This window comes from Ascaphus truei, unplaced genomic scaffold (genome assembly GCF_040206685.1).
Source record: "Ascaphus truei isolate aAscTru1 unplaced genomic scaffold, aAscTru1.hap1 HAP1_SCAFFOLD_1703, whole genome shotgun sequence".
NCBI classification, from domain to species: Eukaryota; Metazoa; Chordata; class Amphibia; order Anura; family Ascaphidae; genus Ascaphus; species Ascaphus truei.
The window spans coordinates 1-69,888 of NW_027454599.1; the positions used below are offsets into that span (position 1 = coordinate 1).

Genomic DNA, 69,888 nt, shown 5'->3' on the forward strand with positions numbered 1-69,888 from the left:
CACTTACAGACGTAAGACGTTAATGAGCACACTTAAGTGTAAATCGATGAGCTATGTTGTCCAAGATGTTACTCCTGCCGCGTCCAAGAACTCCTGCCGGGTGCTCCTCACCAGTCACTGTTGCCTTCCCTCAGCAACCAAAGCAGTCCAGCTTCTGCGTCACGTGTCAGATTTTCACGGTAGTGCTGCCCGCAGACCAGACCCGTACCTTTCACTGAGGTGGAACGTAAGATTACACGCACCCGCAGCAGAAGGAGCGTGTCCGGAGTGTGGTGATTGCGTGGCCAGGCCAGGAGACTATAGCTATAGTACTTGCCGGATCCGAAGAGTAGAAGTGCCGTAGTGGTTGCCGTAGCAGGGAGCAGAGAGGTCCGGGAGGTCGAGGTACAAGCCGAGTTCGAGGGATGAGAGAAGCCCGTAATCAAGGAAAAGCCGGGGTCGAGAGCCAGAGAGAGTCGTCAGCCAAGCCGAATCAGAACCTGAGGAGCACTGTAACGAAGACACGATTAACGCACACACCCACCAGAGCTAAGACTATGCAGAGCAAGGTTTGCAGGGCAGGACAAGGGTAATAAAGGTAGGAGACCCAATAGGAGCAGAGGGCAGGACCAGAGTGTGCTGAGGAGCCGTAGCTGATTGGTGCAGGTATTTAGAATACCTTTGGCACAGCTGATAATGAGGAGGGACCCGGCGCGAGCTGTGTGGAAGCCGGGGGGCGTGGTCAGAGCCAGAGTGGGGTGAATAAATTATAGCTGGGGACGCGCGCTGTGTAAGAGTGTCCCGTGCGTGTCCCAGCAAGATGGCGGCCGCATGTCCCGGCGCTGGCTGTGAAGGGAGTGAGTTGCGGAGGGGGTACCGGTGAGTGGGGGCTGTAGGGGGGACGGAGCGATTGCGCCGCGGCCCGCGGCTCCTTACACAGATGACGTCAGCATGCTGCATACTCTTTCGTCACTCGTGGGTTGGGTTTAGGCCGGTGATCTTCCTGCACTGGGTGATCTGTGTAAACCGCAAGTACTTCAACCGGTATCACAGTTTGCAAGCCATAGGAAACACAGCCCTTGCTCATTCTCTCATAGGACTTTAACCCATCAGGGGTACTCACTCTATCAGTTATAGCCACTGTTGGTGTATGTGATAATATTCTCCTGATTCATCTATTAAGAAGTGCTGAATTATCAATTGCACAGATTTTGCCTCTACATTGGCTCTGCAGCACTGCCCTTTCAGGATACTCCTGTTTCACCTGTCTAGTATTTGCAAGAGGAAACACTGTGAAAGTATGAATGTATCACTCCGTGAGGACGTCTCAGATGAAGGGAGTATCCCCAAACACTGATCAGCTTTAAACTAATTTTTCTTCTACCCCTTTGCTGTGCTAGTATTTTGATCACTTTTGTAATCGTATACAGGGCTCAGCCCCCTCCTCCTTTTCTCGCCCCCCTCCTCTTCTCACCCCCTCCTTCTCCTCTTCTTCTTACTCCCCTCCTCTTCTTCTCACCCCCTCCTCTTCTTCTCACCTCCCTCCTTCTCCTTTCACCCCTCCTCCTCTTCTTTCACCCCTCCTCCTCTTCCTCTCAGGCCCCTCCTATTCTTCTCACCCTTCTCCTCTTCCTCTCAGCCCACTCCTTCTCTTCTCACCCCCTCCTCCTCTTCTTCTCACCCCTCCTTCTCCTCTTCCTCACCCCCCTCCTCTTCTTTCAACCTACTCTTCCTCTCAGCCCCATCCTCTTCTTCTCACCCCCTCCTCCTCTCACCTCCTTCCTTCTCCTCTCACCTCCCTCCTCCTCCTCTTCTTCTAGCCCCCCTCCTTCTCTTCTTCTCACCCCCTCTTCTTCTCACCCCCTCCTCTTCTCACCCCCCTCATTCTCCTCTTACTCTCACCCCTCCTTCTCCTCTTCCTCACCCCCCTCCTCTTCTTTCAACCTACTCTTCCTCTCAGCCCCATCCTCTTCTTCTCACCCCCTCCTCCTCTCACTTCCTTCCTTCTCCTCTCACCTCCCTCCTCCTCTTCTTCTAGCCCCCCTCCTTCTCTTCTTCTCACCTCCCTCCTCCTCCTCTCACCCCCTCCTTCTCCTCTTCCTCACCCCTCCTCTTCTTTTCACCCCCTCCTCCTATTCCTCTCAGGCCCCTCCTCTTCTCGCCCCCCTTCTCCTCTTTCTCTCAGCCCCCTCCTCCTCCTCTTCTCACCCCCGTCCTTCTCCTCTCACCTCCTTCCTTCTCCTTCTCTTACCCTCCTCCTTATCTTCCTCTCACTTACCTGGCTTCGGTGGAGCAGGGCAGCAGAGGAGGAAGATGGTGGGGGGAGGAAAAAGAGGAGGACTGAAGACCACAGGAGCTGAGCAGGGCAGCACAGGAGGAAGACAGCTGACGGCGGCGGAAGAGGACCGAGGACCATGTCAGCGGAGCAGGGTAGCAGAGGATGAAGACAGTGGGCGGCGGAAGCAGGAGAAGAGCAATGAGTCGATGTAGGCAGGGCGGGGAAGGGGCTGTGCTGTAGCCACCCTGCTCTGCCCACATCGACTCATTGCTCTTCGCCTGCTTCCGCCGCCCACTGTCTTCCTCCTCTGCTACCCTCCTCTGCTACCCTGCTCCACTGACATGGTGCTCGGTCCTCTTCTGCCACCGCCAGCTGTCCTCCTGTGCTCCGCTCCTGTGGTCTTCAGTCCTCCTCTTCTGCCGCCTGTCCTACTCGCCCGCTGCTAATATCAACTCGCTATATATCATATTAGTTTTTCCATTCTCCCTCTCCCCCCCTTCTGTTTTTGTGCCCAAATTCCTTGGTTTGGCGATTTCTGTGGGGGTCTTTTGGACTTTTAGTGGCTTGCTGGGATAGTAAATGATTTATGTTTAAACTAGTTAGTTTATTATACACATTAAGTTGCACTGATGGTGTCACTTATTTTGGTACACTTCTGGTGAATTGGTGGTTCACAGTGTTTATAATCCTTTATATATATTTTTCCTCTCTTTCCGCCCTTTTCGTTTCCTGTTGATTTGAAATGTATGTATGAATGTATGAATGTGCAGTGGCGTAACTACAATTTTTGTGCCCCCCTGCAAATTTTTTGTAAAGGCCTCCTCCTCTCTAACCCCCACTCATTCTCTCTAAAGGTGCACATACTTTTTAACACATGGATATTGAATAATGAATCATTTGTGCATAAATAAATGTTGAAACAGTATCATGTTTTTGTGTAATTTGTTTGATCAGGTTATCTTGATCTATTATTAGGACTTAGATTAAGATCTAATAACATTTTAGGTTTGAAATATGTGAAAATCCTAAGGGGTTCACAAACCTTTTTGTCGCGTATGTATGTATGTATATGTTAGATAGCGTGTGCTATCACGTTGCATATCCTACATCAGTATAGTGCAGCTATCGCTGGAATATCAGCTGTTCTCATCTGTGCAGTTGACCTGTAATCCTTGTGTCTCATTCCTCTGTCACATGTTGCTCTGTCCTTCAGGGGTCGTCTGAATGTTATGGCCAACGTGATCAGGAAGGAGCTGGAGCAGATTTTCTGTCAATTTGACTCCAAGTTGGAAGCTGCGGATGAAGTAAGTGTCACCTGCTCCCTACTGACACAGTAGTGAGCTACGACCGTGCAGAGGGCAAAGCGTCCCTGACCTGCAGAGATTGCAATCTAATGAGCATCAACATCATGTGAGTCACTGCAGATCGTTGTGCCTGTCCCGTCTATCACAATGTTACGTATGGAACAATGGAGTCTGTCCCTCCCACCACAGGGTGACAATAACTCAGGCAGAAGGGATGTATAGGACATGGAGTCTGCTCTTTCCACTGCAGGGTGGCACAAGACAAAAGGGATTTGTGGGACTTTTTCTGTTTTTCAGGACACCGTGTGTGTTGGTGTAACAGAGAATCCTTTTTTTGTCCCCTGCAGGGCTCTGGGGATGTAAAGTATCACCTGGGAATGTACCACAGACGGATAAACCGAGTGACTGACCGGAACATCACCCTGTCATTGGTGGCCAATCCATCCCATCTAGAAGCTGCTGACCCCGTAGTGCAGGGCAAGACCAAGGCTGAGCAGTTCTACTGTGGGGACACAGAGGGCAAAAAGGTAAGGTGGGGGCACTGCCAGGTCAAGCAGGGGGGAAGGCACCACACTGCCAGTAAACGCCGGGGGGGGTGGGGGGGGCAGCAGCATTTGCATGTGTGAGGGACTGAGCCATCTCTCTATTCTAAAGGTGCGCGCTCTAACTGATACTCTATATCCTTTTACGATGCTCCCCCTCCCCGTGTGCGCAGATACACTGTATCATACGGTGGTCCCCCTCCCAGTGTGCGCAGATACTCCGTGTCATTATACGGTTTCCCCCTCCCGTGTGTTTTCAGATGATACTCTCTTTCATTATACAGTGCGTCCCTATCCTATTCGCAGGTCATGTCCATCCTTTTGCACGGAGACGCTGCCTTCGCTGGCCAGGGCATCGTGTATGAGACCTTCCACCTGAGCGACCTCCCGTCTCACACTACGCACGGCACTGTACACGTCGTGGTAAACAACCAGGTACTGAACTTAATATTATTGTTAATTTTCATTATATATTAATGATTATTCATCTTACCCTTCATATACTTTCAGATCATTAATATCCTATATTTTTATAGTTGCTTTGATATCAATAATATATATACATACATATATACACACACACACACACACACACACACACACACACACACTGATTTCAGTATACTCTCTCACTTCAGATCGGCTTCACCACTGACCCCCGCATGGCTCGCTCCTCCCCCTACCCCACGGACGTGGCGAGGGTCGTTAACGCCCCTATCTTCCACGTCAACGCAGACGACCCCGAGGCCGTGATGTACGTGTGCAACGTGGCAGCGGAGTGGAGGAGCACGTTCCACAAGGATGTGGTGGTGGATTTGGTATGTTGTCATGAATTAACCCCGCCTCTGCTGTCACTTTGTCATCAAAGAGACTGTCGCGTCTCAGAATGGATAGTGGCCTGTTTTAATAAGCTGATTTTGACACCTTTTGGGGTTTTTACAATCTTTAGCGAATGTGTAATGTGAAAAGTAATTATGAAGCCATTATTAGTCAAACTGATGAGCATAAGTAACTGATATGCTGGCATTTAGGGCCCCCCGGAGAAAAGCAAAACACATTCCTTTAGGGGAGATTAAATCTTCGGAGCCGACTACACCTTCTCCAGGTAGGGGTTGGGCAGCAGGAAGAAAATCTCCCCCCCCCCCCCCCCCCCATATAAAGAAATATAATGTGATATTTGTTGGGATAATGGTCTATTCAATGATAAAAGGCATTTATGGTTTTATTACTTAAATAAAATCACGACAAACGTTACAAAATAATTAGTTGGGAAATTATTTAGACACGGGTACAATGAAGAGATTGCACCTGAGCTGCCATTTGTATTGAATACCTGGGGGGAGACGGGAGGAATAAATTGCACAGAACATGTGTCCCAGGCGGGGATTGAAACCACAGACTGGTGCACCACGACTCCATACCGCTTTTAATGAATTACAAGGTGTCTCTCTCTGTCTGTGCCTCTCTCTGTCTGTGCCTCTCTCTGTCTGTGCCTCTCTCTGTCTGTGCCTCTCTCTGTCTGTGCCTCTCTCTGTCTGTGCCTCTCTCTGTCTGTGCCTCTCTCTGTCTGTGCCTCTCTCTGTCTGTGCCTCTCTCTGTCTGTGCCTCTCTCTGTCTGTGCCTCTCTCTGTCTGTGCCTCTCTCTGTCTGTGCCTCTCCGTCTGTGTTCTCTCCGTCTGTGCCACTCTCCGTCTGTGCCTCTCTCCGTCTGTGCCAATCTCTGTCCGTCTGTCTGTGTCTCTCTCTCTCTCTGTCTGTCTGTGTCTCTCTCTCTCTCTGTCTGTCTGTGTCTCTCTCTCTCTGTCTGTCTGTCTGGGTCTCTCTCTCTCTCTCTCTCTCTGTCTGTCTGTGTCTCTCTCTCTCTGTCTGTCTGTGTCTCTCTCTGTCTGGGTCTCTCTCTGTCTGTGTCTCTCTCTGTCTGTCTGTCTGTCTGTGTCTCTCTCTCTCTCTGTCTGTCTGTGTCTCTGTCTGTCTGTCTGTCTCTCTCTGTCTGTCTGTGTCTCTCTGTCTGTCTGTGTCTCTCTCTCTCTCTGTCTGTCTGTGTCTCTCTCTCTCTCTCTGTCTGTCTGTGTCTCTCTCTCTCTCTCTGTCTGTCTGTGTCTCTCTCTCTCTCTCTGTCTGTCTGTGTCTCTCTCTCTCTCTGTCTGTCTGTGTCTCTCTCTCTCTGTCTGTCTGTGTCTCTCTCTCTCTCTGTCTGTCTGTGTCTCTCTCTCTCTCTGTCTGTCTGTGTCTCTCTCTCTCTCTCTCTGTCTGTCTGTGTCTCTCTCTCTCTGTCTGTGTCTGTCTGTGTGTTCATATCCCGGCTGCCTCTCTCATACCCGTCCTCTCCTCTCTCCGTCCGCAGGTGTGTTACCGCAGGAACGGTCACAACGAGATGGACGAACCCATGTTCACGCAGCCGCTGATGTACAAGCAGATACGCAAGCAGAAGCCTGTGCTACAGAAATATGCAGAGATCCTCATATCCCAGGGAGTGGTCAACCAGCTGGAATATGAGGTAAGCAGGGCCACCATACCCCTGTTACCTGGGATGGGAGATGGGGTGACATTTATATCATTCCCATGAATATGGAAACACCCCTCGGACAAGTGAGGTTGTCTCTGCGCTCCCAGATATGTAGCTGGTGCCCATTTCTTCTATCCCTGGTTGCTGGTTATTTCGGGGACCTGTACACGACCCAAAAAAGTAAAGCTTTGTACAGATACAATATGGTGATGATGGGTGACTGGGGGGAAGGGGATGCTGTTCCGCGACAAGAGACTGAATAGTGGGTTAGAGCAGGGGCTCGCAAACTTTTTTTGCAGCTACCGCCCCCCCCCTCCCCCCCGCCTTACCTTCTCCATTGGCCGCCCCCCTCCTTACCTCAGGGTCGTGTGACGTCACGTGACCCGTGGCGTCATTTTACACCACTTTACCTTAGCATGCCATGGTCATGCGGCAGAATCCCGGTAAGTAGAGGTTGCAGAGGCCTCGCGCTGTCCCCCGGCATTTCATTTAAATGCTTGGGGGGAGAGCGCGGGACCTCTGCAATCGCCGCGCCCCCCTGTTTGCGCAACGATGGTTTAGAGGGGGGTGATGTAGGGATTATAGGATAAAAAGTATGATGTGGAGGTTATAGGGTAAGTGGGATTTGATGGGGTTATAGAGTTAGCGGGGGATTATGTGGGGGTTTGTAACGTGTAGCTCACCAAAAACGAGGCAGGGAGTTAAGTAACGCTGACCCACAGCCACGCGGGCGCGCCTAGAATGTAGCGTAGTCGTTCAGGCCAGGTCAGGATTACGGATAGTAGAATAGTAATGGTACTTGCCAGGTTCAGTAGTGGAGAGTTGCGGATCGTCGGTGTGCGTAGTCAGGTTCAGGATTGGAGATAGTCGGATCGTAGGAGTACTTAGCCAAGGTCAGGACTGGAGCCAGGAGAGTAGTCAGACAAGCCGGATCAGGAGTAGAGCGAAGCGGAGTCCAAGGTACTAGCAGGGTCAGGTAACGAGAGGTTAAACAGCAAGCAAGGTAAGGCAAGGTTCAGGAACTAGATGTGGCAAGGCACGGCTTCCCAACAACTATGCTCAGCGATGACTGACTGCAGACTGAAGGTATAAATAGGAGGAGCCTCCAATAGCCAGCCAGGGAGGAACCAGGAAGTGGAAGAGAATTGGCTGCTGGTGCACACAGGTGTGCCCTAGGAAACAGCCTAATCAGGGTTGAGTGTAGAAGTGCTTGCACGCCGTCCCGCGCGTGTCACGGAGGCCCTGGGGCGGAGTCTGGGTAGGGAATGACTCCTGGGAGCAGAGGATGCGGGACCCGTCGCACGCCGACCCGCGCACGTAACGGAGGTCGAGGGGTGCGGCTTGACTCGCGCGTCAGCAGGGAGGCTGGAGGAGCGTCCACGACGGGTGACGGGGCGGGATCAGGGTCTGTGGCAGCAGGAACAGGCAGCGCAGGATCCGTACGCGCGTCACAGGACTAGGAGATTGCGTAACTTGAGTGTCTGCTGCAGAAGGGCCTGAGAGGTGAGGAGACGGTCTTTGCACGCCAGGATGGCGAATCCTCACAGGGTTATAGTGTAAGCAGGGGATGATGAGGGTTATAGGATAAAGGGGAAGATGTGGGGGTTATAGGGTAAATGGAATTATGTGGGGGCTATAGGGTAAAAAGTGGCGGATGATGTGGTTATAGGGTGAAAGGGAGATGTGGGGGTTATAGGGTAATTGGGATGATGTGGGGGTTACAGGGTAAGAGGGGGATGAGGTAGGGGGAATATAAGGCAGAGTTTATAAGGGATTGGCACACTGACGCAGCCTCTCTGTCCACAGGAGGAGATTGCTAAATACGACAAGATCTGCGAGGAGGCTCTGACCCGCTCCAAAGACGAGAAAATCCTACACATCAAGCACTGGCTGGACTCCCCCTGGCCTGGTAGGTGTCTGACATTTCCCCCCCCCCCTGCCGTCCTCAGCTCCTCTAACCACTTGTCCGTCCCCCCATCTCATCTAACCACCCGTCCATCCCCCCATCTCTTCTAACCACCCGTTTCTCCCCCCCCCCCGTCTCCTCTAACCACCCGTCCACCCGTCCCCTCCTCCTCCTAGCCACCCGTCCCCTCCTCTTCCTAGCCACCCGTCCCCTCCTCTTCCTAGCCACCCGTCCCCTCCTCTTCCTAGCCACCCGTCCCCTCCTCTTCCTAGCCACCCGTCCCCTCCTCTTCCTAGCCACCTGTCCCCTCCTCCTCCTAGCCACCCGTCCCCTCCTCCTCCTAGCCACCCGTCCCCTCCTCCTCCTAGCCACCCGTCCCCTCCTCCTCCTAGCCACCCGTCCCCATCTCTTCCTAGCCACCCGTCCCCTCCTCTTCCTAGCCACCCGTCCCCTCCTCTTCCTAGCCACCCGTCCCCTCCTCCTCTTCCTAGCCACCCGCCCCCCACCTCCTAACCACCCGTCTCCCCCCTCCCTCCTCCTCCTCCTCCTAACCACCCGTAACTCCTCCTTAAAGGGGAATGCTCTGGATTTTATACACAGGGGAGCAATCTACTCTTCTACAAAAAAAATAATATATATATATATATATTTATTAATTAACTCCCCACCCCCTCCTAACATGCGCTGCTTTCCCTGTAACATTACACAACAGACTTTGAGCATAGAACATGTAAATGAACACAGAAAAATAAAAACGACAGCGCACAACTCCTAGTGTATTAAATAATATAATGTTCTGTTATGAAGCAGGCAAGTATTGCACGTACATCAAATTAAAAATTATTCAGGCATTACATGTCAGATACATGTAGGCACATAAGGTGCACGACTGGACCTCCGTATCAGATGGCATCCGCTGTGATCTGCTCCCGGATTGATGGAGAAGGATATCCCCCAATCTTGTGATGTCAGTGGCTGCCGCCTGAGACTTATGCAGTACTTTCGGCATGTACCGCCGTCAATGTTGGGGGGTCTCCCGATATAGCTATATGCTAGTTCCACAGAGCGCCAAACTATCACGACACACAAAGTGACGGAGACCAGCGGATACTAACTGCATGGATCCAGGACTCGGGTGAACACGACGGGGATTTCCTTTTCCATCAATCCGGGAGCAGACCACAGCGGGTCGTACGCCTTATGTGGTAGCATGTACCTGACATGTAATGTCTGAATAATTAAGTTTGATGTACGTGCAATACTTACCTGCTTCATAACAGCACATTATATTATTGAATACACTATGACAGTGGTTCCCAAACTTTTTCGGTTCAAGGCTCCCCAAAGCAATAAAAAAATTTTCAAGGCTCCCCAAGGCGATCAGGATTTTTCCGAAGCGCCCAAAGTAAAAACAAAGGTGTATATACATACCTAACAGTTGCAGTGCGCAGTTGGTGTCTCTCTCAGACACTAACACACTCTCAATCTCTCTCTCTCTGACCTCTCTCTCTCAGACCTCACTCTCTCTCTCTCAGACCTCACTCTCTCTCTCTCAGACCTCACTCTCTCTCTCTCAGACCTCACTCTCTCTCTCTCAGACCTCACTCTCTCTCTCTCAGACCTCTCTCTCTCTCAGACCTCACTCTCTCTCTCAGACCTCACTCTCTCAGACCTCACTCTCTCAGACCTCACTCTCTCTCAGACCTCACTCTCTCTCTCTTAGACCTCTCTCTCTCTGTCTCTCTCTCTCAGACCTCTCTCTCTCTCTAACCTCTCTCTCTCTCAGACCTCTCTCTCAGACCTCTCTCTCTCTCTCAGACCTCTCTCTCAGACCTCTCTCTCTCTCAGACCTCACTCTCTCTCTCTTAGACCTCTCTCTCTCTCTCTCTCTCTCTCTCTCTCTCTCTCTCAGACCTCTCTCTCTCAGACCTCTCTCTCTCTCTCTCTCTCTCTCAGACCTCTCTCTCTCTCTCTCTCAGACCTCTCTCTGTCTCTCTCTCTCAGACCTCTCTCTGTCTCTCTCTCTAACCTCTCTCTCTCTCTCTCTCAGACCTCTCTCTCTCTCAGACCTCACTCTCTCTCAGACCTCTCTCTCTCTCTCTCTTTCTCTCTCTCTCACAGACCTCACTCTCAGACCTCTCTCTCTCAGACCTCACTCTCTCTCTCAGACCTCACTCTCTCTCTCTCAGACCTCACTCTCTCTCTCTCAGACCTCACTCTCTCTCAGACCTCACTCTCTCTCTCAGACCTCACTCTCTCTCTCAGACCTCACTCTCTCTCTCTCTCTCTCTCTCTCTCTCTCTCTCTCTCTCAGACCTCACTCCCTCTCTCTCAGACCTCTCTCTCTCTGACCTCTCTCTCTCTCTACCTCTCTCTCAGACCTCTCTCTCTCTCTCAGACCTCTCTCTCTCTCAGACCTCTCTCTCTCTCAGACCTCTCTCTCTCTCAGACCTCTCTCTCTCTCAGACCTCTCTCTGACCTCTCTCTCTCTCTCTCAGACCTCTCTCTCAGACCTCACTCTCTCTCTCAGACCTCTCTCTCTCTCTCTCTCTCTCTCTCAGACCTCACTCTCTCTCTCTCTCTCTCTCTCAGACCTCACTCTCAGACCTCACTCTCTCTCTCTCAGACCTCACTCTCTCTCTCAGACCTCACTCTCTCTCTCAGACCTCACTCTCTCTCTCAGACCTCACTCTCTCTCTCAGACCTCACTCTCTCTCTCAGACCTCACTCTCTCTCTCTCTCTCTCTCTCTCTCTCTCTCTCAGACCTCTCTCTCTCTCTCAGACCTCTCTTTCAGACCTCTCTCTCTCAGACCTGTCTCTCTCTCTCAGACCTCTCTCTCTCTCTTTCTGACCTCACTCTCTCTCTCTCTCTCTCTCTCTCTCTGACCTCACACTCTCTCTCTCTCTCTCTCTCTCTCTCTCTCTCTCTCTCTCTCTCTCTCTCTCTGACCTCACTCTCTCTGACCTCACTCTCTGTCAGACACAGACAGACGGACACTCTCTCTCACAGACAGACGGACACTCTCTCTCACAGACACCCACTGCAGCCCGTTTTTCACAAGCAGCCCGTTTTTCACACACACCCACCCACCTGCAGCCCGTTTTTCACAAAGCAGCCCGTTTTTCACAAGCAGCCCGTTTTTCACAGGCCCGTTTTTCACAACCAGCAGCCCGTTTTTCACAACCAGCAGCCCGTTTTTCACAACCAGCAGCCCGTTTTTCACAACCAGCAGCCCGTTTTTCACAACCAGCAGCCCGTTTTTCACAACCAGCAGCCCGTTTTTCACAACCAGCAGCCCGTTTTTCACAACCAGCAGCCCGTTTTTCACAACCAGCAGCCCGTTTTTCACAACCAGCAGCCCGTTTTTCACAAAAGCAGCCTGTTTTTCACAGCAGCCCGTTTTTCACACCCACCCACCCGCAGCCCGTTTTTCACACCCACCCACCCGCAGCCCGTTTTTCACGCACACCCACCCACCCGCAGCCCGTTTTTCACACCCACCCACCCGCAGCCCGTTTTTCACAAAGCAGCCCGTTTTTCACAACCACCCACCCGCAGCCCGTTTTTCACAACCAGCAGCCCGTTTTTCACAACCAGCAGCCCGTTTTTCACAACCAGCAGCCCGTTTTTCACAACCAGCAGCCCGTTTTTCACAACCAGCAGCCCGTTTTTCACAACCAGCAGCCCGTTTTTCACAACCAGCAGCCCGTTTTTCACAACCAGCAGCCTGTTTTTCACAAAAGCCCGTTTTTCACAGCAGCCCGTTTTTCACAAAGCAGCCCGTTTTTCACAAAGCAGCCCGTTTTTCACAAAGCAGCCCGTTTTTCACAACCACCCACCCACCCGCAGCCCGTTTTTCACAACCAGCATCCCGTTTTTCACAACCAGCATCCCGTTTTTCACAACCAGCATCCCGTTTTTCACAACCAGCATCCCGTTTTTCACAACCAGCAGCCCCTTTTTCACAACCAGCAGCCCGTTTTTCACAACCAGCAGCCCGTTTTTCACAACCAGCAGCCCGTTTTTCACAACCAGCAGCCCGTTTTTCACAAAAGCCCGTTTTTCACAAAAGCAGCCTGTTTTTCACAGCAGCCCGTTTTTCACGCCCACCCACCCACCCGCAGCCCGTTTTTCACGCCCACCCACCCACCCGCAGCCCGTTTTTCACGCCCACCCACCCACCCGCAGCCCGTTTTTCACGCCCACCCACCCACCCGCAGCCCGTTTTTCACAACCAGCAGCCCGTTTTTCACAACCAGCAGCCCGTTTTTCACAACCAGCAGCCCGTTTTTCACAACCAGCAGCCCGTTTTTCACAACCAGCAGCCCGTTTTTCACAACCAGCAGCCCGTTTTTCACAACCAGCAGCCCGTTTTTCACAACCAGCAGCCCGTTTTTCACAACCAGCAGCCCGTTTTTCACAACCAGCAGCCCGTTTTTCACAAAAGCAGCCTGTTTTTCACAGCAGCCCGTTTTTCACACCCACCCACCCGCAGCCCGTTTTTCACACCCACCCACCCGCAGCCCGTTTTTCACGCACACCCACCCACCCGCAGCCCGTTTTTCACACCCACCCACCCGCAGCCCGTTTTTCACAAAGCAGCCCGTTTTTCACAACCACCCACCCGCAGCCCGTTTTTCACAACCAGCAGCCCGTTTTTCACAACCAGCAGCCCGTTTTTCACAACCAGCAGCCCGTTTTTCACAACCAGCAGCCCGTTTTTCACAACCAGCAGCCCGTTTTTCACAACCAGCAGCCCGTTTTTCACAACCAGCAGCCTGTTTTTCACAAAAGCCCGTTTTTCACAGCAGCCCGTTTTTCACAAAGCAGCCCGTTTTTCACAAAGCAGCCCGTTTTTCACAAAGCAGCCCGTTTTTCACAACCACCCACCCACCCGCAGCCCGTTTTTCACAACCAGCATCCCGTTTTTCACAACCAGCATCCCGTTTTTCACAACCAGCATCCCGTTTTTCACAACCAGCATCCCGTTTTTCACAACCAGCAGCCCCTTTTTCACAACCAGCAGCCCGTTTTTCACAACCAGCAGCCCGTTTTTCACAACCAGCAGCCCGTTTTTCACAACCAGCAGCCCGTTTTTCACAAAAGCCCGTTTTTCACAAAAGCAGCCTGTTTTTCACAGCAGCCCGTTTTTCACGCCCACCCACCCACCCGCAGCCCGTTTTTCACGCCCACCCACCCACCCGCAGCCCGTTTTTCACGCCCACCCACCCACCCGCAGCCCGTTTTTCACGCCCACCCACCCACCCGCAGCCCGTTTTTCACAAGCAGCCCGTTTTTCACGCCCACCCACACACAGCCTGTTTTTCACAAAGCAGCCCGTTTTTCACACCCACCCGCAGCCCGTTTTTCACAACAGCAGCCCGTTTTTCACAGCAGCCCGTTTTTCACAACCAGCAGCCCGTTTTTCACAACCAGCAGCCCGTTTTTCACACACACCCACCCACCCGCAGGCCGTTTTTCACAACCAGCAGCACGTTTTTCACACCCACCCACCCGCAGCCCGTTTTTCACAGCCAATACCCACCCACCCACTCACCCACCCACCCGCAGCCCGTTTTTCACAAAGCAGCCCGGTGCTCCTGGTTCAGGAATCTCTGGGTGGTATTCCAAGTCAAATAGGAAGGAAGAGCCTGGGCACTACGGATTTCTGCTTGTGAAATTTTTTTATTTAGCCAGTGTGATGATGTTTTGGCCCTTTGGGCCTTTCTCAAATGCTAATGGCATGATAAAAACCAACATTAAACAGTGTCTTATATACACCCCCCCCCCCCCCCCCACATGTGTCCCCGATTTGTCTGATTGTCCTCCATTAAAATATAGGCAACAGGCTTTTCTTCCTCTGGATCTTGCGACATCTGTGACGTCATCACGGTGCGTCTTCCAGCCTTCAGGTGCTGTGATGCGTGTGACGTCATCGCGTTCGATATCCAACGATCTTGTTCCCACGATCATCTTTAATCATCACCACAGGAGGCATATAAAGATGATCGTGGGAACAAGAAAGCAATACACACATTGCCGCACATTATACATGGATGAAAGCACTAAAGGAGTGATTTTGGAGAAAGGGGAGGTCCCTGCCGTCAAGAACACATCACGGAGCATAACAGAGATCATTGGCTCCGCCCCACGTCTTGAGGGACTGAAGAAACCATGGACGTCAGAGGAAGGGCAAGATGGAACGTCCAGGAGGCGTACCTACGTTGGATATCGAACGCGATGACGTCACACGCATCAGCACCTGAAGGCTGGAAGACGCACCGTGATGACGTCACAGATGTCGCAAGATCCAGAGGAAGAAAAGCCTGTTGCCTATATTTTAATGGAGGACAATCGGGGACACATGCGGGGGGGGGGGTGTATATAAGACACTGTTTAATGTTGGCTATATAAATAAAGACACACATTTTATTGAAGTTTACATTTGTATCCGGTTATTTAACTTCACTAGTGTTAATTTGGACACTATTATTTGATACATTGTTGTCATTCACTTTTTTTGTTAATCTTATCACATTATTGATATAGTTTAATATTTAACTATCAGTTGAAAATTATCAATTCACTTTGAATATTGAATTAGAATTTTTTTTCACAATCTTGTGTGCGTTTTGTTCTTTTAAAATGAACACATTTTAGCTTCCACAATTGCTTTCGAGCAGCAGTCGCCCGGAGCTGCGTTCACTGCATGTACAGCCAAGTCTGCACCAATGAAGAACAGAGCTGGCAACCACTCTTTAAGACATCTATGCTGTCTGCAGTCTGAATATGTACTGTTTCAAATTTCTTTAGCTGTTTTATTGGAACACATTTTGTGTCGGTATCACCGGACATCGCTACGTGTCTGCGTGTTTATAGCTTGTGTGGCAGATAATGGATTCCAGGCTTAATTTCTCAATGGAAATCATGGTATAGGGAGATTAAATCTTTTTAGCACCAAATCGATAGTTTTTGGGATAAAATAAAAATGGCTGTCACTTTCTTCAAAACTGTTAAGATTCTGAATATGCTTGGTATGGGTTACGGCATTTAGAGTCACTGCAGAGAGCATGACAAAGGTTTATGGCAAGGGGACAGTAATAATAAAAAAATAAAAACAGTGTGTTTGAGATCCCCCTCCCCTGGCGGTGCCAGTAACGCGCCCATTCCTGTTGCAGGTTTCTTCACCCTGGATGGGCAGCCACGCAGCATGTCCTGCCCCTCCACTGGCCTCAGCGAGGAAGATCTGACACATATTGGAAACACTGCAAGCTCTGTGCCCGTGGAGGACTTCACCATCCACGGGGGTATGCGGGGAGGGCATCCAGCGGTGCCACCTATATTTCTAGCTTTCCTTTTTCCCTGTTCACCCTCTTTCTCTGTCACTCCCCTCTTTCTCTCCTCTTTTTTTTCTTCCCTCTCTCCCACCTTTTTCTCTCCCACTCTTTCTCTTTCCCCTCTTTTTCTCTCTGTCTCTCTCCCTCTCTCCCTCTCTCTCTCTCTGCTCCCTCTTTCTGTCTCCCCTCTTTTTCTCTCTCTCTCCCCCCTCTCTCTCCCCCCTCTCTCTCCCCCTTCTCTCTCTCCCCCCCTCTCTCTCTCTCTCCCCCCTCCTCTCTCTCTCTCTTTCCCCTCTCTTTCTCCCCCCTCTCTCTCTCTATTTCTCTCTTCTCTTTTTCGCACCCTCCTCTTTCACTCACCCTCCTCTTTCACTCACTCCCCCCCCCCCCCCATCCCCTCAGGTTTGAGCCGCATTCTCAAAGCTCGTGGGGAGATGGTAAAGAATAGGACCGTTGACTGGGCCCTGGGAGAGTATATGGCATTCGGGTCGCTGCTGAAGGAGGGCATCCATATCCGGCTGAGCGGGCAGGACGTGGAGAGGGGAACCTTCAGGTACGACCGGGATCTCCCACCTCCTGCTGTGCCAGGGGCCACTTCTGTCTAAATCTACATTGTGTTGAATCTGGTTACATTCACTCTGTGCCAGGAGAATACCAGGCCATTGCCATATACATCATTGTCATGGGTTTAAGCCCATGTTATCTAAGCAGTGATTGCTAATAAGACAACTTCTGGCCCAGTCAAACAAATAGGCTGCAAGGTGTTTTACACTTGCTAAAAATGCATCTTTGTGCTTTGTTTTTACAAACCCTGAGTGTCCTTCGGAGCGGGACGTTCTCCACAGGAATACCAACTGGTTATGGTCATAGAGACAAATTGGAATATGGAGTTTTATGAATCTCAAACATTGGGCCAGTGCTACCTGGGCCAGAAAGAAATTCATAAGGGCAAAGAAAGCAAAATACTGCCCCACATTGGAGCACTTTGGAAAACCCCTTATAATACTGGACATATACATTACAAGTTTAAAGCAGCAATCAGTCCTATAGGTGTGCTGTACGGATTCCCCGGAGATGAAGAGCTGTTTAAAGGAAAGGAAAAAAAAGGCAGAACTGCTTCTTTAAGATATGTATCTTATTTATAGAAAAGAAATGTTAAAAAATTCAGCATACAGATATAAGTCAAGATATATTATATAATCGTGATAAAGCCTTATGTATAAACTGAAACATTGATAAATGAAACTACTACAGTATTTTGCATTTTCTTCAAGTCCTGTGAATTTTATTCTACTTTTTGACTTTCTAATTTAGTTTAATGTGCACCCACAGGGCCGCCGACATGGGGGGAGAGCCGTAAAAAGTGTCACAGGCCCGGTGGCTGTAGGGGACACAACTGACTGGAAGCTAGGCCTGGCCAGAGCCGGGCCCAACTTCTGTGTCTAGCTGCCGGGCCTCTGGTTACCGCCGGGCTCCGGCTCTCCCCAACTTCTGCCTGATTCTTCCCACGCCGTCCTCTCTCTCCCCCATCGGTGCGCGCCAGAAGCTGGGCCCGACTTCTTGGTGCACTCAGCTTCCGGCGCCCCAGGAAATCTGTCAGCGGCCCTGTGCACCCAGGCAAATTATTCTAGCTGTGCATGCCTCAGACTATGTAATCCACTACAGGCATACCCCGGTTTAAGGACACTCACTTTAAGTACACTCGCGAGTAAGGACATGTCGCCCAGTAGGCAAACGGCAGCTCACGCATGCGCCTGTCAGCATGTCCTGAACAGCAATACCGGCTCCCTACCTGTACCGAAGCTGTGCGCAAGTGGGGAGACTATAGAGCCTGTTACACAAGCGTTATTTACATCAGTTACGCCCGTATATTACTATTGCAGTACAGCACATGCATCGATAAGTGGGGAATAGGTAGTGCTTCACTTTAAGTACATTTTCGCTTTACATACATGCTCCGGTCCCATTGTGTACCTGTATATATTTTGGAAAGTTTTGTCTGTTCGCTATGCATTTGGATACCTCTAAAGAAAATGTAACCAAATGTTGCACGAGTTCCTGAGAACAAGGAGCAGGTTTTTGTCTGTTTGGAAATTACATAGTTACGTAGTAACAAACAGACAAAAAAACCTGCTCCTTGTTCTCAGGATCTCGTGTAAATTGGATACATTCTATTTTTATTTCTATGAGTTATTACAATTTCTCTAAGCAAGTCAGCCACTGGGTGTTGTATCTGATAGGCTATGTATCTGGCACCTGACATCATACTGGTGACTTCGTAATGCACATAGCCTGGGGGCAGATAATGAGAGTCAGATAGCTATAAAGTTTACACAGAAAGCAGACAAAGGAAGATAGGAAGTCAGTTGGCACATGAGGAAAAAGTAAGAATCCTGAAGTAGAGAAGGCAGGATAGTATTGGGGACATCATAATTTTATTAAAAGAAAGTGATGGGAGGGAGAGATGAGGTGGAGGAGCGGTAAGGAGGGTGAGTGGAGGAGCGGTTGGAAGGGTGAGGAGGAGGGGAAGGATGAGGTTAGTGTCTTAGAATTCCCGAGCAATAACCACACCAGGAATGATGAAGGTCCTAAAGTGAAACGTTGGTGTCCTATTTGACCCACAATTCACCTATTTTTCTTTTTCACGATACTCAGTGTGCTGTGTCTTCTATCCAGAGGTCCTGATTTGTAGTGTGTGTGTGTGTGTGTGTGTGTGTGTGTGTGTGTGTGTGTGTGTGTGTGTGTGTGTGTGTGTGTGTGTGTGTGTGTGTGTGTGTGTGTGTGTGTGTGTGTGTGTGTATATATATATGTATATAGTGCAGAATAAATGAGTTCTTCAGTATTCGGTGATATCTTTTTTATTGGACTAACAATTTATGTCATAGGACAAGCTTTCGAGAGTTATCCTCTCTTCTTCAGGTCAAGCAATACTGATACTGACCTGAAGAAGAGAGGATAACTCTCGAAAGCTTGTCCTATGACATAAATTGTTAGTCCAATAAAAAAGGTATCACCGAATACTGAAGAACTCATTTATTCTGCACTATCGCAACTGGACTAACACGGCTATTTTCTGCTTTATATATATATACAGCTAAACCCCGTTATAACGCGGGTCTCGGGGTCCACCCCGAGACCACCGCGTTACTAACGGGGTCGCGAGAAAAAAAAATGGCCGCCGCGCTTTAGCGCATATTCATCCCGCGGGACAGGAGATGGGAGCGGGCATGTCCCTCCGCTCCCCGCTTCCCCCTGTCACCGCGGGACAGCCCGCGGGGCAGGAGATGGGAGCGGGGATGTCCCTCCTGTCCCCGCTTCCCCCTGTCACCGCGTGACAGGCCGCGGGGCAGGAGATGGGAGCGGGGATGTCCCTCCTGTCCCCGCTTCCCCCTGTCACCGCGGGACAGGCCGCGGGGCAGGAGATGGGAGCGGGGATGTCCCTCCTGTCCCCGCTTCCCCCTGTCACCGCGTGACAGGCCGCGGGGCAGGAGATGGGAGCGGGCATGTCCCTCCGCTCCCCGCTTCCCCCTGTCACCGCGGGACAGGCCGCGGGGCAGGAGATGGGAGCGGGGATGTCCCTCAGGTCGCCGCTTACCTCAGATCCCGCTGCCTGCATGGAGGTGGTAGCGGGGGGTTTCTTCTCCCCACCGCTGTCCCCGGTGCTCCCGCTGCCTGCGCGGGAGGAGGGGGGAGCGGGTGGTGGTGCTGGTCGCGGCCTTTCCTCTGCTCCGACCCCACCCCCCGTCTGTGTAGAGTGAGAGAGTGTGTGTGTGTGTGTATGTATATATGGGAGAGAAAGTGTGTGTGTGTATATGAGTGTGTGTAAGTGTCTGTGAGTGTGTGTAAGTGTCTGTGAGTGTGTGTAAGTGTCTGAGTGTGTGTGTAAGTGTGTGTGAGTGTGTGTGAGTGTGTGTGAGTGTGTGTGAGTGTGTGTGAGTGTGTGTGAGTGTGTGTGAGTGTCTGTGAGTGTCTGTGAGTGTCTGTGAGTGTGTAAGTGTGTGTGAGTGTGTGTGAGTGTGTGTGAGTGTGTGTGAGTGTGTGTGAGTGTGTGTGAGTGTGTGTGAGTGTGTGTGAGTGTGTGTGAGTGTGTGTGAGTGTGTGCGTGAGTGTGCGTGAGTGTGCGTGAGTGTGCGTGAGTGAGCGTGAGTGAGCGTGAGTGAGCGTGAGTGAGCGTGAGTGAGCGTGAGTGAGCGTGTGTGAGCGTGTGTGAGCGTGTGTGAGTGTCTGTGAGTGTCTGTGAGTGTCTGTGAGTGTCTGTGAGTGTCTGTGAGTGTCTGTGTGTGTGTGTAAGTAAGTGTAAGAGCCGGAGCGGGAGGTGGGCGGTTTGACAGGGAGGGGGGGCGTGGCTTGAGCGGAGGGACCCGCTACTCTCCCCCCCCTCCCTCCACGGACTGCAGGAGGGAGCTGCTACTCTCCCCCCCCCCCTCCCTACACGGGCTGCAGGAGGGACCTGCTACTCTCCCCCCCCTCCCCGGACTGCAGGAGGGAGCTGCTACTCTCCCCCCCCTCCCCGGACTGCAGGAGGGAGCTGCTACTCTCCCCCCACTCCCTCCACTGGCTGCAGGAGGGACCCGCTACTCTCCCCCCCCCCCCCTCCCTCCACGGACTCGGGCTGGAGCACTCATACATACACACATACACACACACACACACACACACACACACACACACAGGCACTCACGCACTCATACACACACACGCGCGCACACACATGCAGGCACTCACGCACTCACACACACACACACACACACACAGACAGGCACTCTCACTCACACACACAGACCGCTAATCCCCCCCCCCCCCCGCCGCAGTACAGGGCCCGCCGTAGCCGCAGCGCAGGGCCCCGCCACCCCTCCAACCCCCACAGCACAATGACTTCCCACTTCCTTAACTTTGTGAAACAAAAGTCACAAGACGTTGTACAGGCAAAATACATCTGTTAAAGTGCAGTTGTCTGTTTATTTCTATATAATAATTGTGTGCTGTGTGCAGTGTGTGTGCAGTGTGTGTGCAGTGTGTGTGCAGTGTGTGTGCAGTGTGTGTGCAGTGTGTGTGCAGTGTGTGTGCAGTGTGTGCAATGAGCAGTGTGTGTGCAGTGTGCAGTGTGTGTGCAGTGTGTCCAATGAGCAGTGTGTGTGCAGTGTGTCCAATGAGCAGTGTGTGTGCAGTGTGTCCAATGAGCAGTGTGTCTGCAGTGTGTGCAGTGTCAGTGTGAGCAATGAGCAGTGTGTGTGCAGTGTGCAGTGTGAGCAATGAGCAGTGTGTGTGCAGTGTGTCAGTGTGTGCATTGTGAGCAATGAGCAGTGTGTGTGCAGTGTGCAGTGTGTGTGCAGTGTCAGTGTGAGCAATGAGCAGTGTGTCAGTGTGTGCAGTGTGAGCAATGAGCAGTGTGTGTGCAGTGTGTCAGTGTGTGCAGTGTGAGCAATGAGCAGTGTGTGTGCAGTGTGTCAGTGTGTGCAGTGTGAGCAATGAGCAGTGTGTGTGCAGTGTGCAGTGTGAGCAATGAGCAGTGTGTGTGCAGTGTGTAAAAAAAAAAAAAAAAATGTAAATTTTTTTTTTTTTTTTTTTTTTAAACGGGAGCCACGGGAAAACCGCGGTATAACGAGGCGCGTTATAACGGGGTTTAGCTGTATATATATATATATATATATATATATATATATATATATATATATATATACACAAGCATTTTAATCTTCTTGATTTATTTTTGCATGCTGAATTTTTTTAATTCATTTTTTTATTGATTTCATAAATATACGCACCTTTAACTAGTAATTTATGTTGTGAGTTTTACAGAGTAAAAAAGAATAAGATGATGTAGAATAGCGCGAATGAAAATAGATGACAATCAATAGACCCTATATGGGGGTGAACCCTTATGGGGAAGCTAGGCAGCCTGATGGAAATCTGATGGTACAATCAGAACATAGGAAAAAACAAAGAGAGATACCGGCGCCTAATAAGTCCAATTAGGTGGAGTCCTGGAAATCCAGTGGAAATAATTCAAGTTCCAGAATGATAATCAGCAATCTCTCAGTCTTGAGATGACCAGATGGAACTTCATTCATGGGGAGTGGAACATGAAACGAAAAAAAAGAATTTTGTGCAACACAGCTATGATAATTCATACAGACATGAACTCACAGGACCTACAAAACAACACAAACAAGACTAACAAACACAAAGGCAAAGCTGGAAATAAAAGTTAGTTTAATGTAACTATAAAATATAAAATGTTGGACAATGATATCAGGAGATGCCGATCCGGTAGAGTAAAACCAGAGTATAACTCGCAGGACGGCAGAAGGTTAAATGCAATGAGCTCCAACCAGGCTGGTGAGATCTGTCCTCCACGTGCAGCGAGTGTGGATGACCGGCGTGTTCCACCGTGTGTTGCGGTTCCCGAGACCGGAAGTGACGTCCCCGATGTACTTCTCCGTGTCCCGTGTTTGCCGAGACCGGTAGTGACGTCACAAATGGACGGGACCTTCAACGGGGCTGGCAAACGAACGGAGATCTTCACTCCTCTGCCCCTCTGTACAGAACTGCAGCACTCTGTATAGAACCTGCTTCACCTTAGAATGTCCAAACAATGTAAAAACAACCCTACGCGTTTCGTGCGCTTGCGTCATCCCCTGAGGAAGTGTGCGCAAGCGCACGAAACGCGTAGGGTTGTTTTTACATTGTTTGGACATTCTAAGGTGAAGCAGGTTCTATGCAGAGTGCTGCAGTTCTGTACAGAGGGGCAGAGGAGTAAAGATCTCCGTTCGTTTGCCAGCCCCGTTGAAGGTCCCGTCCATTTGTGACGTCACTACCGGTCTTGGCAAGCACGGGACACGGAGAAGTACATCGGGGAAGTCACTTCCGGTCTCGGGAACTGCAACACACGGAGGAACACGCCGGTGATCCACACTCTCTGCACGTGGAGGACAAATCTCACCAGCCTGGTTGGCGCTCATTGCATTTAACCTTCTGCCGTCCTGTGAGTTATACTCTGGTTTTACTCTACCGGATCGGCATCTCCTGATATCATTGTCCAACATTTTATATTTTATAGTTACATTAAACTAACTTTTATTTCCAGCTTTGCCTGTGAGTTCATGTCTGTATAAATTATCATAGCTGTGTTGCACTAAATTCTGTTTTTTCGTTTCATGTTCCACTCCCCATGAATGAAGTTCCATCTGGTCATCTCAAGACTGAGAGATTGCTGATTATCATTCTGGATCTTGAATTATTTCCACTGGATTTCCAGGACTCCACCTAATTGGACTTATTAGGCGCCGGTATCTCTCTTTGAGTTTTACAGAGTGCTGCAATTGGGGGCATGATCTTTCTTTTCCTATATTCTTAACTGCAGAGCGTTTGTTGCTTGTTATAAACACATTTTTTGGCTCTAACTCGCGGGCCCCTGTAAAATAGTTTTTCTTGCAGAAATAGAAATCTGTGACACCGCAGCTCCTCTTCTCATATTTAAAAGCTAAATATCAGCTGCGACTTGCATTTTGTTTATGGATGTTTTGCTTATTGTTTAACATTGTAAAAGTGTAATTAAAAATAAAGCTACAACATTAAGGGGTTAATTCCAGGTATGTCTGCTACTATTAAAGAATTGGGAAGGTGGTGATTCTTATCTGTTGTAAAACCTCAGACCCTATTTGACCCTTTGCTTTCTTTCATATTTAGGATCCCTCCAATTATAATGAGCATCTTGTAGGCTACTAAAAGTGTGCGCTCCGACTCGGGGTGGCTTTAGCGCTCCCACTCGGTTTGGCCTTGTGCTCATTATCACAAGTTCTCAACTTTTGTTGGTCCATGCTATTTGTTTCCGGCTGGGGGAGTGTGAGCTCATACCAAGTCCTGTTTTTTTTCTTCTTCCCCTTCCCCAGTCATCGTCATCACGTGTTACATGACCAGAACGTAGACAAGCGGACATGCATTCCCATGAACCATCTGTGGCCCAACCAGGCTCCCTACACCGTCTGCAACAGCTCCTTGTCTGAGTACGGGGTGCTAGGTGAGTGAGGGGATGGGGAGATTTTCTGCACAGCGTGGGGTGCTCAATGAGTGAGGGGGATGTCTTTGCACAGGGATAAGGTGCTGGGGTTCTCTTGAATACATGTTGCATGAATGACTGGGCTCTCTGCAAAGGGATGGGGTTTTGGGTGACTGCAGGGGGACCAGTTGCTCGGTGAGTAAGGGGGAGGTCTCTTCACAGAGTGAGTACGTGGGGTCTCTAGATGGTGTGTTGGGCGAGTGAGGGGGGTTTCATTACAGGGTGCAGGTAATTGATTTTGTCCCTGATACAAACAGGGATTTTCATTCTCTTGCTTGCGAGTTAAATCTAGCCCACAAAGGGCCTTGGACTGTCTGTTTTTTTTTCTAATTTCATTTAATCTCTCTTCCCGTTCCCCAGGATTTGAGCTGGGCTTTGCTATGGCAAGTCCAAATGCCCTGGTGCTGTGGGAAGCCCAGTTTGGGGATTTCCACAACACTGCTCAGTGCATCATCGATCAGTTCATCTGCCCGGGGCAGGCAAAGTGGGTGCGACAGAACGGCATCGTACTGCTACTACCCCACGGCATGGAAGGCATGGTAAGAAATGGACAGGGGCTGAGATGGGCATTACTGCACTGAGAGAATAAATAAATACAAAATGTATATCTTCTGTGCTCGGGGGAGGATGTTATAAAGGTTGGAGGAGATTTTAAACTAGGAACTGCGGAGGGACATGAAAGAGGTAATGAACTAGATAGAATGGATAGGAATGGAGAAACAGCTAGGGGTCATGGACGTAGAATGGAGGGGGAGTGAGAGATTGGCAAGCAGAAAGACACCCATATTAATTACCGATTTAGAAGTAAACTTCTAAAGACTAAATCCAATTGGAGTAGAAAGGCAGGAGCAGATAAGATAACAATAGCACAGACTGGAAAAAAAACCTTAAATGCATGCTTGCAAATGCAAGAAACCTGACAGACCACAGACAGATTTCCCGGGGCCCAGGACTAGAGTTACGACAAGACTCTCCGACTCCCCTCTTCCCCACCCCCCCACCCCCATGTTGGCGGCCTTCTGTGCCCCCCATTTCACACCTTGCGAGCCCCCTCTATTTCCCTTTTCCCCTCCTTCCCATGTGTTTCTCTCCCCTCTGTCTCACTCCCCCTCCCCTCACTCGCATGTATTTCTCTCCCCTGCATCTCACTCTTATTCCCTCTTTTCCTCCCTCCCCTCTCTCTCCTCTCACTCCCCCCTCCATCAATTACCCTACTCTCACTCAATCCCCCCATCTCCCACTCATTTCCTCCCCCTACACACACAATCCCCCCCACACAAAATACATACCAAAAAACACCACCCCCCCAATACAAAAAACTTTCTACCCACCAAATACATACACATAAAACCTTCCCACACACCAAATACAAACCAACCCCCCCAATACATACCAACTCCTCCACCCCAAATACATGCCACCACCCCACGCCCCTGCAAATACATACCAATACCCCCACCCCCCAAATAAATACCAAACGCCCCCACCCCACAAATCCATACCAAACCCCCCACCCCTCAAATACATACAAACCCCCCAAATACACATATAAAAAAAAATATATATATATGTATTTTTTTTTTAAACACCCAGCCTCAAATACATTTAAAAAAAAAAAAAAAACACCAAATAAATACAAACTTACCAACCTTGGGGATGGTCTCAGGCCTCTGCTGCTCCCGGTTTTCACCCAACTGATTTGCCCGGCTGCCAGTACGGACACGGCTCTCCCCAGCTGTGGGCCACCCTCACCATGTGGCGTCACATTACATGGCCATGTGACATCACGTCTCATGGCCATGGGAACGTGACGTCAAATGACGCCATGGGTCACATGACATCACACGACCCGCAGCATAATTTGACGCTGCACCAAGGTAAGGGGGGCCGCAAGAATGGAGGACAGAAGGCAAGGGGGCGCAACAACAAAAGTTTGCGCTCCCCTGGTATAGGGCACATTCTCACCCACTTCGGACACTTCGTGGTAAGTGCTCAGCGCCAGGTAAGCGTGCATGCTCTTTCACCGCTTGCTTCCGCGTTGCAATCGTGGAATCACAGTACGGCTACTGATGCTGCTGTCAGGACGGTGTCCTACGCTCCCCAGCATAGCAACACTAATTCGGCATCTATTTGACAAGCTGAGTTTCAACTTTCATCCTCAGAAACACCACAGGCTCATTTTGGAGTTTCATATACAGACTTCATTTCTACTTCAGGCTTATCGGCACCAGTCCTTACTTAGCAGGCAAAACTTTTCATTTTTTATTGCAGTATATCTATATTCATTTTTTGCAGTTTATCTATTTTCTTTTTGTATATTTGCATTGTGTGCTTTTATATCTTCCATTCTAACTATAAACAAACCACTTTTTCCCAAACAATTGCGCCTTTTTTCCTTTTTTCTTTTGATGCAATTTCCACACTAAGGATTGGTTATCCATAGTATTTCTAAGGCAGCATTTGATTTTTGGCACACCACAAGGACACCAACCTCAACAAATCTTTTTATTACTGACCCATTTTACCAATTCTTTCATATAATACCAGTCTGCTTATCACCCACTTAGTAACTCCCTTTGGTTCATGTCACACACATTTATGTGTTAAATGTTCATTCTGTCGTTGTATTTATTTTTATATATATATTTTTTACTATTTGTGTATATTCTATTTTAGCTTTCTACATTTGTTCAAATTGCCCATATTTTTACATAGGGCCATTTAATCTTCCCTTATTTCGGTTTAACTATTTTCAGGGTCCATTTTATCAGCGCACAATTTTTTTCTCTTTCTTTACAGATTATGAATCATCAATCTGTTTCTTGAATGCTTAGGCTGCGGTTGATAACCTTTTCCCTGAAAACGTTTTCATGGATTTACTGAATGTACTGATGAATGCTCCTATAATGAATGTAAAAGTTAATTATGCCACTGTATAAAGCATTAATAAGACCCCACCTTGAATATGGAGTACAGTTTCGGGCACCACCATAAAAAGACATTATGGAACTATGAAAAGTGCAGAGAAGAGCCACCATATTAATAAAGGGGATGGATAATCTGATTTATGAGGAGAGGCTAGCTAAATTACATTGGTTTACATTAAAAAAAAACGTGTCTAAGAGGGGATGTGCTAACTATATACAAATATATGCAGGGACAATACAAGGAGCTTCCAAAATAACTATTCATCACATGGGCAGTACAAACGACACAGGGTCATTCCTTAAGGTTGGAGGAAAGGAGATTTCACCAGCAACAAAGGAAAGGGCAGTAAAAATGTGGAATTTATTACCCTTGGAGACTGTAATGGCAGGTACAAAAGATATCTTCAAAAACAAAGGTCTGACATGGTTTTAGAAAGGAAAGGTATACAGTGATATACCAAATAAGTAAATATGGGATGTTGATCCAGGGAGAAATCTGAAATCTGCTATTATTTGGAGCCAGGAAGGAATTTAATTGTCCCCCCTATAAGTGTGTGTGTGTTTTCTGATTCCTTCCTGTGTTTGTATCTCAGGGTCCTGAACATTCCTCTGCCAGACCCGAGCGCTTTCTGCAGATGTGCAATGATGATCCAGACGTGCATCCTGTAAGAGCCTATTTTATCCATGTGTGGTATCTGTGTGTTGGGGGCAGGGTTGTCTCTGCGTTATCCTACTGGGGGATCCATGCTTCGGTCACGTTTAAACTGCTTTATACCTGCACATAGCTCCTATTGCTGAGACATGTTTAATATTCTCTCTCTCCCCCCACCCCTCTCTCTCTAACCCCCTCTGTCCCTCTCTAACCCCCTCTCTCTTTCTCTAACCCCCTCTGTCTCTCTCTTTCGCTCACCTCTCTTTCTCTCCCACCTCTCTCCTTCCGACCTCTCTCCCACCTCTCTCTCTTTCTCTCTCCCTCCCACCTCTCTTTCTCTCTCTCGACCCCACCTCTCTCTCTCTACCCCACCTCTCACTCTCTCCCTCTGTACGCCCCCCACCTCTCTTCCCCTGTAGAAAATCACGGAGGACTTTGCTGTTCGTCAGCTTTATGACTGCAACTGGATCGTTGTTAACTGCTCCACTCCAGCCAACTTCTTCCACGTGGTGCGCCGACAGATCCTGCTGCCTTTCCGCAAACCGGTACAGTACTGTGCTCTATCACGCTCTTTAATCTCTGTCTCCCTTTCTCACTCTCTGTAATATCTCTCTCTTTAATTTCTTTGTGTCTCTTCTCTCTGTAATATCTTTCTTTCTCTCTCTGTGTAATATCTCTTTCTCTCGCTCTCTGTAATATCTCTCCCTCTTTATCTCTGTCTCGCTCTGTAATCTCTCTCTCTCTCTCTCTCTCTCTCACAAACACCCCTCTCTCCACCTTCTCTGTAATGTCCCCCTGTCTCCACCTTCACTGTAATGTCCCCCTCTCTCCACCCTCTCTGAAATGCCCCACTCTCTCCACCCTCTCCTTGTTAATTTTATCTCCTTCTCTTAGTTGATCATGTTCACTCCAAAGTCCCTCCTGCGTCATCCTGAGGCCAGGTCAAGTTTTGATGAAATGTTGTTTGGTAAGAGGGGGGCAGAGCGTGTACGAGGTTGGAGGGAGCTCGGTGTAGGGGGTCACTTATAGTATGAGATGGAATCACAGAATCTGCCTCATTACATTCAACTTCCTAATTGACTGCAAAATTCATCTTTTATTTTCAATTATTTGAAAGTGTTTAAATATATTTGGATATAATGCAACATGAAAAATCTCCCACCCCCCAGTTTGCGCACCGCAGCTCTACGGTTCTCCAAATATGTTTGGATCTTAATAAATAATTAGAAGAAAAATACCATGGCATAATAACGTTTTATTAAAAGTGACAACATAAGGCTAAAGGAGACCCCGCCCCAAAGAACTTCAATCGAAGTGTCCTGTTGAGAGGCCTACATTGTTGGAAGTGCAGTGAGGGGAGGTCCGGTGCATCTGGCGTTTGTAGCACAGGCTTAAGATTTAATGAGATGCTTCTTTAATAAATATGGAGATGCCATCTGGACCTAGAGCGTTGAATGTTTTCAGGTCTTAAATGACCCAGTTATTTTAGCGTGCTGGTGTTTTGGCCGACATCCGTAAACTGAGAAGCACCCTCTTGTGCGTATTTCTCAATAGTTACTTTAGAAGGTTGTGACCAAAGATAATACATTTTCAAATTGTATTTAGTAAATTCCTCAGATATCACCCTGGGATCACATGATATAGTAGCAGTTAAAGTTTTAATAGCTTATGTTCTAGGCTTCACCTGTATTGATTAACGTTTCTGAGTCAAAAATCTGTCAGGTTCGTTACCCATATCATACAATTATTTTGACCTTACCGGTTTATTCCACCTGTAAAACCTAAACGTCCCTTCTAGTCCTACCTAACTGGTTTCCTAATGTTTGGGATGGATGGGGTTTGTGTTTGGAATCAAGTTTCCTAATTAAATGATCTAATTTCTTAAGGTCTTTTTTGTTTGAAACAGCAGTTCTTACTGATCACCATATGTTTCTATTTATTATTGTCCATTCCAATTTTTTTTTTATAAATGTAATGCTTTACTAAGGAGATATAAGCTTTTGAAATATTAAGTGTCATGGGAGCTTAAAATGGAGCTCTCCCTAGAGCAGTGTAAAGGTTCCCATGGTAACTTTACAAGCTAGAGATTAAATCATGTTTTTAACACTAGAAAAACGGGGGGGGGAGTTTGTTTGTTTTTGTATTTTTTAAGCAGGACATGTGGGCAGGGGGTGCATTGCTACTATTTGTTTTAGCTTTTTTTAAGTGGTGCTAAGAGGGATTTATTTGACCTGCTGACTCAATATCGGGTAACAATTGAGCTAAATGCTCGTTGCATCGTTCACCGTGTCCTCCACTCCCCCTGTTACAGTATATACTCTAGTTTTATATAGCGCTGACAGAATATTTGGTGCTGTACAGAGACTTTTTCCAGGCACTGGGCTGAAGAGGAAGCAATCTAATGTTGGTACCTGAGGCATAGTGAGATAAAGTGCCATGTTTTCGAAGTGGTGCTATTCCACGAGGCACCTTCTGACGTATTCACTTGAATAGGCTGTAAGGTATCTTCTGGCACCGTAATGTGTCTTACAGACCAGCACTGTTTAGTATATATGGGCCAAAGTGACTTGCCCAAGGTGACAAGGAGCTGACGCTGGGATTGTAACCGGTTTCACCCACTGCAAAGGCATTCCCACTAAGCTCCTTCTCCAGAGTTGTAGTGGAGTAATGGGAAGCAGACATATAGCATGTCCTGCATTCATTCATGAGCGATATGTAGCAGCTCCCCTTACCCCTGTATAATCCACTCCCACCCTGCTTCCCCTTCCACCCCAGGCACTCACTTCCAGAGAGTGATCCCGGACAGCGGTCCTGCCTCCCAGAATCCCGAGGGGGTGAAACGCCTGCTCTTCTGCACCGGGAAAGTGTACTACGACCTGACCAAGGAACGCAGCACCCGAGGCATGGAGTCGGACGTGGCCATCGCACGCGTGGAGCAGGTGAGTGGGCAGGATTTAATACAATGGTAAATACAATGAGACCCTGTCTTGAAGAACTTGCAATGTAATCTTGATGCCTGAGGCAGGGGGAGATAAAGTTAGTTAGATAGTAAGCTCTTCAGGGCAGGGACTCCTTTTCCCCCAAATGTTACTTTTATGTCTCAAGCGCTTATTCCCATTATGTGTTATATTATTATATCAAGTGTATTACTGCTGTGAAGCGCTATGTACATGGATGGCGTTATATAAATGAAAACATACATACATACTTACAAGGAGACCTAACTGGGATGGTAACAGAGTTCAAAGGCAGTGACATTACCACTACGCTTCTCCCTAAGCCTATTCCCCCGTCCCCTGTCCCCATGACCTGTGTTTCATTGAGGCTACAAAGTTTCACCTGAACCCGAGTTCTGTGCATCCCCCAAGGGAGTCTTATCTGCAGGGTCCCCCCACCCACATTATTTTCATATTATTTTATTTTGGCCAAAAGATTTGAAGTACAATTTTTTCACAAAATTATAGATCAGAAATTGACTGACATTTTCAAACACGTATTTTCCATGCAGATATTGGAGAGACTGTCTCGTCCTTTGCTCTTCTGACGAGGCTCGTTGAAGTCTTAAAATCTAACTAAGCAAGAGGGCTTTAGCAGCCATATTAATTTAGGTGTTGGGTTTATTTTTTAGGAATGAAATGTAGCTTAAAAATCAGTAAGTGGAGAATAGGGGAGAAATATTTCAAACAAAAAATAAATGTGGTGCTGACCTGTTGTTCACCACCTTTTTCATTTGCCCCCCCTCCAGCTTTCTCCATTCCCGTTTGATCTGGTGGGACAGGAAGTGAATAAATACCCCAACGCGGAAGTGGCGTGGTGCCAGGAGGAGCACAAGAACCAGGGCTACTACGACTACGTGAAGCCGAGATTACGCACCACGATAAACCGCGCAAAACCTGTATGGTGAGTGTTGCGTACATGTGATACACCCAGGGCCTGGCACTCACCCCCATAGCCAGTGTTCGACAAACCTATACATTTGCACGCCCCGGGCGAGTGGCTTTAACATCGTGGCGAGCTCCTATTGGCCCAAGCAGCACACGTGTGGTACTAGGTGGCGAGTAGATTTTTTTGTTCGGCGAGTAGATTTTTTGGTGATTTGTCGACCACTGCCCATAACCATTTCCAGACAGGGACTTGGACAACACACTAACCCACATTTGCAAGCTACGACCCATGGAGTCTTTCCCTACTCCCGCAGGGTGACAGACAGAAGGGAGCTATGGGACATGGAGTCTACTCTTCTCAAATGCTGAGCTGGAGATTGAAATCCTGTGTTTGTTTGCATTGACCCTTTTTTTTGTGTCTCCCCCTCCCTCCAAGGTACGCTGGTAGGGATCCTGCAGCTGCTCCTGCGACGGGTAACAAGAAAACCCACACAACAGAGCTGAAACGCTTCTTGGAAACGGCATTCAACCTGGATTCATACAAGGGCCTCTCCTAGACCTGCTCCTTCGCTCCCTCCTGCACTCCCCCACCTTCCAGCCGTACACTGACAGGGGATGGCCTCTCCCTCTCCTCTGTCATTGCTTTAATCTTGGCAGAGAAGGGGGTAAAATAAAACTCGTGTGGCTCGATTTTTGCTGCTACACAACTGACCCCACTGCAGCTATTAATGGTGCAAAAGATCCAAGTCATTAAAGCGTGCGTGCGTACGTGCGTGTACATATATATCCCATGGCTCTGTTTTTATTCCTTAGAAATGTAATTAACGATTGATTTGTATGGAAGTGGCAGCCATATTTCAGACTTCCTAAAAATCCGGCAATTGTATGGTTTTGCAAAGGCATATAAATAACATGCAGAGGAATGCACAGAAATGTGTTGCTGGTTGAACAAGGGATAAACTCCTTTTGATTTTAAAGTAGTTGGCCTGCAGAACTATAAATATATATAATCACTCGCGTAATAAGTAGCAAACTTGTGGATACAAAAACAGAGTTTAAATAGGCACTCTCAGGAACTCAATATGCTGAAAAAATATTTTATGCACAGATCAACGTTTTGGTCCTACTCTTGGATATATATGGATATCTATATATATCTCTCACACTGTTCAGAGAAAACTGGACCCTTTTTATTTTTTGTCATATTTGCAGAAAAATCACAACAAAAATAATCAAGAATTATGGTCCAAAACGCTTACATAAAATGTTTTGTGTTAAAAGATTGTCTCTAGGAGGACTAAAAAAAAGCGAATCGTAAAAGAACGTACAGTATCGTTCAGGAGTTGGAGCAGCTGGATCAACACGTTTTCGATTATGCATCAGGCAGTGGCTTTCTGGTCTTTCGGTGTGCGTTTCTCCAGGAGGACTTGAACCATACTTTGAACGCAAACGTTATAGTAATCTTAGTGTTTTAGATTAGATTAAAACAGTTTAAACACATTTACAAGCTACAAAGGAGAAACTTATATTTCTTGTTTAATGAACATGTACCTACAAAAGTGTATCCTTTACTTGTTAACTAAATTAATGTCACTATTATGTCAACATAAATTGATAGTCTACATTGTACTTCTTGTATACCTAATAGACCTACAATTGTGCAAATTTACATGGGGATTGAGCGATTAATACATAATGAAAAATAAAAAGGGTCCCTTTTGTGTGTCTGTATGTCTGTGACATAGTCTTGAGAGGTTTATGCATAAGCCAAAAGATTGTCTGGGACATTACATGCAAATGAGCACACAATGTGTCACCTTTTGCCTGAAATCTATTTTTACATGGAACCCTTATAAACTAATGCTCGCTGTTTAAGCACAGCATGGGAATCAGATGCAAAACCAGAGAAACCACTAACAGACATGTTTCGACCTTAATGGATCTCATCAGTGTGAGGTTGGTTGTACTGGCTTTACAATTTTCAAGTCTGTAGGATTTACCATCACATTTTAAGTTATGGTGGGTGAACAAGGCAACAAGAAACCTCCACCGTGGTGCCTTTTTCACTCACCATAACTGAAAATGTGAATAAATATATATAAAAAATATTACTTGTGAGCACATTCACATGTCTTAGACAGGTCTGCAACCCTGCTTTTTGCCATTCACCTAGCATACAGTGCTTCCACTGCAGCAAGGGATTCTGGGAAATGACATGCAAATGAGCACACAGTGCCACCTTTTGTCTCAAGTCCATTATTACATAGAGCCCTTAAGCCAATGCTCGCTGGTTTAAACACAGTTTTTAAACATAGCCTGGGATGAGATGCAAAGCCAGTGAACCCACTCACAGACACGTGAATGTGCTCACAAGTTAATATTTTTATATGGTGGAGCGTTTTTAGTCACCTTTTCACCCACCATAACCTAAATAAATTTAAAAAAAATTACACACAATTGCAATGGAGTGGCACTTACATGAATAGGTTGACTCGGACGCGGGAGGAGGGGCGGCGGATACAGTGGTCCCACGTCCCGTCCCCCCAAGGCATTTAAATTAAATGCTGGAGGATCACGCGAGGCCTCTAACAAACTTACCTTGCCTTCCAGCGATGTGTCAAATGACGCTGCGGGGTCACGCTTCCATGGTGATGTGACGTCACATGGCCCTGCGGCGTTATTTGACGCTGGGGAGAGCAGGCGGGTGCGCAGGGGGAAAAGTTTGCACACCCCTGGGTTAACTGGTCTAGCTTTATTAGTGAAGCATTTATAAACTGTACAATACAAGGCACTCACAGGCTCTTGGTTAAAGTGGCAAAAATATGTATTTTTTTTCCCTTATAACAGATTGATTTTTTTTTTTCCCTTATAACATAGATTGATTTTTTTTCTCCCCTGAATAATCTGTGTGTATATATGGCCCCATGCTGAAATGAACTGCATAATCCTGACTATTAACGAGTGGTGGAGTTACAGCCCACTAGACCAGGGCATTTAAAAAAAATAAAACATGAAACGGTTTATATATGCAGTCCCTTCACCCTTTGTATATTCTATGTAAACGCCAAGAATGTCCCCCTGCTTGTTAAAACTGTATTTTCATTCTGACTGAAATCTCGATCAGTGAAATGTTTTTTTATGACAGCAGAGCACAATATGTAAAGAGAGGGAGAGAGTGTCTTTCATTTCTATACCGTTTCAATAAACATTCTTCATCATGGTTTGCAGTCCCTACAAATACATTTGGGATATTTTAACAATTATAAACCATCGTTGTTTTTGTTTTGTTTATTTCTGATTTTCTAATTGTTCCTGCCCATGATCTCTGCCTGCAGTAAAATGAGCAAAAAACACCATTAAATTACATCTGCTCTCAAGGCTTCCATTTTTAAGGTGTCCAGATACCCATTGTTTCAAGAACAATAGTAGTCTCCAGAGCACTTGGAAATTAATCACGGTGGAAGTGTGTGTTGGGGGAATATGTGTCAATTCTTTTATTTTTACCCCTTATCTGCCAAACTGTCAGAGTGCATATCAGGAGTGGTGTTAATGTTTGGGGGACAGTAAAGGTGTTGAGACCCTTCCAGTTAGATGTCTCTGAGGAGGAGGGAACTTGTAACAATGCAGTAACCCCGTGCTAAAATTAAGCGCTGTTGTGCTTCCCTCCTCAGTCACCACAATGTTTTCCTATTAAACAAGTTTGTGAGCCACTGCAGAGGCAAAGGATTCGGGGTTACGTGTATGCAAATGAGTGTGCCTTCTAGGCTTCCAAATATTTTCACTTAACCCTTTTTGACCCAGCATGTTTTGCAATTCAGAAAGCAACACTTCACTGCTAGAGAATCAGTTTCCTCTTCAGCAAGCTTCAGCTTCAGACTTTTCCATTTAAGCTGCTTGTGCCAAACTAACCTGCACGGAAGGGACAGGAAGAGAGAAGTTTTCTTTTCTTAGAAACCAAAAGTGCAAAATGTTTTAAGGAGGAGGCCACTGACAAACAATCCTATTTATTTTGTTAAAATAAGTTTTAAAAAAAATACATAAATAAAAGTGTAATCTTTTTACTTCATCAGTAAATAAAGGATATATCCTAATTTGACGTCTCCCGCATAATTGTGATTCTTTTCAGAATATTAAAAATGTGTAATCCTTTTATTTATTTTTTAATGAACACAAAATAGAGGAAAAGAAGGAGCACACAGGAGACTTTGTTTTGAGTTTGAAAAAACTTCAATAAAGTATTCACAGCATCAGAGCTAATAAAGGTAACGTTTCAGGACTAATGCGTCCCTTCCTCAGACATCCACCCCCACTACCCACAATAAAAACACTACACAGAACAGCCCCACTACTACCTCCTATGCCCCACAATAAACATTACCATATTTAACAAACATTAATACATAACCCACCCACCCCCTGTGCCCCCCCATAAAAACATGATTTATTATTTTACATACAGGATTATTACCTCAGGCCCGACAGTGCACCAGAGGGGGGTGCCCTGGGGGTCTCCGGGTAGTCCCTGCTAGGCACCATGGGCCTCCAGGTGATCCCCGCGGGTCAATGTGGGCCACAATGGGGTCCACGGGTGAGCCCGCGAGTGTTTGGGGGTCCCCGGGTAAACTCCACAGGTGTCTGGGGGTCCTCAGGTGGTTCCCACGGGTCTGGGGACCTCGGGTGGTCCTTGCGGGTCTGCGGGGCCCCCACAGCTGTGGGGCCCCGGTTCTTCCCCGCAAGTTTCCCCCGTGGGTCCGCAGGTGGTACCCGTGGGCGTCCGGGGGTCCTCAGGTGGTCTCCATATGTCCCCGCAGACCTAAGGTACCAACCCCGTATGTAAAAAAAATAAAACATGTCCAACATTTAAATAAATAAATCCACTACCACCACCACCAACCACATGCAGTACAGTAATGTGCAAAATAAATATCCAGATATGGATAATAGATTATTTGCCCATTATTAAACACATAAACCAGCATAAATAAAGTAAATAAATACAGTTCTACTTACCACAGCAATAAGATGGATGTCCACGTCAGGAAATAGCAGGTGTCCTCCGTTGCCACAAAAATACATTGCAAATACATTCTAATGTCCCCTAAGCCCTTAATTACCTTATTGGTTAATAACCGTGAAAGTAATTAAGGGGTTAACCCATCCTGCCTCCGATACCTACCCACTAGGCCTAACCACCCTTCCCAGGCAACTACCCCCACCCTTCACTCATTCATTTGTACAGTGGCTTCATCATGCCCATATATTTTATACTTATAATATGGGCATGATTAACCAATATACAAAGAAATGGTTAAGGATTAACAAAACATGCCAAAATCAAAACACAACATATCAAAATCAAAACAGCACATAGCAAATCAAAATCATAACATCACATTACTAAATCAAAACAGCACATCTCAAAATCTAAACATCACATATCAAAATCAAAAAAGCACTTGGCAAATAAAAATCTAAACATCACATTGCAAAATCAAAACAGCACATTGGCATTTGTTAGATATTTAATTGGCAATGTGATGTTTTGATTTTGAGATGTGCTGTTTTGATTTTGCAATGTGATGTTTTGATTTTGATTTGCTATGTGCTGTTTTGATTTTGATATGTTGTGTTTTGATTTTGAGATGTGCTGGGTTTGATTTTGCAATGTGATGTTATGATTTTTGATTTGCTATGTGCTGGCATGTTTTGTTAATACTTAACCATTTCTTTGTATATTGGTTAATCATGCCCATATTATATATATATATATATATATATATATATATTAAATATGGGCATGATGAAGCCACTGTACAAATGAATAGGTGAAGGGTGGGGGAAGTTGCCTGGGAAGGGTGGTTAGGCTTGAGGGTGGGTATCGGGGCAGGGTGGGTTAACCCCTTAATTACTTTCGCGGTTATTAACCAATAAGGTAATTAAGGGTTTAGGGGACATTAGATATGTATTAATGTTTATTAAATATGGTAATGTTTATTGTGGGGTCTAGGAGGTGGGAAGTAGGGCTATTCTCTGTAGTGTTTTTATTGTGGGTAGTGGTGGTGGGTTACATAGTTACATAGTAAATGAGGTTGAAAAAAGACATACGTCCATCAAGTTCAACCTATGCTAAATTTAGACAACAGATACTTTATCCTATATCTATACTTACTTATTGATCCAGAGGAAGGCACACAAAATACCCCATTAAGGGGAAAAATAAACTCCATCCTGACTCCAAGAATTGGCAATCAGATTAATCCCTGGATCAACATTCTTCCCATGTTTACTTATTTGGTATATCCCTGTATACCTTTCCTTTCTAAAAAGATGTCCAACCTTTTTTTGAACAAATTTATTGTATCTGCCATCACAGTCTCCATGGGTAATGAATTCCACATTTTAACTGCCCTTACTGTAAAGAACCATTTACTTTGTTGCTGGTGAAATCTCCTTTTTTCCAACCTAAAGGGATGCCCCCCGAGTCATTTTTACTGCCCTTGGGATGAATAGTTTATTTGAAAGATCCTTGTACTGTCCCCGAATATATTTGTACAGGTATATAGTGACAAAATAATATTGCTGAAATTAAGATACTGTTGATATATTACTGAAATGGACTGGGGGGGGGGGGGGGGGGTCCTCTGGAGAAGGATTGAAAGTGATGTTCAGTTTCCATTTTGTAAAGTCAGTTATGTCTAGTATCCATTTTGTGTGAAGGAATGTGTATGTAGTTTGAATGAGAGTTTCGTTTCTAATTTGATTTACGACTGCGCCTAAAGTAACGCCCATATTCTTGTGATAGTGAGTACCAGGTACCTATTCATAGCTGTTTTGAGGCCAGTTATAACCAGGTTTAATGAGCTGTAATATGATTGGTTTAAGAATTAAGGAGTGGTTAGTATAATTTGCCTTGTAACAGTTTGACAAAGGAACCAAAAATGTATAAAGGTTGCTGCTTGGACACTCCCTGGCAGAGAGAGTCTTGTAGACTTTTGAATGAGTATGATGATACTGTACAATAAACTACTTATTATCAATTGAACCCCGTTTGTCAATTTGGAACATTGACAGTTTGGTGACGAGGATGGGATTTCCAAAATCTCTGACATTTGGACCAAAGGAGACGAATGGTTCTCATTGAGACACTCCACTCTATGAACAAGGTAAATAGTGAGAAAATAAACAATCGCAAATAACATCACTTATAAACCAAATAACATTCAAATAGTATACTGTCCTTAGCAAGTGCAGCTCCCGTCACAGGATTCAGACCAAATCCAACCAGCAATCGAAGAAGAAACGGGTGCGCAAATCACATTAGGACATGGAAAAAAGTAGAGACACAGAATAGTGCAATATTGTCAACCCCAACAAATGAATTCAATGTTGAAAGCTCTAGGAAATTTGCACTCACGTGTATAACGTGATAGTAAGGCGTTGTGGTTATTAGAAGTTACCAACTTTTGTTTCCAGATAGGTACTCCAGATCCATAGAGAAGGGAGGGAAATCCATATACAAAAAAGGAAAAAGCAAAATAGTATAGTACTGCTTTTAATATTAAAAACACAAAGTATTCCACTTACATAAGTGCCTTTGTTTGCGAGCATTCAGACCACCCTGGGTCATATGGACAGACAGTAGTATTCACAGCAACAGCATCTGCTCCGTGGCCGTCACAGCAGGTACTGGGCTGAATGAAATCGTCTTCCACTCTGGATGTCACCAACAAGGGCCACTCTGTAGCAAATGATTCACCCAACGCGCGTTTCCACTTTAAAAGTCTTCCTCGGGGGCTAATCTAACTTCCTGCGCTTTTTCCCTCCCTTAAATAACCCACCGCATTAATTTTCAAATTGCGGAGCGTCATGTGTGACGTCATCACGTCCGACGTCACGTAACGCATCACGTGACACGTCATCACGCATGTATTAGCATATTCAGTCTGTCAAAACTTTACAAAGTGCTGATATATACTTATGATTGACCCCCGCTGCAGCTTGACTATAGAGCAAGGGAAATGGTGCTGCAAGGGGTATGTAACTTAATACACAAAAAGACAGACAGAACCCCTAATGATAGCACTCTGTTTCAGTGTGATTTGGTGATTTACTTAAAATAACTTTATTAAATGACAATAACGTTAAAATATTGGGGTTTAAAACAATGATTAAATATGACCAAGTGTTACTTATTCTAATGGATAAGTGTGTCCAAAAGATTGTACAGTGGTATGTTAATTTCCAGTGTTAGGATGGTTCACTGGCCCTAGTGTTCCTCATATGGAGTGAATGGGCTAGAGGTCTCTGTTGTTATAACAGCAGTTAAGACCACAGATATAGTGCCCCAGTAATGATATACTAGCTGGTGCTCTTGTATAGGACGTATACTATGCTGTATAAGTGATGCAGCTATTAGTACATTATAGATTTGATGTAGACAAATCTAGGTCTAAGTGCACCTATTGTTGTATTACTGACGCCACCCTATATAGATGGCTCTATACTAGTATTCACTACAGCCCGGTCATCACACACCTGGGATGTATATGTACTAAGCACTACATACCTGCTCCTATATACCACCATCTATATAGGGTGGCGTCAGTAATACAACAGTAGGTGCACTTAGACCTAGATTTGTCTACATCAAATCTATAATGGACTAATAGCTGCATCACTTATACAGCATAGTATAGGTCCTATACAAGAGCACCAGCTAGTATATCATTACTGGGGCACTATATCTGTGGTCTTAACTGCCGTTATAACAACAGAGACCTCTAGCCCATTCACTCCATATGAGGAACACTAGGGCCAGTGAACCATCCTAACACTGGAAATTAACATACCACTGTACAATCTTTTGGACACACTTATCCATTAGAATAAGTAACACTTGGTCATATTTAATCATTGTTTTAAACCCCAATATTTTAACGTTATTGTCATTTAATAAAGTTATTTTAAGTAAATCACCAAATCACACTGAAACAGAGTGCTATCATTAGGGGTTCTGTCTGTCTTTTTGTGTATAAAGTGCTGATATACAATAACTTGTGCAGCCCTGAATTGGGCACATAACTCCACCATACTGGGATTACATTGTAGGACGTCACGTGTGACGTCATCGCGTCACGTCTCACCACGGCACGCGATGCGTCATCACGCACACCATCAGCAACTGAAAACTTTATAGAGTCTTGACATAAATTTGTCTGTACAATCATTGAGCACATATTGAAGTAAAACAACAACCCCAATACAATAGGTTGAAATTGCGGATCGTCATATGTGACGTCACACAACGCATCGCATCAGATCCTATAATATTAATAAAGAACTTAAGAATTAATCTGTAACATAGTTATAAGTTGCATTTTAATACCACAAAGCACAATATTATGTCAATTGAATAACTATCAATATTACCAATACAATGTCAAATATAACATGATGACACAATAATATACATTTATCATAAAAGAGTGACAATATCACAGGCATAATTATACAATAAATTAAAATATTAATCATTATCATGTCAGTGCACATGCCCGTCAATCAATATACTTATATAGAGGACTTGCATAAACATTGACAGGAGAATGATCACAATGAACCTAATCTAACCCCTTCTACATAACATTAATTGTTGATGATTCCAAGGCAGCAATTATCTAGGAATAGAAATAGAATAATTAGACATAAAAAAAGTTAACATTTGTAACCCTGCTTCCCCCCACCCCCAGACTCTACGGTGGTGTCTAGGGTGCATGAGGGCAGATTACATGCGGTGTGGTGGTGCATACCTGTGAGGAACAGGAGGGCCTGAGCTTCCCGCGATATTATTGGGGAGCCAGGACCGGGCTTCTGGGGTGGTAGCCTCCATGATCTCTTAGTGGTGCAGCGCCTCCATCTTCTATACTCCCAGGAATATGGGACAGGACCTGTATAGAAGAACCCCTTCGGTCCCAGGGTAATAGCTTCCAACTCACACACAGTCTTTGGTACAAAGGATAGTCTCTTTATTGGCAGATCAGCGACTCCCAAATATAGTGGCATCCAGCAGCCGCAACAACAACAGCAAAGACTTGCTAATTGCTCCGCTCCCCTCCCACACAGATATTTCCTCCTCTCCTTCCCTCCAAGTCTCTCCTCCGACAGGATGTTCTGGGCTGGGGCTTCAATACCCCGTGGCCCACCTCCGAGGTTATCCTCGCGGTGGGGATTGGATTCTCCCCATCACCCCAGGCAGGGGGGGTGAGGGGCATTGGTCCACCAGGTCTATAATGCTATCAGCTCTACTCAAAGTGGCTGAGTCTCTCCACTCCTCTCTCTGCTCCTGCACGGCTTGCGCAGGTGAGATCGCGGTCTCCTCCAACTCCTTGGACCGATCCGCAGGACTCACTACTCAGACAGTCCCACGGCAGACTCGTCACTTACAGGAGTTGGCTGCTAAATATAGAGCTAGCCCCACCTCTCGTGATGTCAGCAGAACCTCCCCTCTTGCTCACGCCAGCAGCAGAGTCCAGGCCTGCATCTACTACTCAGGGCAGGGCTATGAAGGGGGAAAACCCATGATGATTACTGGTGCCTGATCTTAACAGGACTTACCACAGTAGAAGGGAGATAGGTATAGCCTGTGCTGTTTACAGGGGGCTACACTCTCCCTATGGTGGAATCCAATGGTCCCCACTTGGACCTAGTTTTAGCAGACCCATCCTGCGGCGAACCACCTGGGAAACAGCACACATAAACATTGTCATAATACATGGCATAATGAGGTAGTTCAGTACAAGTACAATCGGGTACTCCCAACATGGAGAACCCTACAGATAGTGCTTTGGATCAGGCTTTCTTACCTGCCATCCATTATGATCCGTGACGGTCACAGCGAACGATTGGACCGGCCCATGCTCAGGCCTGTATGTAACACCGTGCATGTAGATTCATGTACCTATGCTCCATTAGCGTACTAATTCACTAATCTTATCCTCATGGTGATACCCTCCCTGACCGAACTTGGCCCGAAGGTATTCCTGGACTGCCTCCCTGAGCCAACTGTCTCGGTTCTCTTCAATTTCCGTCATGATGGGCTCAGGCACATAGCGATACTCATACCCGTGGGACTGCCGGTATCTAGCGACTATGGCCCGGTCAGCTCGACTTAGTTTGGTGAGTTTGCGGTGCCCTGCCCTGCTCGGCAGTACCCAAAATACAGACTCTTCTGAAACTACTTCATCGTACAAAATACTGCGGCCTCGAGGTACAATCAGTTTCTGTTCTATCTCCCGAAACCGGTGAGATAACTCATCCTCCACCTCCTGCGGAGTGAAAGAACCAGCCGCCCACCAATGGTCTACTACATTATTCTTAATTAATAAGAACCGTGTACGTTCCATCCCCTCATGGTATCCGGTGAACAAAGGCACCCACCATTTGTCGCGGTGTTCGAACTCTGCGGAATGACTAGTGCGTTCTACATCAGACTCTACCTGAGATGATACACTGGACGTACCCGCATCAGTAGATTGCGAGCAATCTCTCCTCCCCTTGGCATTATAATACGTAGTAGGGTTCATTTTGTGCACCACTTTTACTGGAGTGTGAGACCCACGAGCCCTCCCTCTAGCTGCAGGAGAAAACGGCACAGGGTTAGGCACAGGTATAACACTCGAATACGGTATCTCCCCATCAGACCCTTCATCACTCAACTCCCAATCCCGCAAGTCCTTGGAGTATTTGGGGTATTTACATAACTTATCCCTGGTAGGTCCCGGTGGCACCACTCGTGACGGGGCAGGGGCAGTGGCCGGGGCAGTGGAGCTATGGGCCGGGGCTGGGGGAACGTCCATGGCATTGTCCAGCAAGCGGGTGATACCACGCCCAATGAACATTTTCTTAGAGGCACTCTTTGCCATACTTCTGGCTTCTCGGGAGGGGCCTCGACTCTGTAGGGTAGCCAGGGCAATGGCTGAGTCTATGCTTCGAGAGGAGAACACTCCTCCAGGCCTTCTCTTTCCGGTGGAACCGGAAACGAGGTCATCAGGATTGCCCGCAGAATCTCCACCCGCTCCGTGGTCATGCACAGGAAGTGCATCGAGGACCTGCAGGGGCGGTGGCAGAGCATCCGGTACACGGTCGAACAAGTAGGCCTCAAGCCTCTCTTTCTTGTTCGCCGAGGTTGCGGTCTGCGCCTGGCGGGAGTAAGGGGGTGGTGGAGTCTCCTTACCGCTCCGCTGCTTTTTGATGATATCGGGCTCCTCTAGGATCGTCTCGGTCTCCATCTCTGTTTCCGCCGCACTGGGAGTCACCACTGCGGTGGGACTCTTACGAGCCTCCGGCCACACCAACGCTCGCCGTCGGATGGTGTCTGGACTTGTCTGCTCTCTCTTGATGCCGTTGGAGTGGTTCGCCGGTAGGCGCATCGCCACGATGTCACGCCAACCTCTTCCTCCGAGGAAATCACGATCGGTTCCTCCGCTAGGGAGTCACCTGGTTCTTCGGCGATACAACCAGTGGGTATAGGTACAAAGTAGTCTCGCTCTGGTACCTCCACTGCGGTCGCGCTCTTCTCTGTGGCCAGCTCGCTCAGTTCAATAGCGGGCTGAGCCTTGGTTCCTCCCGCTTAGGTGTGAAGGGGAACCAGGGCAGTCTTGTCTTTGCCTTCCGCCACCTCCGTCAATGGGAGGGTCCGCCAGCGAAGGGAGGGACCGGAAGCCTGAGCGAAGAGCTTCACTTTTGTCTGGCATTCGAGGAGCAAGGAGCTGAAACACTGAGCTGTTCCAACCCTGAGCGAGCCATGTCCGAGATGAATACTTCCATTTACCAATTACCAGGAGGCCTACTGGTAGTGGAGGTAGCTGAGCACGAATACATCTGTTGTTTGTGCGTTCACTGCGGGATACCGGGCGCGGTACCAAGCACCAAGGCCCGATGCCCTCAATGTGGCACATTTTACCTTTGGCCGAATGAGCCGTGCCCTTTGTTCGGAACCCCGCGGGGTGCCTCTACCAGAGCACTTGCATGGTAGACATCGAGTACAATGCATGGAGGAGAGGAGTTCCGCTAAGCCTGTGGTAAAAGCCACCTCAATTTAGTGAGAAACAAAATGCAGAGCACACAGTTGGAAGTCAGTCAGTGTTTAGGTACGAGATACCCGTTAGACACTGAGGATAGGGCACATGGACATTTGGAGGACTCATCCAAGATGGCGTCCGTCCCTACATGTGCTCCGCGGAGCAAGCAAAGTGATCTAAAATGGCGGTTCCCGCCAAGCCTGGAGCAAAGAATCCGGGTTTGGCGCCAGATTATTACACATTTCCAGCCACATTCTCCTTATTGTCTCTGTGCACGATGCACGTGCTTGCTCCAGGCTTGGCGGGAACCGCCATTTTAGATCACTTTGCTTGCTCCGCGGAGCACATGTAGGGACAGACGCCATCTTGGATGAGTCCTCCAAATGTCCATGTGCCCTATCCTCAGTGTCTAACGGGTATCTCATACCTAAACACTGACTGACTTCCAACTGTGTGCTCTGCATTCTGTTTCTCACTAAATTGAGGTGGCTTTTACCCCAGGCTTAGCGGAACTCTTCTCCTCCATGCACTGTACTCGATGTCTACCATGCAAGTGCTCTGGTAGAGGCACCCCGCGGGGTTCCGAACAAAGGCCACGGCTCGTTCGGCCAAAGGTAAAATGTGCCACATTGAGGGCATCGGGTCTTGGTGCTTGGTACTGCGCCCGGTATCCCGCAGTGAACGCACAAACACCGGATGTATTCGTGCTCAGCTACCTCCACTACCAGTAGGCCTCCTGGTAATTGGTAAATGGAAGTATTCATCTCGGACATGGCTCGCTCAGGGTTGGAACAGCTCAGTGTTTCAGCTCCTTGCTCCTCGAATGCCAGACAAAAGTGAAGCTCTTCGCTCAGGCTTCCGGTCCCTCCCTTCGCTGGGGAGGACTCTCCTGATTGTTTTTCCTTGTGCCCCCTCCCTCTGGTGGAATCCAGAGGCGGGATCTTTTCTTCTTCAGCGTGACGTGGCCTGGCTTTCTGACCAGTCACGGCACAAGTGGGTGGGCTTTCGGCCTTCGCGCCGCTTCCCATGCAAAGAATCCGGGTTTGGCGCCAGATTATTACACATTTCCAGCCACATTCTCCTTATTGTCTCTTTGCACGATGCACGTGCTTTCTCCAGGCTTGGCGGGAACCGCCATTTTAGATCACTTTGCTTGCTCCGCGGAGCACATTAGGGACGGACGCCATCTTGGATGAGTCCTCCAAATATCCATGTGCCCTATCCTCAGTGTCTAACGGGTATCTCGTACCTAAACACTGACTGACTTCGAACTGTGTGCTCTGCATTCTGTTTCTCACTAAATTGAGGTGGCTTTTACCCCAGGCTTAGCGGAACTCCTCTCCTCCATGCACTGTACTCGATGTCTACCATGCAAGTGCTCTGTGGTGCGTGTGTGTGTGTGGGTGATAGCTAGGATACCTCTCTTCTAGGTACGGGCGTCTCCTACTTTTGTCCACTCAGCGCGGGCCCTGGGCCATGGTCCCTGGACTAGTTAACAGGCTGACCCCCCCAGTTGCCGCACGCTACCTGCCTCAAGGGACTCGGTCAGCTCTAACTATTCACCCTTCCTACGCCACCTCCTATGGGCGCCCAAGGAGTACTGTGCGAGAGTCTGCGCTCCCCTGACTACCCTCGGCATATGCAATTGCGCCCATCCTTCTCCAACACTTGCACGGAGAGTGCATCTCACTCATCCCGTTCCGCCTTGCTATAATCCGGTCCTGTTCTGACATATATCTCAGCAGAGCCTCCAAATGTAACCCTGCTTCCCCGCCCAGACTCTACGGTGGTGTCTAGGGTGCATGAGGGCAGATTACATGCGGTGTGGTGGTGCATACCTGTGAGGAACAGGAGGGCCTGAGCTTCCCGCGATGTTATTGGGGAGCCAGGACCGGGCTTCTGGGGTGGTAGCCTCCATGATCTCTTAGTGGTGCAGCGCCTCCATCTTCTATACTCCCAGGAATATGGGACAGGACCTGTATAGAAGAACCCCTTCGGTCCCAGGGTAATAGCTTCCAACTCACACACAGTCTTTGGTACAAAGGATAGTCTCTTTATTGGCAGATCAGCGACTCCCAAATATAGTGGCATCCAGCAGCCGCTAAATGCTCCGCTCTCCTCCCACACAGATATTTCCTCCTCTCCTTCCCTCCAAGTCTCTCCTCCGACAGGATGGTCTGGGCTGGGGCTTCAATACCCCGTGGCCCACCTCCGAGGTTATCCTCGCGGTGGGGATTGGATTCTCCCCATCACCCCAGGCAGGGGGGTGAGGGGCATTGGTCCACCAGGTCTATAATGCTATCAGCTCTACTCAAAGTGGCTGAGTCTCTCCACTCCTCTCTCTGCTCCTGCATGGCTGCGCAGATGAGACCGCGGTCTCCTCCATCTCCTTGGACCGATCCGCAGGACTCACTACTCAGACAGTCCCACGGCAGACTCGTCACTTACAGGAGTTGGCTGCTAAATATAGAGCTAGCCCCACCTCTCGTGATGTCAGCAGAACCTCCCCTCTTGCTCACGCCTGCAGCAGAGTCCAGGCCTGCATCTACTACTCAGGGCAGGGCTATGAAGGGTGAAAACCCATGGTGATTACTGGTGCCTGATCTAACAGGACTTACCACAGTAGAAGGGAGATAGGTATAGCCTGTGCTGTTTACAGGGGGCTACACATTCATAAAAGACATTAAAGGGGAATTAGAGAGTATAATTATATTCTAAACCTCAAACCAAGAAGGCATTAATGTCAAAATCGACATTTAAGCCTCTTGGTTGTAACGTCCTCAACCTATGAATCCAGAAGGATTCTCTCCTGGATAGTGACTGGATTCTATTTCCTCCTCTCCAGTGGGCCAATGTTTGCTCAATCCCCATATACTTAAGTCCGGAGGGATCAGAATGATGACATTTTTTAAATGAAGGGACACATTGTGTGTTTCTAACCCAATGCTGATATTTCGTATTTGTTCTAGTATTCTCACCCTCAAAGGGCGGATAGTTCTTCCCACATATTGATAATTGCAAGGGCAAGTTAGAATATACACTACATACGTGCTTTTACAATTAATAAATCCTTTCATCTTTATAATTTCTTTTGTATTTGTAGAAATAAAAATGTCAGTCTTGTCAACCCCAAATCTGCAGGCCTTACATTTGTCGCACTTAAAAAACCCTTTAGGCTTTCCAGGTAACCATGTTCTATTATCAGTTATTGAATCTTTTCTTAAGGCGCTTGGTGCTATACTTTCTTTTAGATTTCTTGCTTTTGTGAAGACTACCTGTGGATACCTTCTGGAAGATAATCCTTCAAGATCGCATCTTGTTTCAGAACATTCCAGTGTTTACGGATGATGTTCTGTATTTTGCCTGATTCTCTAATAAACTGTGTAATATAAGGTATAAAGTTGTTACTAACTTGTTTTTCTTTAGGGATGCCTAAAAGACTTGTTCTTTCTTGTTTTAAGGCCCTATTTTTTGCTTCTTCTATCATAGTTGGATCATAATTTTTTTCCACAAATCTTTGTTCCAGAATTTTTGCCTGATCCAGAAAGGTGTCAACTTCTGAACAGTTTCTTCTAATTCTTTGAAACTGTCCAAAAGGGACACCCTTGAGCCAGTTTTTGTGATGGCAACTAGAATAAACTATTACAATCTATATTCTTAAAATGGGTCTTAGTTTTGATTGTGTGATCTTCTATATATATATCAATAAGTCCAAATATGGAATAGACAATGTGCTATGTGTCTCTGTGAATGATGGATTATAATCATTCACATTAATGTAAGCCAAAAAATCCAACAGAAGAGGTTCTGCTCCAATAAAAATAATGTCATCTATGTAGCGCCGCCATAGGGCAAGGTTTGCGCCATAGGGGTTATGATTGTAAATAACCTCCTCTTCCCAGTTTCCCAGGAAGAGGTTAGCATAACTTGGCGCAAACCTCGTACCCATGGCGGTGCCACATATCTGTAAATAAAAATCGTCTTCGAACATGAAAAAATTATTTGTAAGAATATACTTTATACTCTCTATAATAAAATCTACCTGAACTTGATCCAATTTATTGTTATTCATCAAAATAGTTTTGATGGCATCACAACCTTGAGAGTGATTGATCACTGCATATAATGAACATACAGCCATAGTACATAATATGAATTCATCCTTCCATTCAATATTCTGCAGTAGATTAATAATATGGGTTGTATTGTATTGTATGTCTTTATTTATATAGCGCCATTAATGTACATAGCGCTTCACAGTAGTAATACATGTGGTAATCAAATAACAGATAATATTGTATCTTTTAGATATGATTTTAGCTCTACCACATAATCCTGGAGGAATTTGTCTATGTACATTGATAGTTTTGATGTGGCAGACCCAATTCCCGATATAATCGGTCTCCCCAGTGGTCGTATTGGATCTTTCTGTAATTTCGACAGAAAATAAAAAATAGGAATTTTTGGATTCAAAATGTTTAAAAATTTAAATTCCTGGAGGCGCATGCGCGACAGGAGCAGAGATGGCAGCCTAACCTGATCGCTCCGAGTCCCGCCGGCATTAAAAATACACAGCGCACCGCAAAACTCAGCAAAATAAAAAAAAAACTACAGGATCTGTTGGCCATAAACGCCAGGCATAAAGATATATGGCGGCTACGAGGAAAAAATCTAAACAGAAAGTAGATGTTCGCACATACTTTGTGGGAGCAAAGAAGGTACAGGAGACAGACAGCATGGCGGCATCTGATTACGACTCCGCTCAGGAGCCGGACTTGACAACGGTGAATCAGACGGGAGCCATGAAAAAAGAAATAGCCAAACTCCTAACTGATTTAAAAACCTTCTTTCGCGGGGAAGTGGACGCCTTACGAAAAGACATACTCAACATTGGAGCACGCACAAATGACCTGGAAGAGAAAATGGACGAAGCTGCCCGCTGTCAGACAGAAACAGACTCCAGAGTTACCGTCCTGGAAAGAAAAGTGGCAGACTTAGAGGAACGCCACGAGGACAGCGAGAATAGAGACAGACGAAACAACCTGAGGATCCGGGGGATACCAGAGGAGATTTTAGACCCCGAGCTCCTAATAAACCGATGGATGTCATCTATTATGCCAGGAAAAACTGAGGCAGAACTAGTAATGGACAGGTGTCATAGGGCACTGAGGGCCCGACCACTTCCCAATAATCCTCCCAGGGATATAATCATGAGACTACACCACTTCACAACAAAAGCTGAAATATGCAAAATCACAAGGGCCACCCCCACGATAAAATTTGAAGACATAGAGATGGCCATATATCAAGACATCTCACCGATTACGTTAGCACGACGGCAGGCCCTCCAGCCGGTCACCAGGCTACTTAGGGAAAAAAATGTCCGCTATCGTTGGGCTTTTCCCTTCGCTTTGATTGTGCTGCAAAATAGCAGGTCACACGCCATCAAACAAATCGCAGAATGTCCTGAGTTCCTAACCAGGTTGGGCTTCCCTAATACCTTACCGCAGCCTGAAGCCCCGGATGGTCGTATACCCCGACGGACCGAATGGGAGAAAGTGAGACAGCCACCTAAACAACGACACACAAAGTCGGGCCCCTCAGGATCAGGGTGAAGGCCACACAAGACGGTCCACAGTTACTCCTGAATCGCCAGTTATTGTTGTTTCCTGGTTTAAATTGAACTGTCTACCTTCACAAACTGCGGTCCTAAGCAAGAAGGGCATTACAACGCCGCCCCCCGGAGGTCTTTTATCCAGCTGAACTAATTTAACAGACAAGGGGGGGAAAAAATAAATAAAGAAAAGAGGCTACAAAAGTTCTTCCCTTTTTTTTCAACTTACCAAAATGGCCTCACGAGACGACGGGCGGGAGAATCCGGCAAAGAAGCGCCAGTTCAGAATGGCGGAGGACGTTTTGGCGCGAACACGAGGTGATGCGGAGGACTCCGCCCCCGAGAAACACCAGCTCCCTCTGCAAACACCAGCCAGACCTGCGCGCGACCCTCAGAAGACGTCGACGGAGAAACTCTCGCGAGAGTGCGTCGCCCGGAATCTGACGTCAGCAAAAGCGTCTACGGCCCAGATCAAGAACAACGCCAGACTGAGAGACGGAAACAGCTACCGGAGGGTCTACGAAGAGGTCCAGAGCTCCCCAGAGGGGTCCGCGCATTCCCCTACTGGGGAGAAAGGATAAGATTAGTTCACAGATGCAGGGTAGTCAGCTAAAGACTTTAATGTTGAACGGTTTAAACTAACCAAAGTTTCTTTATACACAAGTTGAGTTGTAGTCGAGTTCTGTAATAGTGCTTACGCGCTGATTTATAAAAATTAATGTGTTCGCTGCCGGCGGGGGGGGGGGGCGGATGTCTGCCCTCCCTGTTGCCTGTTGGCATGTACCTCTCTGGTTGGACGGTGGCCTTAAGCCACAGCCTAATCAAAGACCTGGGCTTCCGCGACTTCGGTGTCCTCCCACAACCCTATATGGGAAACTGGGACAAGCTGGAGTCTGAACGGTATCCCCGGGCAGCAAACCATAGGTCTCCTAAGACCAAAGTGGTTTTCCTTGTTAATATAACAAGGTTGCATGTTCCCTGTCACTCCCCTATGTGTTTTCCTCCCCCCCATCCAGGTATCCCTAGCAGAGACAACTGGGCAACAAAAGACCTGCAGCTCTATTACCAACATCCTCCGAAACACCACGTGCCGGGTAAGCGGAGAATACTAGACACCCACGAAAACTCACTACACACACAAAGATGGCATTAACGTTCATCTCCCAGAATGTAAAGGGATTTAATTCCCCCCAAAAACGTAGAATAGTTTTCGCAGACTTCAAACGCAAAAACGCTGATGTTCTTTTCCTGCAAGAGACACACTATTGTCTTAATAACAATCCAAAGTTCATAGACAAACAATTTAGAAAATTCTACCTAGCCTCAGCCAAGGATAAAAAAAAGGGTGTAGCTATCCTGATCCACAATAGAGTCCCATTTGTGTTAGAAAAAATAAAACGTGACCCAGAAGGTAGATATATTATCCTAGTAGGCGCACTGCAGCAAACCAGGGTAACCTTAGCGTGCGTATACGCCCCCTGCGATAACAACCCCCAGTTCTTTACAGAATTCTTTTTGAAGCTACAAAACTGGGCAAGCGGTAATGTGATATTAGCAGGAGATTTTAACAAAGCCCTAGACCCTCGAATTGATAGATCTCCGAGACAGGAGAAGGGGAGACAAGCAGGAACCAAAGAGCTACTAGAAGGGTTGCGAAGGGGATGTTTGGTGGACATATGGCGAGAACAACACCCAGGCGAGCGTACATATACATTCTACTCACACCCACACGACAGCTACAGCAGACTTGACCACTTCTTTGTATCGAGTAGAATGGTCCCACAAATCTCCAACACTCTAATCCATGACATTACATGGTCGGATCATGCATCTATTGAGCTAAGATGCACACAAATTAGACAGGTTAGCCCGGGAGCAAACTGGAAACTAAACGAATCCCTTATTAAAATATCGGAATTGGCACAGACAGTCAAAGACGAGATCAGAATTTTTTTTGTCACAAACGCCGGCACTGTGGAATCCCGCACTACACTGTGGGAGGCTCACAAAGCCACAATAAGAGGAACTTTGATTGGCCTCGCAGCAAGACGCAAAAGACAAAGGGAGGCGAAATTGACACAACTATATAAGAGGTTACATGAACTCTCTGCTCTACATAGCCGATCAGGCGGAGAGGACATTCTTAAGGAGCTGAAAGATGTAAGAATTGAGCTTAATCTCCTCCTCACATCCCAGGCCGAGAGAGATATCAGTTGGACTAAGAGGAAATTTTTTGAGAAAGCCAATAAGCCGGACACTATGTTAGCTAACAGGATCCGTAATAGGCAACCGAGTTATAACATACAAACTATAAAACAAAAACAGGAGAGATGACCTCCAACCCCAAACGCATAGTGGAAGAGTTTAGGCTTTATTATGAACAGCTATATAATGGGGAGAAAGTATCACAAAATCCAAAAACAAAAAAACTTTTACAGTCCTTCCTAGACGAAGCAGCCTTACCAGGGGTGAGCAGGCTGGAGAATGAGGCAGTTCAATCTGATTTCACGTTAGAGGAACTGACAGCGGTAATCAAACATCTCAAACCCTGTAAGGCCCCAGGCCCAGACGGGTTTTCTAACCTATATTACAAAAAATTTATAGGGGTGCTAGCGCCACATACTGTATGCTCAAACTATTCAATGGAGTTCTAGCGGGGGAACCCTTTTCAGACCAGATGCTTCAGGCGTCGATATCTATAATTTATAAAAAGGACAAAGATCCTACAAATTGCCAAAGCTACAGGCCAATATCTTTAATCAATTCGGACGTAAAAATTTATTCCAAATTAGTGGCCAATAGATTGAGTACGATCATGCCAAGGCTTATACACCCGGACCAAGTTGGCTTTATTAGAGACAGACAAGCGGCCGATAATACAAGAAAAATAATTGATATTATTAACTACATCAACGCCAACGGGATCCGAGGAGTAATCTTAAGTTTAGACGCAGAAAAGGCCTTTGACAGGATCGATTGGCCATATATGGAGTCCACGCTTGAGGCATTCGGGTTTGGAAACAAAATTATAAGGGCAATAAAAGCATTATACACAACCCCGACCACCAGGGTGTTACACCAAGGCTTCCCATCAGACATGTTTAAAATTAAAAGCGGTACCAGACAGGGATGCCCACTATCGCCCCTGTTGTTCGCCCTATGCATGGAACCGCTAGCAGCACACATTCGTCGTAACCCAGATATTATGGGAGTGCAAATAGGTTCCCAAGAGCATAAAATCGCGTTATACGCAGATGACATTATATTATCTTTGACAAAACCGCTCACCGCATTACCCAATCTGTTCGCTCTACTGGATAAATTTGGCAGAATCTCCGGCTTTAAGATCAATCAATCAAAATCGGAGGCGCTGAATCTAAATATTCCAAAGGCGACAGAGAAACTAATTGAGATCAACTTTCAGTTTAAATGGCAGACCAGAGCTATAAAATACTTAGGAATCTTTCTAACCAAACATAGTCATAATATTTACCAGGAGAATTACCCGAGACTTATAAGAACCCTCATAAAGGAACTTAAAGACTGGTCTGCATATGGGATATCCTGGATTGGTAAAATCTTTTGCGTAAAAATGAACCTCCTCCCCAGGATACTATACCTGTTCCAAACCCTTCCGATACCCGTAGTAAGATCAGACATTATAGAACTGCAGAAAGCAGTTACAAAATTCATCTGGAAAAACAAAAAACCACGGGTAAAAATGTCAATTATGCAAAGGCCTAAGGAAACTGGGGGTCTGGCAGTGCCGTGCTTGATGGCCTACTACAAAGCGGCCCAACTATGCCAAATTACACAGTGGCATGGTGATCCGGAGCAAAGGCAATGGGTGGCATTGGAGAGGGAGGCTTGCGCCCCGCTGGAGCTCAAAGATCTTATATGGTACCCTAAATCTCGACTAAAAGATCTCAAGAACCCGCTACCCTCGGTGTTGAACTCTCTCTCGGTCTGGGAGACGGTTAAAAATAGACACTCATTGACCTCAAAACACACACTAATGACTCCCCTATATGGAAATCCGGACTTTGCTCCGGGGTTAACTGACAGAAACTTCACACTCTGGCAAAAAGGGGGCCTAAGAAGACTAAAGGACCTGGAGGGCAGAGACACAATCAAAACATTTGATAATCTCCAGTCAGAAACGGACTTACCTAACACAGAATTCCTTAGATACCTCCAGGTTCGGGCATTTTATATCAAACACCCAAATAGACCACCCCTAACCAATTTTGAAAAGCTCTGTGATCGGGGAACCGATACACGGGGACTCATCTCTGCTCTGTACAGAGTGGTGGACAAGACAGACTCCGGTGACGCACACAGACCAAGCTTCATGACACAATGGGAGACGGATCTGACTGGACCGTTAGAAGACAAAGACTGGGCAGCGATTTTTAAAGCTGCGGCCAGCAGTTCGATCTGTACGACGTTGAAGGAGAACTCATATAAAGTATTATTAAGGTGGTATCTCACCCCAGTTAGACTGGCAAAATTTGTCGCGGGCGCTTCCCCGCTCTGTCCTAGGAAGTGCGGGGAACGGGGAGATCTGGTGCACATGCTGTGGTCTTGTCCACGAATCATTCCCGTTTGGACACAAATTAGAGATTGGCTACAAAGGGTTTTCTTGGGCCTCAAAATTCAACTAGATCCTTGGGTTTTCCTGTTAGGTAAGCCCACAGAAGAGGTATCTAGATCAGGAAACAAACTAATAGCACATTTTGCTACGGCGATGAGGTGCGAGACCACAGCATTGTGGAATCAGGATGCAATTCCATCGATAGACAAAATTCGGAATAGAATCTGGTTCGCTTGCCAGATGGAAAAGTTGACAAGTCTAATCAACGACACTGGCCCAAATTTACAAAAAGTCTGGTCATTATGGTTAGCATAGACCGATATCCCAGGGATGAGCAATGCCGCCATCTGGCTTTGATAGTGGCAGGTGGGTTTTCCTTCGACGGCAGAACAGACACACGGGAGATAGATCAATTAAGGAGATTTATGCCTTTCCCTGATTGTTAAACTAGGTGGGACGGTGGACGAAACAGTGCAGAACATGTAGAAAAGAGCCAGGCTTAATGGAATACACGGAAGAGACTATACTCTATCCAGTCACTCCATGCCCTTCCCCCTAACCCCCCCCTTACCACCCCCTTTCACGTCTTCCCCCTCCCATGTTCGTTTTGATGTTGTATGTCATAAAGAGAAACAATTGACATTACTGTGATACTGGAATGTACTATCATTGAAAAACCCAATAAAAGAAAGTTAAAAAAAATTTTTTTTTTTTTTTTAATTCCTGATCATTTAATATTCCCTCATTCAAACCTTTATTTAGTAATATCCCCAGTTCCTGTGCAAATATTTTAGAGGGGTCTGTAGTAAGATTTTATATGTAATTGGATCACCTAATAAACGTAGAGATTCCTCTATATAATAAGACTTGTCCATAATTACAGTACCCCCGCCTTTGTCGGCGGGTTTAATTACTATGTCTGTTCTTTCTGACAATAGTTTAAAAGTGGTATTTTCTTTTTGACTTAAATTCTTCTTTTTTGACTGGTTACTTTCAATTTTTTCCAGATCATTTATAATCAGATGATAAAATGTATCCACAAAATTACCTCTATCTTGGCAAGGGTTAAAGGTAGATTTTGATTTTAATCCTGTGTGGACATATTTTTCACTTGATACAATTAACCTTTCATTCCTAGGGTCAGGTGAATCAAATTTTCTTTTCAAGAAATGTCTTTTTACTGTTAACTTTCTTAAAAATTTATTTGCATCTATAAATGCATTAAAGGAACTAAAATGAGCAGTCGGGGCAAATTTCAAACCTTTTGCCAAAACTGATTGTTCATCTTTAGATAGAACAATTTTACTCAAATTAAAAATACCTTGTGTACTATTTATTTTGCTCTGTTTGATTGTATTAATCCCTCCTCTTGTTCCTCTTCTACAGATTCTTCCCGTTTTCTCCTTTCCCTGGGTGTTTGAGGTCTGTAATCTTCTCTCAATGGGGAGAATCTGTTCTGGTGTGACCATGATGTTAGTGGTCTCTCCCAATTCTGACTTCTCCCTTCTCGTGGGGGATAACGATCTAGCTCTAAAAAATGAGCCAAAGCAGAAGTGGTAGGGACCTCACCATCATCCTCTCTTGATTGATATTTAACATAAGGTTTATAATCCCTCTTTTCATATCTCTCATGGCTCCTTTCCCTCCTTGGGGGGCTCCTTCCTTTCTCTACATATCTTTCCCTATAATGGGTCGGACTTTCTTTTCTATAGTATCTAGGTGGTGATTGTTCTCTTTTCCTATAGGATGAATTTGATCCTTTTTTATTATGTGGAACTTTGACCCATTCCTTAGAGCAGCGGTGCGCCAACTGTGGGGCGCGACCCCCAGGGGGGGCGCGAGACTGCTGGCGGGGGGGTGCGGGGTTTACAGAGGCCCCGCGCGCTTCCCAAAGGCACTTAAATTAAGTGCCGGGGGAGCTGCAGGGCCTCTGTAAACCTAACTTACCGTGGCTCCGGCGGCTTCCTCCCTGCGTCGCCATGGCAACGCGGCGTCAAAATGACGCTGCGAGGTTATGTGACGTCACGTTGCTATGGCAACGTGACATCATTACGCTGGAGCGCGGGTAAGTTGGGGTTCGGGGGGGGGGGGGGGCGCGGGAGTGAGGGGACAGCCGGCAGGGGGGCGCAGGGAAAAAAGTTTGCGCCCCCCTGCCTTAGAGTGATCTCTTGTTTTAGTTTTTACCGATATTTTTTGTTGTGGTACTCCCTGCTTAGCCTCTTGTTTGGCCCAGGTTTTTATTTTACCAGTAGCATAGTCTTTTTTATCTCTGTAAAATTTAGATTTTTTTCACAGAGATAAGATTGCTCTCCAGCAAATCTAATTTTTCCTGTAATTCAGTATACATTTTTGCATAATCAGTTGAGGATTCAAAAGGAGCCAACTTTATTTCAAGTTCTTTAATTAATTTATCCAATTGTGACAATTTAGCCTTATGCTGTGCAATAAGGAGCCTCATTAAATCCAACTCACAAGTGTCAGTAATTTTATCCCAAGCTGTCATAAACACTGAATCATCTGTATTTGAAGTTGGCTGCTTTAGAATCCTCAAACCTCTGGGAACATGTTTATATAAAAGATAACTTTACTAAAGTAAATTTGTCCCATAGTCTTTTTTTATCAGCAATTAGATATTTCTCCAATTGACCAAATATTGAATAAAGGTCTTCTTTATCTTCCAAATATTCTTCATCTTTGTTATCAAATATGTTATCTAGATTTAAACTTCTATTTTTACGTCTTGAAAAAATAGTGTTAGATATAGGGCGTGATGTGTCCATAATAATAATTAATTCATAATAAAATAAACAATATCAATTGTGAAACCTATTATATGTGAACAATATTAAATGTGAACACACAAAAAATGATATATAAGGTGAACGTTAGTGCTGCTCTAGAATGAAATTATACAATAGTGAGAAAATAAACAAGCGCAAATAACATCGCTTATAAACCAAATAACATTCCAATAGTTATTTGATTGAGCAAACATTGGCCCACTGGAGAGGAGGAAATAGAATCCAGTAACTATCCAGGAGAGTATCCTTCTGGATTCATAGGTTGAGGACGTTACAACCAAGAGGCTTAAATGTCGATTTTGACATTAATGCCTACTTGGTTTGAGGTTTAGAATATAATTATACTCTCTAATTCCCCTTTAATGTCTTTTATGAATGTTAACTTTTTTTATGTCTAATTATTCTATTTTTATTTCTAGATAATTGCTGCCTTGGAATCATTAACAATTAATGTTATGTAGAAGGGGTTAGATTAGGTTAATTGTGATCATACTCCTGTCAATGTTTATGCAAGTCCTCTATATAAGCAGTGTTCGACAATCATATACATTTACACGCCCGGGGCGAGTGGATTTAACCTCCGGGCGAGTAAATAGTGGCACAAGCAGCACATTAGTTTGTTTTTTAAAATTTCCGCGCTGAAAAAACCCCAAAAAACTCCCCCTACCTGACAGCTGATTGGCGTGCGCTCCCAGGCTTTGTGGGTGCGCAGCCAGGCTCTATATGAGCCCGCCCCCAACGAGTGGCCATTCTTTCTGCCTGGAGATCTGTTGGAGGGTAAGTACACTCCAATCTCTCCATGCTGCGGCCCCTCAGCTCCTTCCCTGCCTCCTGCAAGACAACCCGTGCGATCCCCCTGGTCTCCACATGGCTCCCTACTCACCACCGCGGCACTTTGCCCACTAGCCCACTAGCTTCATGCCGCCACGGGGTGGGGGGAAGATGCAGCCTGCAAACCTGCTTGGCCGCACACTACGGGACATGCCGGCGAGGGGAGCAGGGCTATTATGAAGCTAGGGTCACGTATTGAGGTATGAATAGCTTCAGTTAGCTTTAACTCATGTCTTCCCTCTTCCAAAGCATGACAAGTCCTTAATGTCTTTCTTAACTTTATTGCAGAAGTAGAAAACAACAGGAACTTGTAGGTGAAGTGTAGGCAGAGAGTGCTTCTCTATGTGGAATGCTTCTATGAGGTTAGACTACGGTAAGACAGAAAGGCCTAACCAGGGGTGGATGCAGACAGGTCTGTACTCACTGTGATCTTAGGTGGAAAAGGAAGTGAGGGGGAATGTGGGTAGCAGGAATAGTCTTGGGACAGACTATCTGGAGACAAACAAGAGGGGAGGGCAGAATAGCCCATTCTGAGAAGAATCTCAGAGGTTGCTGTAGCAACTCACTGGCTGCCTGCTCACGGTGTGTGAATGTGGAACAAATGCCTGCAGCTGAACTTAAGGAGCTGACAAGCAGAAGGGGGGTCTGGCAGAAATGTTATCCTTGTTCCATGATACTCCCCGTCTGGTATCTGGAGATACCACCATATAACTGGAATATGTGGAACATATGTGCAATGCATAACAAAGATAACATCACATTCTCAAACAATGCAAGAGTCCATGTCCACATAGCGATGTGACACCGGCCGGTATCACTGGTATCAAGATCCCTTGGCCAAGGTTCTTTGGCAAAGGATGCAGGGTGGATGCACAGCTCCAGGTTAGTTGGTTGCACCACAATGTCTTTGTGTAAAAGTCTCTGGCACTGTTTTCTTTTAGCCTTGTGAGAGAACAGTCTTTTGTCTCTGTAGTTTTACCTAAAGTGCATCCCCTTGTAGGTATGCCAGTCATGGTAGCCTGTCACACTATCACCTGGCGTTTGGCAGAAGGAGATGACTTTTGGCTCCTTGCGGAAGCGGAACAACACTCCTGGAAGACTGGTTGTCGAGTCTAGTCCAGTAAAGAGGGCGTCGTTCAGGGAGACTCCCTGGAGCTGAGCGCTGGGGCTGAACACTGCCCGGATTTGATCGGGTTCCTGAGGGTGGTAGGCCCCAGATGATTGGAGTTACCAGCATTCTTCACCTTCCTTCATTAGAGGTGCTGGCTTTGCATGGCCGGTAAGGAGTCTCTTCTGGATGAAGGCCACAAAGTTGCTTTTGGTCTCCGGTTCCCTTTGTTGGTCGCAGAGGTGCGAAGTGAACCTAGAGATGGCATGTTCTCCATTGTTTGGGAGGCGCCTTCTTGCTGAACGGAATGGTAGCGGGTTCACCCAACTGCCAGGTCCGTTTTATACGAGCTCCTTGACCGTTAACATCCGGAATTCTCTATCTCCCATCAATGGTGTTTGCTTGTCGTCCTTTGTGGTCTGGAACGTGAGCACCCTAAGTCATTGATGCATTCCTCTTGCAAGAGAACGTCTCCATGTATTTTGGTGATACGCCTTTGTATCTCTTTGTTAACTGCCATCAGGAGGTTATTTTGTCCCTGGACGTGACGAAGAATGGTCTCTTTTGCCCTAGTAAATCCCTTTATGAAATGTCTCTGTGACTGTCTCTTTTTAGACGTGTGAGAGGTCAGTCTTTTTGACACTGTGGCTTCACCTGTAGGGCGCAATCTTTTGCGGCTATGCCAGCCGTGACAGCTGGCTGCTTTGTCGCTTGATACTCTGTGGAGAGGAACAACTGTATGTCTTAGCCGTGCCATTGCTCGCGGGAGGAGCATCCGATTGTTTATTGTCTGTTGGACGATCCCTTTGTCGGCCACCTTTGGGAGGTTACTTTCTTCCTTCAGTGGAGTCGACTCATCATCCTTGGTTGTCTGAACCACTAAGCATCCTAGGCCATTGTCACATCCCCCTGATGTGAGGATGTTTTTGTTGATCTCAGGGGTATGACCTTGTCTCTTCTCTTCACTTGGCCCTCCTATCTCTTGGAGATGGCCAAGACATGGTTCAGAGAGGGATGTGTGTCCACATTCTGTTATCACAGTTCTGCGGGCGTCAACATAGTCTTGTCCATGCCCTTTGTCAGTGCACGCGCTGCCCACTATCACCCATCCTAGGTCAAGTCTTTGGGCGTATGGTGCGTTGTGGGGTCCGTTATGCTGTTTACGGACTTTATGTACCCTCATGATGTCCCTACTGAGCAGCAGCAAGATCTTGGCGTCTTGTTCTACCGGCAGGATGTAGTTGGCTATTCCTCTGAGGTGCGGGTAATGGCATGCCACGTCTGGTGTGGGAATCTCGTCCCTGTTTGTGGCCATGTGGTTGCACTCGATGAGTGTGGGAAGAGCTATCTTCACTCTGTTATCCACTGAACATATGACGTAACCGCTTGCTCTTCTCCCTGTTGACTCAGTTGACCCTGTACAGGTTCTGAGGGTGTAGGGTGAGGCATTGTCTTGTAAGTTGAACAAGTTGAAGAACTCCGTCTTCGCCAATGATCTGTTGCTTTGGTCGTCGAGGATTGCATACATCCGAATAGCCTTCTCAGGTTGTCCATGGGGGTGCACTGCGACAAGGCATATTTTGGAGCAGGACATTTTGTCGCTTTCTTTTCCTCAAACCTCGGTGCGCTGAGATGTGACGGATGTTGGCTCTCCTTCCTCCCCGCCATGCTCCGCTACGGAGGATGGGTTGTTGAGTTGGTGGAGTGTCAGCGCCTCTGGATGTAACAATGTGCTTGTCACTTTTGCACACTGTACATTTGATATCTTTTTTACAGTCTCTGGCTAGGTGAGTCGTGGAACCGCAGCACCTGAAGCAAACTCTGAATTCTCCAAGTAACTTCTTGCGTTCCTCTAGGGACTTCATCCTGAACCCAAAGCACTTGTTAAGTGGGTGTGGCTTCTTGTGTATGGGACATTCCCTGTTTGGGTCCCTTGGTTCCTCGTCTCCGGCGACCGACTGATCGGGAGTAGTTTGGGTCGTGGGAGGCACGCCCGTCCTATGGACTGAGATAGGTGTTTAGGTGTTACCGTATCTCGCCACTGGTCTCTCATTCCTCAGGCTGCTTGCACTGTGTGTGGTTTGTGCACCTAAGATGAAACTGGGATCGTTCCTTGTCCTTGCCGCTTCGCGGATGAAGCTCAAGAAGAATGAGAATGGGGGGAAGGCGACTTGCTTCTCCCTTTTGTATTTGGAGCCTTGTGAAATCCATCTTTCTTGGAGGTTGTAGGGTAGCTTCTCCAAGATGGGTCTCACTCCACGAGCTGAGTCCAAGACGTTGAGACCTGTTAAGGAATGGTCTTTCCTTGCAAACTCCAGCTCTTGCAGCAGGTCCCCTAGCTCTCGTAACTTCGAGTAGTCTTTAGTTGTGATCTTGGGAAAGCGGTCGACTCTTTTGAAGAGCGAATCCTCGACTGCTTCCGGGCTACCTTAGCACTCTTCTAGCCTTTCCCACACTAAGTCAAGACCTACTTGGGGTTGGTTCGCGTTTGCCGCCCGAAGTCTCTTCGCGTGCTCCCTGGATTCGTTCCCCAGGAACTTGAATAGCAGGTTGAGCTCTTCCCTTGCTGAGAAGTCCAAGCTGTTGATTGCGTCTTTGAACGTGAACTTCCACGTCCGGTAGTTCTCAGGGCGGTCGTCGAAGCTGATGAGTCCTGCTTGCACCAGGTCATGCCGGATCATGTACTTGGCTATGTCTGCCAGGCCTGAGGCATCAGCGTGTTGGTTGCGTTCTGAGGTAGTTGCTGGGAGGGTCTGTGCGGTCGCCTCTTCCTTGGTGTGGACGCGTGATGGCTGCTGGCCAGTGTGAGGGGCTGTGTTCTCCCGTGTGGGTGTACCTGGATTGCGAGCCTGTTGTGGTGCATCCGTGTGCGCGCTGGCGTGTGGATCACTGTAGCGGCTGTGGCTATCCCAGGCAGCATGTACCATTGAAGGAACAGCGTTTTCTCCTCGTGGACATAGCAAATCTTCGGTGTCTGTGGAGTCACTCCCTCCATGTTGAGATGGTGCACTGGTATCTACACTGAAGAGGCACCTTACGTAGTCTTCAGTGCGTCGGGCTGGATCCTCTGAGGCTATCCGTCTGTACGGTTGCTCCCCGCCGTCCTGTCTCGCGGCTGCTTCTAGGACTTCAGCTTGGGCTATGGCGGCAACGGCTTCCTTCTCTTGATTTTGGGCCTCTAGGTTGACGTCCACCTCTGCCCTTTTCCGTGCAGCGGTGGCAGTGGCTGCAGCGGCGATGGCAGCGGCGGTGGCAGTGGCTGCAGCGGCGGTAAGCAGCGGCTGTCTGCTCCTCCTCTTCTAAGCGGACCCTTTCTAGTTTCATGACTGCCTCTTTCTGAGCATATGCAGCCCTGGCACGTGCGGCCTCTGCGGTCACTCGCGCCTTGGTGGTGTTTGCGCTTGCGCTTGACGCGTGAGATTGCGCTGATCTTGCTGACCTTGATGAGTGCCTGGATGCGCTGGAGCGCTGTGATGCGGTTTCCAGAAAAAGGTCCTTTCTCCTACTCTCAGCCTCCGTGATTGTGGTACGCACGCGGCTGTCTCGTGTCAGGTCAATGTTACTCTGTAAGTCTCTTTCTTGTAGGCTTTTGCTGGTGTTGGCCCTGGTCAGGTAAGTAATGTATGCCTCTGACAGCTTTTGATAACGCGAGTGATCAGTCCATAATTGCGTTATTGCCTGCTCGAGCTGTTGTGCATAGTTGCCAACACTAGTAACATTGCGTATTCCCAGTGTGGTTGTTTCCCAGGCCAACTCTAATTTAGCGCGGTGCGCTTCAATGTCAGTCTCATATTTTTTGCGGGCCTTTTGTGTCAGTGTGACTGTCCGTTTAGGCCTTGCGTCTGCCTGCACCTGTTGCAGTTGCGCAGCGGTCTCTGTGTCTGAGTGATCACTCTCCTGCGTGATATCTGGTGAGGCTCTGAGTTCTGCCATGCTGTAGGTGTGTGTAGGCCTTTAGCCAGTGCGTGTGGCGTGCGGTCTTTTACCTGTGTCAGCGATGGGCGTCTGTCTCAGATGATGCCGAGCGGTGTCCTGCAGCGTGCAGCGTAGGGGTAGCTGTACTCACAGGTGTCCGGTGGCTCTGACCCGTGTCCTGGCGGGTGTCCGGTAGCATGGCCCTTGATGGCGCTAGCCGTGGGGACGTGCGCAGGTGTAGGTGAGATGGTGGCTCCTCACTATGGAGCTGTGCAGAGGGTGGACTCAAAAAGACAGAGAAGGCAATCAAGGCTCTGTGTGTAAGATGCACTGTCTGTTTGCAAGGCTGCTGCCTTGTGTGCAAGGTTGTTTGCTGGCTGTGTGCAGTGTAATCCTGCTTGCTGTGTGAAGGCTTTTTGCTGCAGAAAGTCTGTGCTCTTATTAGCAATGTAAAGCTGCTCGCTTGTCTTTGCATAAAGTAGTAGTTGCTGTATAGAGGGTGTAGGGTGAGGCATTGTCTTGTAAGTTGAACAAGTTGAAGAACTCCGTCTTCGCCAATGATCTGTTGCTTTGGTCGTCGAGGATTGCATACATCCGAATAGCCTTCTCAGGTTGTCCATGGGGGTGCACTGCGACAAGGCATATTTTGGAGCAGGACATTTTGTCGCTTTCTTTTCCTCAAACCTCGGTGCGCTGAGATGTGACGGATGTTGGCTCTCCTTCCTCCCCGCCATGCTCCGCTACGGAGGATGGGTTGTTGAGTTGGTGGAGTGTCAGCGCCTCTGGATGTAACAATGTGCTTGTCACTTTTGCACACTGTACATTTGATATCTTTTTTACAGTCTCTGGCTAGGTGAGTCGTGGAACCGCAGCACCTGAAGCAAACTCTGAATTCTCCAAGTAACTTCTTGCGTTCCTCTAGGGACTTCATCCTGAACCCAAAGCACTTGTTAAGTGGGTGTGGCTTCTTGTGTATGGGACATTCCCTGTTTGGGTCCCTTGGTTCCTCGTCTCCGGCGACCGACTGATCGGGAGTAGTTTGGGTCGTGGGAGGCACGCCCGTCCTGTGGACTGAGATAGGTGTTTAGGTGTTACCGTATCTCGCCACTGGTCTCTCATTCCTCAGGCTGCTTGCACTGTGTGTGGTTTGTGCACCTAAGATGAAACTGGGATCGTTCCTTGTCCTTGCCGCTTCGCGGATGAAGCTCAAGAAGAATGAGAATGGGGGGAAGGCGACTTGCTTCTCCCTTTTGTATTTGGAGCCTTGTGAAATCCATCTTTCTTGGAGGTTGTAGGGTAGCTTCTCCAAGATGGGTCTCACTCCACGAGCTGAGTCCAAGACGTTGAGACCTGTTAAGGAATGGTCTTTCCTTGCAAACTCCAGCTCTTGCAGCAGGTCCCCTAGCTCTCGTAACTTCGAGTAGTCTTTAGTTGTGATCTTGGGAAAGCGGTCGACTCTTTTGAAGAGCGAATCCTCGACTGCTTCCGGGCTACCTTAGCACTCTTCTAGCCTTTCCCACACTAAGTCAAGACCTACTTGGGGTTGGTTCGCGTTTGCCGCCCGAAGTCTCTTCGCGTGCTCCCTGGATTCGTTCCCCAGGAACTTGAATAGCAGGTTGAGCTCTTCCCTTGCTGAGAAGTCCAAGCTGTTGATTGCGTCTTTGAACGTGAACTTCCACGTCCGGTAGTTCTCAGGGCGGTCGTCGAAGCTGATGAGTCCTGCTTGCACCAGGTCATGCCGGATCATGTACTTGGCTATGTCTGCCAAGCCTGAGGCATCAGCGTGTTGGTTGCGTTCTGAGGTAGTTGCTGGGAGGGTCTGTGCGGTCGCCTCTTCCTTGGTGTGGACGCGTGATGGCTGCTGGCCAGTGTGAGGGGCTGTGTTCTCCCGTGTGGGTGTACCTGGATTGCGAGCCTGTTGTGGTGCATCCGTGTGCGCGCTGGCGTGTGGATCACTGTAGCGGCTGTGGCTATCCCAGGCAGCATGTACCATTGAAGGAACAGCGTTTTCTCCTCGTGGACATAGCAAATCTTCGGTGTCTGTGGAGTCACTCCCTCCATGTTGAGATGGTGCACTGGTATCTACACTGAAGAGGCACCTTACGTAGTCTTCAGTGCGTCGGGCTGGATCCTCTGAGGCTATCCGTCTGTACGGTTGCTCCCCGCCGTCCTGTCTCGCGGCTGCTTCTAGGACTTCAGCTTGGGCTATGGCGGCAACGGCTTCCTTCTCTTGATTTTGGGCCTCTAGGTTGACGTCCACCTCTGCCCTTTTCCGTGCAGCGGTGGCAGTGGCTGCAGCGGCGATGGCAGCGGCGGTGGCAGTGCCTGCAGCGGCGGTAAGCAGCGGCTGTCTGCTCCTCCTCTTCTAAGCGGACCCTTTCTAGTTTCATGACTGCCTCTTTCTGAGCATATGCAGCCCTGGCACGTGCGGCCTCTGCGGTCACTCGCGCCTTGGTGGTGTTTGCGCTTGCGCTTGACGCGTGAGATTGCGCTGATCTTGCTGACCTTGATGAGTGCCTGGATGCGCTGGAGCGCTGTGATGCGGTTTCCAGAAAAAGGTCCTTTCTCCTACTCTCAGCCTCCGTGATTGTGGTACGCACGCGGCTGTCTCGTGTCAGGTCAATGTTACTCTGTAAGTCTCTTTCTTGTAGGCTTTTGCTGGTGTTGGCCCTGGTCAGGTAAGTAATGTATGCCTCTGACAGCTCTTGATAACGCGAGTGATCAGTCCATAATTGCGTTATTGCCTGCTCGAGCTGTTGTGCATAGTTGCCAACACTAGTAACATTGCGTATTCCCAGTGTGGTTGTTTCCCAGGCCAACTCTAATTTAGCGCGGTGCGCTTCAATGTCAGTCTCATATTTTTTGCGGGCCTTTTGTGTCAGTGTGACTGTCCGTTTAGGCCTTGCGTCTGCCTGCGCCTGTTGCAGTTGCGCAGCGGTCTCTGTGTCTGAGTGATCACTCTCCTGCGTGATATCTGGTGAGGCTCTGAGTTCTGCCATGCTGTAGGTGTGTGTAGGCCTTTAGCCAGTGCGTGTGGCGTGCGGTCTTTTACCTGTGTCAGCGATGGGCGTCTGTCTCAGATGATGCCGAGCGGTGTCCTGCAGCGTGCAGCGTAGGGGTAGCTGTACTCACAGGTGTCCGGTGGCTCTGACCCGTGTCCTGGCGGGTGTCCGGTAGCATGGCCCTTGATGGCGCTAGCCGTGGGGACGTGCGCAGGTGTAGGTGAGATGGTGGCTCCTCACTATGGAGCTGTGCAGAGGGTGGACTCAAAAAGACAGAGAAGGCAATCAAGGCTCTGTGTGTAAGATGCACTGTCTGTTTGCAAGGCTGCTGCCTTGTGTGCAAGGTTGTTTGCTGGCTGTGTGCAGTGTAATCCTGCTTGCTGTGTGAAGGCTTTTTGCTGCAGAAAGTCTGTGCTCTTATTAGCAATGTAAAGCTACTCGCTTGTCTTTGCATAAAGTAGTAGTTGCTGTATAGAGACTGGTGTGGAGCAGTATGCTTGTACAGTGGTGGTGAGAGACTGCTGTTTGTCAGTCTGCAGAGACTGCTCTGTGTTGTTTAAACTGCTGCTTGTTTTGCAGAAAGCTGTAGCTGTTTGCTGTATAGTTGCGTAGAGCTGCACTTTTGTAGCATGAAGGCTGTGAGTGATAGCTTCTGCGTAGACCTCTAGTACACGGTCTCTGTTTTACTATTCTGAAGCTAGGGTCACGTATTGAGGTATGAATAGCTTCAGTTAGCTTTAACTCATGTCTTCCCTCTTCCAAAGCATGACAAGTCCTTAATGTCTTTCTTAACTTTATTGCAGAAGTAGAAACAACAGGAACTTGTAGGTGTAGTGTAGGCAGAGAGTGCTTCTCTATGTGAAATGCTTCTATGAGGTTAGACTACGGTAAGACAGAAAGGCCTTACCAGGGGTGGATTCAGACACGTCTGTACTCCACTGTGATCTTAGGTGGAAAAGGAAGTGAGGGGGAATGTGGGTAGCAGGAATAGTCTTGAGACAGACTATCTGGAGACAAACAAGAGGGGAGGGCAGAATAGCCCATTCTGAGAAGAATCTCAGAGGTTGCTGTAGCAACTCACTGGCTGCCTGCTCACAGGCAGAAAGGGCAACATATTGATACATCACACAGGCACGGTGTGTGTATGTGGAACAAATGCCTGCAGCTGAACTTAAGGAGCTGACAAGCAGAAGGGGGTCTGGCAGAAATGTGATCCTTGTTCCATGATAAGGGCAGTGGCGGCCACGGCGGGTCTGACTGTCCCCCTGGGGCTCCCGCTGGGGGACACGTTGCCACGTGACTCCCACCCATCCTGCCACCTCCCCACCTCTGCAAAGCTTCCACTACGCCCGCGTGATGTATGGGGGGGGGTAGGGGGTGATGTCGGCCTGCCCCCCCCACGAGCGGGAGATGGGCGCGGTGGGTGGTGGTGCTGGTCGCGGCCTTTCCTTCCCCCCCCCCGTGTGTGGAGAGAGAGAGAAAAAGAGATAGAGAGAGAAAAAGAGAGAGAGAGAAACAGAGAGAGAGAAAGAGAGAGAGAGAAAAGAGAGAGAGAGAAAGAGAGAGAGAGAGAGAGAGAGAGAGAAAAGAGAGAGAGAGAGAAAGAGAAAGAGAAAAAAAGAGAGAAAAAGAAAGAGAGAAAAAGAAAGAGAGAAAGAGTTAGAGAGAGAGAAAGAGAGAGAGAGATAGTGTGTATACTGTATATGGAGAATGTGTGTGTGTGTGTGTGTGTGTGTGTATATATATGGGAGAAGTGTGTGTGTGTGTGTGTGTGTGTGTGTGTGTATATATGGGAGAATGGGTGTGTGTGTGTTTGTGGGAGAATGTGTATGTGTGTATGGGAGTATGTGTGTGACACCAGAGGTACCCCCCCAGTCAGTCACCCCCCCAGTCAGTCTACCCTGCCCCAATCAGTCACTCCCCTGCCCCAGTCAGTCACCCCTGCCCCAGTCAGTCAGTCACCCCTGCCCCAGTCAGTCAGTCACCTCTGCCCAAGTCAGTCAGTCACCCCTGCCCCAGTCAGTCAGTCAGTCACCCCTGCCCCAATCAGTCAGTCACCCCTGCCCCAGTCAGTCAGTCAGTCAGTCACCCCGCCCAGTCAGTCAGTCACCCCTGCCCCAGTCAGTCAGTCAGTCAGTCACCCCTGCCCAGTCAGTCAGTCACCCCTGCCCCATCAGTCAACCCCTGCCCTCAGTCAGTCACTGTCCCAGTCAGTCAGTCACCCCTGCCCCAGTCAGTCAGTCACCCCTGCCCCAGTCAGTCAGTCACCCCTGCCCCATCAGTCAGTCACCCCTGCCCCAGTCAGTCACCCCTGCCCCAGTCAGTCACCCCTGCCCATCAGTCAGTCACCCTGCCCCATCCCCTGCACCCCTCAGCAGCCCTCATCACTACCCCTCCCCCAGTCATCACCACCCACAGTCACCACAGTCATCCCCACCTCCCTCGCACCCCCTCATGTCACCAACCTCCCCACCTCTCTCCCCCCCCACTCATCACCTCCCCACACACCACTCCACTCCAACTCATCCCACCTCACTCTCCCCACACACTTCCCAATCACCCCCACACTCTCTCACACTCCCACCCCCCCACACACACCCCCCAACAACCCCCCAACACACACCCCCACACCTCTCCCCCCACACTCCCCCACACTCTCCCACCACCCACTCACACACCTCAACCCCCCACCACTCTCTCTCACCCCACACACACTACTCCCCACCCACACACACACTCCCACCCCCACTCTCTCTCACTCCCCCACACCACCCCCCCCCCACTCTCTCACCCCCCCCAACACTCTCCACACACCTCTCCCCACACCTCCTCACTCCACACCCCCACACACTCTCTCCCCCACACCTCTCTCCCCCACCAACACCACACTCTCTCACCCCCCACACTCTCACCTCTCCCACCCACACACTCCTCACCCCCCACCACTCTCTCCCCCCACACCACTCTCTCCCCCCACACTCACCTCTCACACTCCCCAACACCTCTCTCCCCCACTCCTCCCCACACACTCTCTCTCTCACCCCACACACTCTCTCTCTCTCCCCCCACACTCTCTCTCTCTCCCACACCCTCCCCACCACACTCACTCTCTCTCTCCCCCACACCTCCTCTCTCCTCCCCCACACTCTCTCTCTCTCCCCCCACACTCTCTCTCTCCCCCCAACACTCTCACCCCCCCCACACTCTCTCTCTCCCCCCACACTCTCTCTCTCTCCCCCACACTCTCTCTCTCTCCCCCCCACATCTCTCTCTCCTCCCCCCCACACTCTCTCTCTCTCCCCCCCACACTCCTCTCTCTCCCCACCTCTCTCTCCCCCCCACACACTCTCTCCTCACTCTCTCTCCCCCCACACACTCTCTCTCCACTCTCCCCCCCCACACTCTCCTCTCTCTCCCCCCCACACACTCTCTCTCTCTCCCCCCACACTCTCTCTCTCTCCCCCCCCCACACTCTCTCTCTCTCTCCCCCCACACTCTCTCTCTCTCCCCCCACTCTCTCTCTCCCCACACTCTCTCTCTCTCCACTCTCTCTCTCTCTCTCGTCTCT

The 69,888-nt window shown here is 47.8% G+C and overlaps 1 protein-coding gene across 1 annotated transcript; it reads left to right on the forward strand.

The window, feature by feature from the left end:
- Positions 1 to 3,415: 3,415 nt before the first annotated feature.
- On the forward strand, positions 3,416 to 35,476 carry LOC142476756 (2-oxoglutarate dehydrogenase complex component E1-like). The gene is made up of 16 exons (XM_075581923.1): positions 3,416 to 3,561; positions 3,909 to 4,088; positions 4,410 to 4,538; positions 4,742 to 4,921; positions 6,448 to 6,600; positions 8,416 to 8,518; positions 15,696 to 15,824; positions 16,257 to 16,407; positions 23,747 to 23,874; positions 24,274 to 24,452; positions 27,434 to 27,505; positions 27,912 to 28,037; positions 28,387 to 28,459; positions 30,268 to 30,431; positions 31,238 to 31,392; positions 31,813 to 35,476. Exons 1-16 carry the CDS (start codon positions 3,487 to 3,489, stop codon positions 31,931 to 31,933), a joined length of 2,118 nt encoding a protein of 705 aa, XP_075438038.1. The 5' UTR covers positions 3,416 to 3,486; the 3' UTR covers positions 31,934 to 35,476.
- Positions 35,477 to 69,888: the final 34,412 nt, after the last annotated feature.

What these genes read in the sequence shown, in the direction of transcription:
- LOC142476756 (XM_075581923.1), top strand. Translation starts at nt 3,487, where the DNA reads ATGGCCAACGTGATCAGGAAGGAGCTGGAGCAGATTTTCTGTCAATTT. An exon ending in ACGTCGTGGTAAACAACCAG is followed by an intron (nt 4,539 to 4,741) that starts GTACTGAACTTA and finishes CTCTCACTTCAG; the next exon opens with ATCGGCTTCACCACTGACCC. An exon ending in ATGATCCAGACGTGCATCCT is followed by an intron (nt 27,506 to 27,911) that starts GTAAGAGCCTAT and finishes CTTCCCCTGTAG; the next exon opens with AAAATCACGGAGGACTTTGC.